Source organism: Thamnophis sirtalis, unplaced genomic scaffold (genome assembly GCF_051295495.1).
Source record: "Thamnophis sirtalis isolate CommonGarterSnake01/CBP01778 unplaced genomic scaffold, rThaSir2_p1.2 scaffold_13, whole genome shotgun sequence".
NCBI lineage: Eukaryota > Metazoa > Chordata > Lepidosauria > Squamata > Natricidae > Thamnophis > Thamnophis sirtalis.
In genome coordinates this window covers 43,259,371-43,320,318 of record NW_028261393.1, presented here as the reverse complement: position 1 = coordinate 43,320,318, position 60,948 = coordinate 43,259,371, and the positions used below count along the sequence as shown (strand labels likewise).

At 43.5% G+C, this 60,948-nt stretch overlaps 1 protein-coding gene across 1 annotated transcript; it reads right to left on the bottom strand.

The window, feature by feature from the left end:
* Positions 1-9,272: 9,272 nt before the first annotated feature.
* TBX22 (T-box transcription factor 22) lies at positions 9,273-28,353 on the bottom strand. The gene is made up of 8 exons (XM_087727404.1): positions 28,203-28,353; positions 24,957-25,104; positions 20,066-20,167; positions 17,782-17,956; positions 15,576-15,740; positions 15,405-15,469; positions 14,064-14,149; positions 9,273-9,886 (listed from the first exon to the last, which is right to left on the bottom strand). The coding sequence occupies exons 1-8, from the start codon at positions 28,351-28,353 to the stop codon at positions 9,273-9,275; spliced, it is 1,506 nt and encodes a 501-aa protein (XP_087583530.1).
* Positions 28,354-60,948: the final 32,595 nt, after the last annotated feature.

Sequence of the window (60,948 nt, the reverse complement as noted above, 5' to 3'; positions counted from 1 at the left end):
CCGCAGATGAGGACTGCAGCCAAGAAATTAAAAGACTCTTGCTCCTGGGGAGGAAAGCTATGGGAAATCTAGACAGCAGACTAAAAAGCAGAGACATCACCCTGCCAACAAAAGTGCCTATAGTCAAGGCTATGGTTTTTCCAGTTGCAATGGACGGCTGTGAAGGTTGGACCATAAGGAAGGCTGAGGGCCAAAGAATGGAGGCCTTTGATCTCTGGTGCTGGAGAAGACTCCTGCGAGTCCCTTGGACTGCAAGGCCATCCAACCGGTCAGTCCTAGAGGAGATCAACCCTGACTGCTCTTTAGAAGACCAGATCCTGAAGAGGAAACTCAAATACTTTGGCCACCTAATGAGAAGGAAGGACTCCATGGAGAAGAGCCTCATGCTGGGAATGATTGAGAGCGAAAGAAGAAGGGGACGACAGAGAATGAGGTGGCTGGATGGAGTCACCAAAACAGTCAGTAAGAGCTTAAATGGACTCCAGAGGATGGTAGAGGAAAACCCGGAGGAACATTGTCCATGGGGTTGCGATGGGTCGGACATGACTTCACCACTAACAACAATAACGTGTGCTTAGTGATGTCTTGCCTTCCTGAACCATGGGAAGAGAAGAAAGGATGGTGGTAGAAAGGAGCCGACAGTGTAAACTTGAAGAGAAGCTCCCTAAGACCTTCAATGATACCATCAACAGAAGTGTGCATTCATTTCATATGGGGTAAAAAAAAAAACCTGAACTAAATTCAGCTCAACTCTTGTTTGTGGCAAATGGATCATTCAAGAATTTCAAATGAATTTTCCCAAAGGTGCTTTTTCCAGAAGCAACTGGACTTTCTGGGTTTTCTTTGAAGACATTTTGTTTTTTAATCCAAGAAGCTTCTTTAGCTCCAAAGAAATTCATTCAAATTCTTGGAAAGCCATCTGGGTGACTTTGGGTCCATCGGCAGGAGACTGGGAGTTCTAGTCCTGCCTTAGACATGAAAGCTGGGTAACTTTGGATCAATTAGCACGAGACTGAGAGTTCTAGTCCTGCCTTAGACCAAAGGGATGACTTTGGGCCAGTCATTCTTTTTCAGCCCAACCTACCTCACAGGGTGGTTGTTTTGGGGAAATAGAAGGAGGAAAGAGTATTAGGTATGTTCACTGTCTTGACTTGATTATAAAAATAATAAAGGCAGGATTTAAAAAATCTATTTTTTAATGGCTAGTAAGAATAGAGTAGAGTAGAGTAGAGTGGGGTAGGGTAGGGTAGGGTAGGGTAGGGTAGGGTAGGGTAGGGTAGGGTAGAGTAGAGTAGAGTAGAGTAGAGTAGAGTAGAGTAGAGTAGAGTAGAGTAGAGTAGAGTAGAGTAGAGTAGTATAGAAGAGAATTCTTTATTAGCCAAGTGTGATTGGACACACAAGGAATCTGGTGCAGATGCTCTCAGTGTACATAAAAAGACAAGATACATTCATCAAGAATCATAAGGTGCAACACTTAATGATAGTCATAGGGTACAAATAAGCAATCAAATCATACGAGGAAACAATCAGTATAAATCCTAAGGATACAAGCAACACCGTTACAGTCATAGGTGGGAGGAGATGGGTGATAGGAACGATCAGAAGTTTAATAGTAGTGCAGACTTAGCCAATAGTATAATAAACTATTTAATAATAGTTAATAAGTTATTTAATAGTAACCCATAATATGCTCCATCGACACCATCAATCGCAATATGCAAGCCAGAGACACAGGATGTGTATCTGTAAGAGTTTATGCCTATACCTTTGTGATAACAAAAGGAACAGATCAATATTGTGTATGCGCATACACATCTGCTTCCAATGATATCTGTTTACGTATTAGTGTGCAGGACAAATTTGTAAACATGTACATTTGAAACCTAGGGAGAAAATAATACCGGTTTTCTCCTTTTATTGGAACAGCATGGCATGGTGGCCTGTGAATCAAACATGTAAATAGCTTTCATATTGGACAGGTTTCAAGCAGCACATGTACCTTTCTGCCTGTTTCGTATTGCCATCCAATCCAGGTCTGTTTATATAATCCCAATGCAAATTATCATCTAATTGCAGGCCTAACTGGAAGGGAATCTACGGAGGAATACATATCAAAGTAAAACCACCACAATTACAAGCGTGCATTCAGTTTCTTTTAAATTTGTACCGTAAACACGACAGCATTTCTGGGGGCAGGCAGCTGGGAAACTAAAACTTGGATACCAGCGCATGATTTAATTTGGACCCGTGGAGGATCAAAACGTAATGCATTTCAAAGCGGTCGTAAAAATCACAGTACTTTAAATACTGTCAAATCCATTCACCCACTTCTGTAAATGTAAGCAGACATTCCAAGGCAGACAGGATTGGAAGGGTGATTTTTTTTAAAAAAGAAAAAAGAAAAAAAAAGTTAAGAAAAAAAAAGGCCCTCTTAAGATTGACGTATTCTGGGCAAAAGTTAGAATACTTATTACGTGGGGTATATATATATATATATACACCTTTCGAAGGAATTGCAAAGGAGAATTTTGCAAGATTAATTGGAGACGATTCGGCTGTAGGGTGGAGAATGGAGTGGAGAGTCGTACTGTCTTATGATCTTTCCGCTTGTGTGATGATGCTATTAGGTGTTAATTTTGATGCACTCATGTAGGTACAGAAAACGGAGGGGGAACCAGAGGCAGTGATTTGAAAATGTACAGGCTTCTAGTCCTCAAGTATTCTAAAAAAAATTGACTGATTCAGGAAATAATTTCATTCGAGGTTAACTGGGCATTCTTCAGTTATGCTAATTCCACCCTGTGCTCTGAGAACAGAGATGCAGAAATGAAGTTTGTGTATATGTATGTGTATGTGTATGTGTATGTGTATGTGTATGTGTATGTGTATGTGTATGTGTATGTGTATGTGTATGTGTATGTGTATGTGTATGTGTATGTATGCATGTGTGTGTATACACACACATACATACATACACACACACACAACCAGTTATATTAACACACACACACACACACAGCTAATATAGTTAATATAACCAATTATATTAACCTTTAAGCCACAAGCTCTCCTCCCTTATCAGTTGAGCCAAGGGAATGATTAGATGTTTTGTCAAAGCATCTAATAATGTGTGTGTGTGTGTGTGTGTGTGTATTTCTATGTTGAGGACTTATGACCATAATTGAGTTATGGTGAATTCCTGGATAAAGGTATAGTTTTCCCTCTCTAATCATGCCTGACTCTAGGACAAGGTGCTCATCTCCCTCTCTGACTGAGGAAGCTAGCATTGTCCAAAGACATTTGGACGATATGTGGCCAGCATCGGTATAACATTAAAGGCATATAGAACACTGTTACTTTCTCACTGAAGTGGTATCTATTTATCTACTCACATGCTTTGAACTGCTAGGAGCTGAGGCAGGAACAGGAGCTCACACCATTGCATGGTGCTCAGGTCTCGAACCTGGGCTGTCCATTTTCCAGCTGACAATCTCAGCCTCTTTAATCATTGAGCCGTGATGCCTACTCAGCCAATCCTACTCGGCAGATGTGGGTTGCTCCCAGTTCGATCAGCTTTGGCCAAACCGATAGTGGTATTTTGGCCTGGGTCGCAGAACCGGCAGTGACCCAGGCTGGACACACCCATGAACCGGTTCTCCAGTCACTGCTACCGTTGCCAGCATGTTGTTTAGAAGTGTGCACGTGTGTGCAGTTCACTATAAATTGTTCTGCACTTGTGCTAAGAACAATTTACATTGAACTGTGCACACAAAGCGAACCAATAGTAAAACCAGGAGCAACCCACCTCTGCTACTCGGCCACAAAATCTGAAAGTCCATCTCTCTCTCTCTCTCTCTCTCTCTCTCTCTCTCCCTCCCTCCCTCCCTCCCTCCCTCCCTCCCTCCCTTCCCCTCCTTCTCCCCTCCCTCTCTCTCTCTCTCTCTCTCCCCCCCCCTACTTGGAAGACCTCTGCCATGGGAAAAAAACAGGAGGAGGAAATGCATTATAAGATTCAGATAAAAGACAAGATGTAATTTATATATGCATGTATGATATTAGAATATAACAATATGTTTAATTAGATTTACATCTTGTCTTTTATTAGAATCATACACACACATACACATGTGAGTAGAGAGAGAGAGCCACATAAATATTTAGTCTGTGATGACATGATGATCTGCATAAGTGAAGAGTTGTAGAACCAAGATAAACTCGTGGAAGATGTCTTCTCAGTAGTTTCCCATCAGGATGATGGCATGGAATGAACCTCCAGGCTGAGAAATGAAGTATTATTTGATAACAGACAACTATGAGAGGGGAAGAGGATCTTGCCATGCTTGGTTTGAGCTTCCCAGACTGTTGGATTTCAGCTGTGGACACAGGAAAGAGAAACTCCAGCAGGCTTGGATCTCATCTCTTCTCAGGACTTGTGAAGATGTCACGTATCTAGGAATGCATGGCATGGATTCCAATCATGCTGCTTTTCAATCAATGTTCAGTCAACTGGAGCAGTGGTCCTCAACCTTTCCTTCACCATGGGCCCTCTTTAAATACCTTTTGTGGCCATGGACCTCCAAGACGTAACTCAAGACTTAAATCATAACATGTCTCCAAACCTCCTCACAGCCCCCGTGCTGACGTCGCAGCTCCCCAGAAGATGCTAGTTACTAGAGGGAATAGAACTTGCATTCAACAAGTAGACCACAACCTACTTCTTCGTAAGCTAGAATAAAAGTGAGATAAATAGCTTCATCACCAGTTGGATTTACAACTGGCTGACGAACCGTACTCAACAAGTAGTCCTTAATGGGTCCACGTCTACATGGAGGGAAGTAAGCAGTGGGGTACTACAAGATTCCCTTCCCTTCCTTTCCCACTCCTCCCTTCTACACCCCCTCCCTCCCTCCCTCCCTCCCTCTCTCCCTCCCTCCCTCCCGTACTTCCCTCCCCTCAGTGGTAAATTTTACTACTGGTTCTGTGGGCATGGCTTGGTGGGCGTGGTGTGGCTTGGTGAGCATGTCTTGGTAGGTGTGGCAGGGGAAGGTTACTGCAAAATCCCCATTCCTACCCCACTCTGGGGCCAGCCAGAGGTAGCATTTGCCAATTCTCTGAACTACTCAAAATTTCTGCCACTGGTTCTCCAGAACCTGTCAGAACCTGCTGGACTTCACCCCTGCTTCCCCTTCAACTTTCCTCTCTTTCATTTGCATTCTATTCAGCTGTATTTTTTTTCTGCACCTAGGCATGAACCTCTGTTCCATACTGGACCACGCTTAGGATGTTTTCTTCTGTTTCTATGTCATCTTATCCTTTAATCTGATGGCAAACAAATTACCCGTATTTTTTGGACTATAAGACGCACCTAGCTTTTGGGCAGGAAAACAAGAAAAAAAATCTGTCTCTGTCTCCCAGCAGTTCGCCTCCTTGCAACAAACAGCAAACAGCCTGGTCAGCTTCAGCATGAGCAGCTGATTGGCAGTTGGATCAGCCTCCTGGAATACCACTGATCAGCTGTTCCAGGCTGCGAGGATCACAACCACCCATCACCGCCATTGCAGCCCATCACTGCCACCACCCATTGCTGCCTCTGCGTGTCCCATTTTCAGCCTTCATGCATCCTGTTTTTGGCCTCTGCACACCCCATTTTTGGCCTCTGCGCATTCCATTTTCAGCCCAGTCCAGGTGGCAGGGATTGCTGCCACCCCTCGCCACCTCCAGCACCCATTGCTGCCACCACCTTTCATCACGTCTGAATGCCCCATTTTTGGCCTCTGTGCATCCCGTTTTTGGCCCATTCCAGGTGGTGGGGATAACCCTGCCACCTATCGCTGCCTAATGGTGGTGGTGATAGGTGGCAGTGATATGTGGTGGTGGTGATCCCCGCCGCCTAGAACAGGCCAAAAACAGGATACACGGAGGCCAAAAAATGGGGCAAGTAGAGGCTAAATATGGGGTGTGTGGAGGCGGCGATAGGCAGCAATGGCGATTCTCGCAGCCTGGAACAGCTGATCAGCATTATTCCAGGAGACTGATCCAACTGCCAATCAGCTGCTTGTGCTAAATCAGGCTGTGCTGAAGCTGACCCGGCTGTTTGCTGCAAGGAGGCAAATTGCTGGGAGGTAGAGGCCAAAGGGCAGGGGCCGAAGAGTGGGCAGGGCTCCGGCAACTTTCGCTCTATGACATGCAGAGACATTTTCAGCCACTTCTTTTGGGCGGGAGAAAGTGCGTTATATAGTCTGAAAAATATGACACTTTTGACTTCTATTTTCAGTAAATTTGGATCAGGGGAGTTGCGTAGCTTCTCACATTACCTTAGTCAGAAGGTGTATCTTTCATTGCACAACCTTCATCCCATGACTCTGCAGCCTCCTGGGCTTCCCGCATTTCAATTGTTCTAAGAGAAGATATCCCAGGCCTTGATATTCCCACCCACCATCTCCCAGGACCAGGAAGCAAGGACAGCTGCAAGGATTGCAACACTACAAGCATTCTTATTATATTACCCTTGTACTACTTTGCAATCCTCAGGTATATTCAAACATCTGTAAAATCAATTTTTTTTAAAAAAATCTGAGAGTGATATATGTTCAGAGGAGCTTTGGGGGGGGGGAGGCATTAAAGAATAAGTTCAGGAAAGTTTTTAAGAAAACCTTTTCAATTGTAGGAAGTTAGCACCCACCCTTCTCCTAGAAAAATGAAATGTTTTAGGAAATATTAAAAGGACAGAATATTTCCCCTAAAAGGGAGGCAGACAATCAGCCCTCCCATCTTTGTTAATGGGCCATTAAGGCCTGAGCCAGCTCATCTGCAACACAAAGGACATGGCCCTCAGAACTTGATAGGATTAGCTCTCTACCCATCTCACCACATGGCACCTGGGAAGATGACATCAGCCAGCAAGGCTCAACCAAGCCTGGGAGACAGACAGCCTACAAAGTTATCTAAGACCTCCCCCGCCCTCTGGGAGCCTGACCACCAATCAGAATACATGTTTTACACAGGAACAGGAAGCTCCAAGGCGGGGCCCTAGCGAGGTATAAAATGCAGGCTCTTTTAGCATCTCTTCCCATTTTTTCTTCAAGATCTTCATATAATTCCCCTTTTTGCCCCAGGACCTCAAACCATCTATAAACCTTCTGTCCAAGCAACTTCTATGAATCCAGTGTCTTTTCCCCCACTTGGAACTGAACCCAGAAGGACATTTCTTCCAATACAACAACAGCAAAAAACCCACAGTTGTGTTTTCAGGGGCCCAAATTTAAATATGTCAGGGCCATTGTTGACTGCTTGTGTAGACATCAGAAAGAGTAGAGGAGAGGAAGGGGAAGGAGAGAAGGGAAGGAGAGAAGGAGAGAAGAAAGGAAGGAAAGGGAGGAGGAAGTGAAGGAGGGAAGGAAGGAGGGAATCAAGGAGGGAAGGAAGGAGGGAAGGAAGGAGAGAAGGAGAGAAGAAAGGAGGGAAGGAAGGAGGGAATGAAGGACAGAAGAAAGGGGGAAGGAGGGAAGGAAGGAGGAAAGGAAGGAGAGAAGGAAGGAGGGAAGGAAGGAGGGAAGGAAGGAAGGAGGGAAGGAGAGAAGAAAGGAGGGAGGGAAGGGGGAAGGAGGGAGAGAAGGAAGGAGGGAAGGAAGGAGAAGGAGAGAAGAAAGGGAAGGAAGGAGGGAAGGAGGGAAGGAAGGAAGAAGAAGTAGGATTGTTGTAAAATAAGATGGGTCTATGGGATGGTAAGAAAGCAATTTCAATTATATTGTCAATTGTAGGGGAGAAAAATTGTTACAAATACATATTATTATTTGTATGTTATGAGATCATATAATTGTGAATGTATATATGAGAAATAAAAATTTATTAAAAAAAACTAATAAAAAAAAAGAAAGTTTTCTGACCTAGATTTTTTTTTTCAAAGACACAATAGATTTCTTTAATTTATGTAGAAGAAGATCATGGATCCTATATACACAAGGAAAGAACATTCAGAAATAGTCCTAACCATATGCAGGTGACTCCTTGCAGTACATAATCATACCTAGTACAATAATTGAATGCTGCAGAAGACTTTGAAGTTGACAATAAGCAGTTAATATGGAAGGAGATAAGATAATGAAGTGCTTTTTCTCTGGGAACCACTGAAGAAAAGAATGAATAGCACGAGCTCTTGAAAAGAGCCAAGAAACCAACTTGAGGATTAAGTGATATTCTCAAAACAATTTTCAGATGAAAGATTACAAAAATCCCATGAATATTTGGATCACGTTACATTTCAATCATGACACGACATTTAAATTCGGCTGCAAAGTGCAAATATTCCAGGAACAGCTTTAATTTTCAGCCAGGCAACCAAATAAATTAGCTTTTATGACCGCCTCTTTCCGACATGCATAAGAACATCCCTGACACTAATTGGTTCATAGTGCTTTATAGCTGTTTATCAGATGTTCTCAAAAAAGTCCACGAGACAGTTTGCTTAGAGTTTGGTTAAGGTTTCTCAGAAGCCTTTTCCTCCACTCACAAAAATAATTTCTGGTCCTGGTCTGTGTAGCGGAGTCTCATTGTGTTGTACTTCCTCCTCCAACTTTTTATAGGTAAAAGTAAAGGTTCCCCTCACGCATATGGGCTAGTCGTTCCCGGCTCTAGGAGGCAGTGCTCATCTCCGTTTCAAAGCCGAAGAGTCAGCGCTGCCCGAAGGTGTCCCTGGGGTCATATACGGCATGACTAAATGCCAAAGGCGCACAGAACACTATTATCTTCCCACCAAAGATGGTGCCTATTTTTCTACTTGCATTTTTTCCATGCTTTCGAACTGCTATGTTGGCAGAAGCTGGGAAAAGGAACAGGAGCTCACCCTGTTATGTGGTGCTGGAGATTCAAACCACCGAACTGTCGACCTTTCTGATCGACAAGCTCAGCTTCAGCCATTGAGCTACTGCATCCCGTAAAAACAAACGTTTTATAGTTTGGTGAATTAAGATGTCCGTCTGAGCCACTTCTGAATATTATCTACCTGTTGTAGACCTTAAGTATGTTTCACCCCCATCATCCTGGCATAGGAACTTGCAAATCTCCATCAAAGTTCATCTTTGTTCACCAACTTATTACTCACCCACTCAGGTGGGCACAGAGTTTCCCCTCTCAATGAGCAGGGAGAAAATTCCAGGAAGTCCATCTCCTTGTGTTCTGCAACGTTCCAAACACTGCAGTCCATTAGTGTTTGGTGAAGGATGTGGTCCAGATATTGTTGGTGGCCCGACTTTTGAGAGATTAGAAGTCTTTTTTTAGAGGCAGTGGTTAACTGTGGATGTCCAAGGAGAATGATTACACCTGCTGTCCTGGAGCAGAGGTGGCATGCCATCGCTCACTTTGAAGTGGCTCAATGAATTCATTAACCTAGACGGCACTGAAAAGTTATAACCGTAGAACCCATAAGGAGGATGCAAGGCACAGTTTAAAGTTTCTCGGGCAACGGGCGCCGATGGGAAAATGTTTCCAGATGCATGCAAGCCGTACAACATCTGGCCCGCAGAACTGGGCCCCTGGGACACCACTCCGTCTAGATCTTCTGCTTTACCACTTCTGACATTGCCGATGCTCAGAGAAGACAAGGTGGGCACCTCCACCATGAAGTGGGGGAAAAAGTGAGGACCAGTGGCACTTCCCAACTTATGGTGGCTTGGGAACATGAGGGACGGCTGTCTTAAGAGATTGGTAGGGCAAATCTTGTAGCAGATGGGTAGGCCAAGATGGTGCAGGTAAGAATCCGGGCAGGGCACGCCAAGATTGGTTGCAGAGAGGTGAAAAGTAGGAGGAGAACCCGCAGGAGAAAGGAGGGAGCTGAGAGGTGATGGGGTTCCCCCGGAGGGCGTTGCAGGAGATGAGCTGGAACTTCCACCTAGGATAAAGCGAGTAAAAGGACATTATGAAAGGATAGCAAACCAAATGGAATTTTGTTCTCCACCTTTCATACTATTCAGGATCAGAGGTGGTATTCAGCTGGTTCGGACAGGTTCAGGCAAACCGATAGCTCTGATGATCAGTTGGCCCCGCCCACTCTCCCCCCGCCCTATCCTGTCCTTTATTTAGCAATAGCAATAGCAGTTAGACTTATATACCGCTTCATAGAGCTTTCAGCACTCTCTAAGCAGTTTACAGAGTCAGCATATCACCCCCACAGTCTGGGCCCTCATTTCACCCACCTGGGAAGGATGGAAGGCTGAGTCAACCTTGAGCCGGTGAGATTAGAACCGCTGAACTGCAGATAACAGTCAGCTGAAGTGGCCTGCAGTACTGCACCCTAACCCCTACGCCACCTCGGCTCTTGCTTTCTGGGTCATCTCAATGAGGTGGTGAGACTTATACTGCCAAACAACTGGCCAGCAGTCAACAGAAGTAGCCTGAAGTACTGCATTCTAACCACTGTGCCACAGTGGAGAGAGAGAAAGAGAGAGAGAGACAGACAGACAGACAGAGACAGAGACAGAGACAGAGACAGAGACAGAGACAGAGACAGAGACAGAGACAGAGAGACAGACAGAAGATGAGATAGAAAAGAGACAGAGAGAGAGAGGGAGGGAGAAAGAGAATAGACAAATAGATGTAAAGATGAACCAGTTACCAGGCACTTTAAATGTGGCCATGTGACTGTGGAGTGCCACCATTGGAACTTGGGTCTTTTTTTGGGGGGTGTGTGGATTTTAACTTTCAGTGGCTGATAAGTGATCAGTCATTAAGCGAGGATTACCTGAACCTATTCTGAACCCATACATTAGCTGTCATTCTTCGCCAATTTTTAGTGTGGCTTTCAAGAAAAAAATTGATCATGTTGATTGGATTAAAACAACCTGATTACAATCATAAGCAAGAGGTTTTCTCTATGCCTCCCGCTGCCAAAAATAATAATTATTATTTTTTTAAAAAACTTGAGCAAATATTACACACACTGGATAGATTTTCGCTTATTTCCCATTTTTCCTTTGGGCAAACTCTCCTCCAGGGGCATTTTAAGAAATGTATGCAAATTGTTTGCTGGCAACGTTAAATTATATTTTTCTGTTACCGTGTGAAACAGCAAGCTCAAATCTTACATTTGTATTATTTTTGACGGTGATCGTTAAAACATGCTGTACAATTGTGGATGGTGCTAAAAGAAACAGAGTCTTGTAGTATCTTTTGTGTCACATCTGTTTTGGGGTTTCTCAATTCACTTCACCAGATGTGTGGGATAACAACCTCAGAGAGAACGTGGTCGACTCACAATATTGTTGCGGAAATAAGAAGGAAGAAGGAGGGAGAAACAGGAAAGGAAACAGAACTGTGTTGAGGATTAGGTGCCAAAATAAAACTGGTTTATTTTCAAGATTTTACAGGTCTTTGTGGATCTTTCTTTTCCTTCCCTTCCCTTCCTTTCCTTTTTCTTTCCTGTTCCTTTCCTTACCTTTCCTTTCCCTTCCTGCTATCCTTTCCCCTCCTCTTTCCTTTCTTTTCCTTTCCTTTCCTTACCTTCCTTTTCCTTCCTGCTATCCTTTCCTTTCCTCTTTCCTTTCTTTCCCTTTCCCTTCCCTTCCTTCTTTCTTTTCCTTTCCTTTCCTGTTCCTTTCCTTACCTTTCCTTTCCCTTCCTGCTATCCTTTCCTCCCCTCTTTCCTTTCTTTACCTTTTCCTTCCCTTCCTTCTTTCCTTTCATTTCCTTCCCTTCCTTCTTTCTTTTCATTTCCTTTCATTTCCTTTCATTTCCTTTCATTTCCTTTCATTCCCTTTCCCTTTCCTTTCCTTCCTTCTTTCTTTCTTTTCCTCTTTCCTTCCCTTCCTTCCTTCTTTCCTTTCCTTTCCTTTCCTTTCCTCTTTCCTTTCCTTTCTTCTCTTTTCACCTCTTCTCTCTCTCTCTCTCTCTCTCCCCCCCCTCTCTCCCCCCCTCTCATTATAAGAGTCTAACTCTTTGTGGAAAGCTACAGGCATTATCATTCTGCAAATGAATTTGGACCAAGTCCTTGCTAGAGATTCCTGCTCATCTTCTCATGTCTGAATCAGTCCCATAGAGAATATAGTTCTTGAAAGTAAATGCAGTTGTACACATCTGGTCTCAACAACTCAAGCGCATTTGGAAGAAACACCACGCTTGACTCACGGGGTTGGCATCAACAATGCCACACTCACAAATCTTTGCCTACTTCTGGCAAAAGAGGACATCTGCTGAACATCTGGTCCATCCATTGAGAACCAGGCTACGTAGGAGAAGACATCCTTGTCCAGGCACATGGATTATTCCTACAGCCATCCAGGGTCCATGGTCTAATGATAATCATTCTTCATCGAGATGGGAATGGGGGACCAGATTGACACAAAGGCTGGTCTTCTGACACATCTGGAACCATATGGTTGCTCTTTCTTCCATTGTTTCCTGGCTGAAATTCATGTCATCATCTACCCTTCTGATAGGCATCCTTCATCCAGAGGTGGGTTCCTACCAGTTCGCACCTATTCGGTAGAACCAGTTCGTCAAATCTACCGAACCGGTTAGAAGAGGTTCCACCAGTGGACCTGGAAAGCAGACCATGCGTACAGAAGAGGTTCCAAAATTTTTTGAAACCCACCACTGGCAAGGATCTTGTAACTTGACAACTTTAAGACTTGCATGCTTCAATGCCAGAGTTTCTGAATAGCTACTTGGACTGACCTAAGTACTAATTCAGAATTTCATATCCGGTCACATGGGCAGCAAGCCACTCCCATCCGGCCACATGGGTGGCAAGCTGGCAAGCCACTTCCACAAAGGAGGCCACACCCACAGAGTAGGTTCCAACAATTTTTGAAACCCACCACTGCCTTCATCCCATGTCCAACCATTTTGAGAATGGCTCATTATGCATGAACCCCTATGCTGTCATCCTATTTTTGATATACAATATTATATTATTTAATTGGCATCCAAACCCTTCGTTTCCTCCAAGAACACAAGATAGCCTATATTGTCTTCCTTGCACGATATTGCACTGAAGTCAGTTCGGCTAAACAAATGGAAACTGGCTCAAATGGATGTATCAAATAGATACATCCATTTGAGCCAGTTTATTGGGTGTTATCTATTTATTGGATGTATCTATTTATTTATTGGACTTATTTCTTTGTTTGTTGGATTTATTTGTTCATTTCTTTACTGGATTTAAATGGCTGCCCACTCACTCTCAGTGATTCTGGTTGGCTGACAAACCATCTTCTTTTCAAAGGGCTTGGAAGTGGATCCATCCAGGTTTGATCTGAACCACATTAGACTGTATGGGATTAATACAATCCCGTAGATTTCTACATTTTTATCTCAGCCATCCAGGGAAAAAAGGGAAGGAGAGGGGAGGGGAAGGAAGGGAAGTCAAGTGAAGTGAAGGGGAGGGGGGGAAGGGAAGTCAAATGAAGGGGCTAGGGTTAGGGAGGGGAGGGGAGGTGGGAAGGGGGAAGGGGAGTGGTGGAAAGGGAAGGGGAAGGAAGGGAAGAGAAGGAAAGAGAAGAGAAGGGAAGAGTGGGGAGGGGAGGAAAGTCAAGTGAAGGGGCTAGGCTAGAGTTAGGGAGGGGAGGGGCACAAAGAGAAGGAGAGGAAAGGAAAGAGAAGAAAAGAGAAGGGAAGGGAAGAAGAGGGGGGAGGAACGCCAAGTGAAGTGAAGGGGAGGGAATGGGCTGATAGTTTAAAGTAAAATGAATGTTGTGCACATAATTGCCTCTCTCAGAAAATAAGCCTTGATATTCATCAAGGCTGCTAGCTTTGAGCAATGACATTCATCAATTAAAAGGGGAACAAATATTCCTCTTTGATTAATCAGCCCAGCTCAGAATAAGGCAAAGAAGAGATATCATTCACAAAGGGGGGGGGGGAAACTGCTTCAGGGTCCAAAGCTTCACTCGTTCCATTTTTTGCCACAATGATGAAAAAGAAACTAATTTTCACTACCCACTCAACAGCCAAACTCCACCAACATTTTAAAAGGAAGTTCTTTAAACTAAAACAGTCCGAAGTTTTTAAAAAGGCGCACCTAGAAATGTAGGAGAAAAGTAAGAAAAGGTCATTGAAGATGCGATACTCACTCTGACGTTCGGTCCCGAAATGCTTAAAATCGAAGGTCAGGGATGGTCTCCATGGATAGGATTCCAGAAGCCCATCCAAAACACCTCTGCAACATGATAGAATTAAAATTAGATTTGCATTCCCATGGAACAGGGCCACTGGAGGAGGGAACTTGAAGCAGATGTCTAGAGCTTCATTCATAAGGCTCAGGGGCTAAGACGCTGAGCTTGTCGATCAGAAAGGTCGACAGTTTGGCGGTTCGAATCCCTAGCACTATGTAATGGAGTGAGCTCCCGTTACTTGCCCCAGCTTCCTCCAACCTAGCAGTTCAAAAGCAGGTAAAATTGCAAGTAGAAAAATAGGAATTATCTTTGGTGGGAAGGTAACAGCGTTCCATGCGCCTTTGGTGTTTACTCATGCCGGATACATGAGTACAGAGACGTCTTTGGACAGTGCTGGCTCTTCTTTGAAACGGAGATGAGCACACACACACCCGAGTCGGAAACGACTAGCACATATGTGCAAGGGGAACCTTTTAAGCACACGGGTAGATTTAACCACATGAGTCAATCTTGAGCTGGTCAGGATCGAACTGCTGGCAGTGGGCATAATTATTCTACAATACTGCATTCTAACCATTGGGAGGGAGGGAGGGGAGGGAGGGAGGAAGATATCAATAACACTTAAACGTACCACTTTACAATGCTTTACAGCCCTCTCTAAGCAGTTTACAGAGTCAGCATATGGCCCCCAAACAATCTGGGTCCTCATTTTACCAACCTTGGAAGGATGGAAGGCTGAGTCAGCCTTGAGCTGGTTAGGATCGAACTGCTGGCAGTCGGCAGAGTCAGCCTGCAATTCTGTGCCACCACAACTTTCTAATCTAATAACTACTGTTTTTTACTCGTATTCACATCCAATGTCCAAAATGTATTTACCGAACTAATTTTTTTTTAACTTCAAAGTCATGACAAAGCTGCCTCTTTTCCTAGCGACAATCTGGCAGGTAGTCCCAGGAAAAGATACTGTAATCAAGTACTTATCTTGACAGTACTTCAAACTAGCACTGATGATGTTACCTAGTTTGGTGATGAAACGTCTGCGGGAAAACCACCAAGCTTAGAGAGCACCTTGGATCCCCTCATTTCAACCCTGAGCTGCAAATACTCTTTTTTAATGGTGCCTTCAAAGTATTCTGGGGAAACGGAGAAGCTACAGGCAATTGTCATTAATGATGTGTGCTTCTTTCATAATGTAGGCAATTAATGAACAAAAGCATGTGCTTTTTGTCCATTTAAAAGTCTTTAAACAATCCATAGTCCCGTCAGTCAAATAAATACAGGTGTGTGGTTTTTTTTTACCTGTTTCTTCCAGGATCTCTAAATCCTTTAGCAAATGGATTGCGGTCAATCTTCAGTTTTGTTATCTATGGATATTTTTCAGACAAACAACAAAGGAAGAACTGTGAATATCATACTTTTCGCCAACCTGCCCACAAAATACCTGCTTGTACCTCTGGCAGGTTAATTTACCTGCTGGTTTTGATAGGCTGTGACCGTCGTAAATTCAGTTTCTTTAAAAGAGAAGGTCTGAACACCGGCTGCAGGCAAAGATGGGCTCTGGGAAAGATCAAACCGGGAATCCTGTAGGATAATGTGGACTCTGGGCTTGTATTTGTGCATTGATTGCAAAATTATCTGCATTCCACAGAGAAAGAGAGAGAAAGAAGAGGGGAAACCATCAGAAAAAGTGAACGTTATCATTCTTAAACTTGGAGATTTTTTTAAAGTTCTACCTTGAGCTTGGATACTTAGGAATAATCCTCATTAGATTTGCTTTAAGAACAACAAAGATTATTAGGGGCCTCAAGGCTAAAACATACGAAGAACGGTTGTAGTTAATTCCTTCCTTCCTCTCCCTCCCTCCTTCCCTCCCTCTCTCTCTTCCTCCCTTCCTTCTCTACATTCCTTCTTTCCCTCTCACCCACCTTCCTTCCTTCTTTCCTCCCTCCCTCCCCCTCCCTCCCTTCCCTCCCTTCCCTTCCCCTTACTAAGTCTCCCAAGGCAACCATCTTGCTCTAGCTAATACAATACTTGAGAGACCGCCTTCTGCCAATTACCTCCCTGCGACCAATAAGATCACACAGATTGGGCCTCCTCCGTATTCCATCGGCCAGCCAGTGTCGGCTGGCAACTACAAGGAGGAGGGCCTTCTCAGTAGTCGCCCCGACCCTTTGGAACGAACTCCCCGTGGAGATTCGTACCCTCACCACCGTCCAGGCCTTCCGCGCAGCCTTGAAGAACTGGCTAGCCCGTCAGGCCTGGGGATGAAGATAGTTGCCCCTCCCGAATGATGAATGCATGTTGGTTACTGTTTTTATTATATGTGTCTTTGTTATTGTCTGTATCTCCCCTTCCCCGATTTTGTGTGAGCCGCCCTGAGTCCCCTCAGGGAAAAGGGCGGCCTACAAATCTCAATAAAATCACAAAATCACAAAATCACAATACAATAGCAGAGTTGGAAGGGACCTTGGAGGTCTTCTAGTCTAACCCCCTGCCTAGGCAAAAAACCCTATACCACTTCAGACAAATGGTTATCCAACATCTTCTTAAAGACTTCCAGTGTTGGGGCATTCATAACTTCTGGAGGCAACTTCTGTTCCACTGATCAATTGTTCTAACTGTCAGGAAATTTCTCCTCAGTTCTAAGTTGCTTCTCTCCTTGATTAGTTTCCACCCATTGCTTCTTGTTCTATCCTCAGTTGCCTTGGAAAATAGTTTGACTCCCTCTTCTTTGTGGCAACCCCTGAGATATTGGAAGGCTGCTATCATGTCTCCCCTAGTCCTTCTTTCTATTAAACTAGACATACCCAGTTCCTGCAACCGTTCTTCATATGTTTTAGCCTCCAGTCCCCTAATCCTCTTTGTTGCTCTTCTCTGCACTCTTTCTAGCATCTCCACATCTTTTCTACACCATGGTGGCCAAAACTGGATGCATTATTCCAAGTGTGGCCTTCCCAAGGCATTCCCAAGAGCCAAGGTGGCGCAGTGGTTAAATGCAGCACTGCAGGCTACTGCTAGATCAGCAGGTCAGCGGTTCAAATCTCACCGGCTCAGGGTTGACTCAGCCTTCTATCCTTCCGAGGTGGGTAAAATGAGGACCCAGATTGTTGGGGGCAATATGCTGACTCTCTGTAAACCGCTTAGAGAGGCCTGAAAGGCCTATGAAGCGGTATATAAGTCTACTGCTATTGCTATTGCTATTGCTATTGCTATTATAAAGTGATATTAACACTTCATGTGATCTTGATTCTGCCCCTCTGTTTATGCAGCCTAGAACTGTGTTGGCTTTTTTGACAGCTGCTACACACTGCTGTCTCATATTTAAATGGTTTTCCACTAGGACTCCAAGATCCCTTTCACAGTTACTACTGTTGAGCAAGGTGCCACCTATACTGTACCTGTGCATTTCGTTTTTGTTGCTTAAATGTAGAACCTTACTCTTTTCACCATTGATCATTCATCATTTTATTAGATAGTGCCCAATGTTCAAGTTTTTCAAGATCCTTCTGTATCTTAAGCCTATCTTCTGGAGTGTTGGCTATTCCTGCCGGCTTGATATCATCTGCAAATTTGGATGAGTTCCCCATTTATTCCCTCATCCAAATGATAGAGATGGCCCTACTTCCTTCCTTCATCCTCTGTCCTTGTAAAGTAGTAACCTCAAATCCACACCTACATGCCCTTTGTCGTCCATCTCATTGTTGGTGAGCTTCACCCGATCGAAGCTGATGATCTGCCTCATCCATGTCTCTCCCGAGCAGGGGGAATCCGGGTGGATATAAAGCCGAGGGGTGATGCACGAATGGTCCGTGTTTCCGGCTACCATCCACTGTGAGCTGTGATAGACGTACCTGCCAAACGGAAGAAGGGTTACATCAAACCCAACCGGTTGGCAACACTGTTTTTGCTGTGTACGACACAATCGACTGATTTTACCCAACCAGCATTAAGCCTTGAATTACAGGTTAAAGGGCACAACAATAGGATTCGTGTGATGGACTAAGCCAAAAATTACATCAGTCTCGTTACAGCTTAACATATGGGAAACTAAAATACTAGGTCTTGAGCCAAGGGCCCCCAATTAGCATGGGGAAATGAATTCACCATATCCTACTCTCCACTGTACAACTGCAATCAGTATTATTTACGCATTGGAAGTCAGGCTAATCATTCACAGTCCACTTAATCAACTAATCGTTCCTTCTTGCTTTCTGTATTCCCTATTCCCAGGATTCGAACGGTCCAAGTGTTGCTTGCAAAAACCTCTGTGGCATCCATCAGTTTTAAAAGTTGGTTGCTGTCTCTCTTCTTTTCATTCTTAGCTCGGCTGAGCTCATGGCTCTATCTCAGCCCCAAATTCAGGGGGAAGACAGAGGTCTCAGTGTTGGGTGGATATCTAGACTGAGGCCTTTCCCTCTCTTTCCTCCCTTGTTCTTTTGGGCATGTGAACGTAGGGAAGGGGCCAGGCTAGAGAAAGAGAGAGAGAGAGAAAGAGAAAGAGACAGTGAAAAAGAGAGAGAGAAAAAAGAGAGAAAGAGAATGAGAGAAAGAGAAAGAGAGTGAAAGAGAGAAAGAGAATGAGATAAAGAGAGAGAGAGAGTGAAAGAGAGAGAGGAGAGAAAGACAGAGAGAGACAAACAGACCTACAGACAGAGAAAAAAAGAGAGAGAGAAAAAGAGAAAAAGAGAATGAGAGAAAGAGAAACAGAGAAACAGAGAGAAAGAGAAAGAATTGTGCATTTCGGAAAGATTGGGGAAGTTTGAAGCCAAAACTCTTGGCACTTTCCAAAGTCCCAGGGACTTTTCCCATTTCTCTGCCAACTGGTGTTTGTGATCTAAGGCCTCCTCCTTCCCTCCCTCAAAGGGAGCTATAAGAAGAGCAGAAGAACTGACCATTCATTGTTTGATAACCACTTTGGTCTTCAGTCTGTGCAGAGCCTGTGAGACTCAGGAAGAATCCAATCAAGTTCAAGCTGGACATTATTGTTTCAGATTCCAGCTCTGTGTTGAAGCAACTTAGAAGTTAACTGCCTGGGTATTTTGCCAGTGTGTGGAAAATATGATTAAAAGGGGAGAGCTGGTTTTACAAATGTTGTATTCAACCACAAAATCTACTAGCAGGAGAGAGGAGGATGAAGATATGCTTCAACTACAGAGGTTCAGAAGCAGAAGGTGGAGGAGGAGGCCCCAAAACAAACCTTATGAGTTGTGAATCTTGTGAGTTGTTTGCCCTTTGCTTTGTTCTCAGGGAAACGGGATCTCCCTGAAGATCTTGTTCATGTGGGCAAGGAGAATCTCCCTTTTTAAGGGCAAGTAAAGGAAAGAACTATTCTCCAGATCTAAGGTCTCCAAGAAGACCAGGCAAACTCATTCTCAAATCTTCCCTGGATGAAACCTTGACATCTCTGAACTGATTTCAACCTAAAACCTTCTATAATTTTTCATTCATTCATAAAGAGGAAGGGAGGGAGATACAAAGAAAGAAAGGAAAGAGATAGGAAGGAAGAAAAGGAAGGAAGGGGAGATTGGAGGGAGAGGAATGGAAGGAAGGAAGGAAGGAAGGAAAGAAGAAACTAAGAAAGAAACTAAGGTAGGAATTAATGAAGGAAGGAACTAAGGAAGGAAGGAATTAATGAAGGAAGGAACTAAAGAAGGAAGGAAGGAATTAATGAAGGAAGGAAGGAACTAAGGAAGGAAGGAATTAATGAAGAAAGGAGCGAAGGAAAGAAGAAACTAAGGAAGGAACTAACGAAGGAGGGAAGGAACTAAGGAAGAAAGGAATTAAGGAAGGAATGAAAACTTAGAGTCTAAATGTCTATGGAGATTCTCAGTCATCCAGGTCATGGTTGTCCCAATGTCCATTCCTCTTGGTTAAATAAAAGCACCTTTGGGTTAAGAATTTAAGTTTCAAAAAATCCACAGGTTTACGTGCTTTGAGGGGGGGTGTGAAAATGTTTTTACCTGTATCTTTTTGAATCCACTGGGACCACGTCTATAGCAATGTAATATTGTTTCACTGGATCCAAGCCTTTTACTTTAACTCTGACCGAAGGAAACATTCTCCTGCGTAAAACAAAATTAGTGTTACCTTACTGTAACTGTTCACATTGCCTCCTCCCGATTCTCTCCAACATTCAGACACTTTAGCCACACAAACTGGGGTTTTCCCCACAACTCCAAAGCATTTATACCACACCTAGCATATAATTAGTACTACCCATTTGGAGGGAAAAATACAAGGAAAAAGAAAAAAAAAACAGATCAACATAAATTTCTTGGCTGTAGAAGTAGGCATTTTTGTTAGCCGTACTTCTTAATAGTTCTTAATTTTTTTTTAATTCCTAAAAATCTCTGCAGTTGGTCAATGGGAGTAATTGTATGCTCCAATCTGGTAAGGTTTTTACTTGGAAGAATTGCTGGTTGAACAAAAATGACTTATTAATATTTTTTTTTGCATAATTATAAATAAATTGGTTGCATCCAGTACGCTTCCTGCCCGCTTTCCAACTATTGCTACCTCCACAGTTTCATCAGGAAGAGTATCAGAAAGTGTGAGGCTGCCTCTGAAGGAAAGGAAATATTCCTAGTTCTCATAATTGTCTAGGTAAATGAAACAAGTATTGCAAGTAGCAAGGTACAAAATACCAGTAGAAGAGATTAAGTGTAGCCTAGTGTTGATTTGTGGGGTTCTTGGTGCTCTCTGAGCTTGGTTGTTTTCTTGCACGTGTTTCATTACCCAACACCCAGATAATAGAGGAGGAGGAGGAGGAGGAGGAGGAGGAGGAGGAGGAGGAGGAGGAGGAGGAGGAGGAGGAGGAAGAGGAGGGCTGGGTCATTCTTGGTGCTCTCTGAGTTTGGTTGTTTGCTTGCAGATGATTTATTACCCACCTAAGTAACCTCATCAGTGCTTGGGTAAAGCATTGGGTGAGATCATTCGGCGGCACGGGATAAAATACCATCAGTACGCGGACGATACCCAGTTGTATCTGTCCTCCCCTTGCCAACTCAGTGAAGCGGTTGACGTGATGTGCCAGTGCCTGGAGGCTGTCAGGGTCTGGATGGGGGTTAATAAGCTTGGGCTCAATCCAGACAAGACCGAATGGCTGTTGTGTTTCCCTCCCAAAAATTTGGCTAGTATTCCAGCACTCAGGCTGGGGGGTGAAATTTTATGCCCCTCAGACAGGGTTCGCAATTTGGGAGTCCTCTTGGACCCACAGCTGACCTTAGAACATCATTTGTCGGCTGTGACTAGGGGGGCATTTGCCCAGGTTCGCCTAGTGCACCAATTGCGTCCCTACCTGAACCGGGAGGCACTCGCAACAGTCACTCATGTGCTCGTGACCTCAAGACTGGACTACTGCAATGCGCTCTACATGGGGCAGCCCTTGAAGAGCATTCGGAGACTCCAGCTCGTCCAGAATGCAGCCGCGCGAGCAATTGTGGGTGCACCTCAGTACACCCACGTTACACCTATCCTCCGCGAGCTGCACTGGTTACCGATTGATCTCCGGATACGCTTCAAGGTGCTAGTCGTCACTTATAAAGCCCTTCATGGTATTGGACCTGGGTACTTGAGAGACCGCCTGCTGCCAATTACCTCCCAAAGACCCATTAGATCACACAGATTAGGCCTCCCCTGGGTTCCGTCTACCAGCCAATGTCATCTGGCTACTACCCGGGGAAGGGCCTTCTCTGTGGCGGCTCTGGCCCTTTGGAACGAGCTCCCCGCAGAGATTCGGACCCTCACCTCTCTCCAGGCCTTCCGAAAAGCCGTTAAAACCTGGCTGTGTCGGCAGGCCTGGGGTTGATGAGTTCCCTTCCCCTCTCGAATCGTGTGGCTGTTGGCCGTTTTAAATTCCTTGTACTTTTTGCTGTAGTTCTTGTGTTTCCCTTCCCCTCCTTTGGGTTTGTGCGCCGCCCTGAGTCCCGCCGGGAATAGGGTGGCATATAAATAAAATGAACTTTGAACCTTGAAATGTCTTCAAGGAAACAATCAAGCTCAGAGAACATCAAGGACCCTATAATACCGAATACATTTAGAATAAGACTTGCAGAAAAATAGCAGAAGAAAAGCAAACTAGAGATAAGAGTAAGCTCCTCCAAAATGTTTCACAGCAATAACACTTAATTTTGTTTTCCATTTTTGTGTCCCTCGGGGCATTTCAACGAAGGTGGAATGTTATGAAAGTTGTCTGTTGCCCTGTTGTGAATGCATTTTTAACTCTCATTTTTGGAGAAGGGCAGATGAATCATAGAAATAACAAGATGTGCAGCTCTTCTGTGAGTTTTAATGCTGAAAGGACTACATCTGATTTATCAATATATATTACCATAACTGTCTTAAGTAATCCCCTTAAGCTGATAAAGAGCATTTGGTTGTCCAAAAGAGAAAGCATGGAGCCAAGACGAAACTAAAACAAGGCATTGTGATATAATTCTACCCAATGTTAAAATGCTTAAGCCCAAAGTTACACAGAATTCATGGCGCTTTACTGAAGAGACATTGCTTTAAAATTATATTGTATCAGAAGGCATGGTTTCATTTAGTTTCTATGCAGGTGATTTATAGCAGCCTCTGGTCATCACTATAGTGACATACTGCTAATGATGGCAAATTTTGCATCTCCCAAAGCAAATACATTAGGAAGAGGTATCACAAAGTCCCACAGTTCAGTTCACACTTCTCATGAAACCATCATTGAAGTAACCATGGTTTACTGAGTAAAACACCATTTTATTTATTGTGGGGTTTGCATAATATACAAAGCCACCAATCATTGTTCAAACAAACCACACTAGCTGTGTTCACACAGCAAAGAAGCATCTGTTTCCAAGCCGATTTGACTCAGGGTGACATTACGACTGTAGCCATCTAGTTTTAGCGATAGGAATTTTATGGTTTGGAATTGCTTTTTTGCGGGGATGTTGTTATTTTATTATGATTCTTTACATATGACTTGGTAAGGCCACACTTGGAATACTGCTTTCAGTTTTGGTCTCCACAGTGTAAAATAAAAGATGTGGAGACTCTAGAAAGAGTGCAGAGAAGAGCAACGAAGATGATTAGGGGACTGGAAGCTAAAACATATACGGTAAAGAACGGTTGCAAGAATTGGGTATGTCTAGTTTAATGAAAAGAAGGACTAGGGGAGACATGATAGCAGGGTTCCAATATCTCAGGGGCTGCCACAAAGAAGAGGGAGTCAAACCATTCTCCAAAGCATCTGATGCTAGAACAAGAAGCAATGGATGGAAACTAATCAAGGAGAGAAGCAACTTAGAACTAAAGAGAAGTTTGCTGACAGTGAACAATTAATCAGTGGAACAACTTGCCCCCAGAGGTTGTGAATTTTCCAACACTGGAAGTTTTTAAGAAGATGTTGGATAACCATTTGTCTGTAGTGGTATAGGGTTTCCTGCCAAGGCAGGGGGTTGGACTAGAAGGCCTCCAAGGTCCCTTCCAACTCTGTTATTCTAAATTTTGGAATATCGAGTCTGTAGCCCTGAGATTCTCAGAACGTTTCTTATCTAAGCGCTAATCAAGTCCAACCCTTCTTAGCTTGAACCTTGATAAAGCCAACCAGGAGTTTCTATCTGCTGATGAATATTTTGTATTTTGACGTACACAAGTGGGAACCTGATCAGCATCAAAATATTAATTTCAATGAAGCTTAATGTTACTGCTCCCCCAACAGTCACCAAAGATCACAATAATTTATTTAATTAGCTCAATTGTGTGTGTGTGGGGGGGGGTTGGCAGAGCTCTTCGAACCACAAATCCCTGGGGCTGAGTTTTTGAAATGCTCTAAACTAAACCATGGTTTGTTCACTGTTTAGTTGTACAATCAGGCCACGGTTGGTTTCACGCAACATGGTGTGTCACCTGACATGCTGTGCCAAAAAAACCCATCACCACATTAATGGATTAAGATAGTAAACTGAAACATTATATGTACAGAAAGGAAGGAAGGAACTAAGGAAGGAAGGAACTAAGGAAGAAGGAAAGAAGGAAGGAAGGAACTAAGGAAGGAAGAGAGGGAGGAACTAAGGAAGGAAGGAAGGACAGAAGAAAGGAAGGAACTAAAGAAGGAAGGAACTAAGGAAGTAAGTAAATAAGGAACTGAGGAAGAAAGGAAAGAAATAAGAAAGGAATAAGGAAGGAAGGAAGGAAGGAAGGAAGGAACTAAGGAAGGAAGCAAATAAGGAACTAAGGAAGAAGGAAGGAACTAAGGAAGAAAGGAAAGAAATAAGAAAGGAAGAAGGAAGGAAGGAACTGAGGAAGAAAGGAAAGAAATAAGAAAGGAAGAAGGAAGGAACTAAGAAAGGAAGGAAAGAAATAAGGAAGGGAGAAACTAATGAAGGAACTAAGGAAGGGAGGAAGAAACTAAAGAAGTAAAAAACTAAGGAAGGAAAAAAGTAAGGAGGGAACAACAGAATTGGAAGAGACCTTGGAGGTCTTCTGGTGCACCCTCCCCCCCATAAAGCAGGCAATCTTATAACATTTCAGACAAAACATCCAATCCCTTCTTTAAAATCTCCAGTGGTGAAGCACCCAAAACCTCTGGAGCCAAGCCCTTCCACTTACTAATTGTTCGTTACTTCTTGTTCTCCCCTCAGGTGCTTTGAAGAATAGGTTGACCCCCTTTCCTAAGGACTAGTCCGAATAAGGTCAGTGTGTGAATACAGAATAAAACCATATTCTCATCTTCAACCACAAACATTTTGTAATTCAGCAGAACGAAATACCTTCCTAGGGCCGGGAAACTATTTAAGGTCAGGATATCTACAACAGAAGAGGGAAGACGAAATAAGTGCGCACACATCACCATCATCTAAAAGCCCTGGATCTTACCTGCCAGCTTTGGTGATGATCATCTCGGTGCCAATTTCATGAAATCTCTTCCACAGCTCCGAGCCTTGTAAGTCCACTTGAATGTCCCCGGTTTCTTCTCTGGCTTCCTCGCAAAGAGATAGGGTTATTTCTCCTTTGGTTTTCTTTTCTGGAAAAAGAGAAATAAAATATGAGAAGCAAGGGAGATGACCTTTGAGGTCTCTGATTAGGGACTGTCTTCACAGGACCTGCCACTGAGCGACCGCTTCCTTGAGTGACAAATTATCCAGTCCTACAGAAAGCTAATGGCCAATCTAGACAGTATCCTAAAAAGCAGAGACATCACCCTGCCAACAAAAGTGCATATAATCAAGGCTACGGTTTTCCCAGTTGCAATGGATGGCTGTGAAAGTTGGATCATAAGGAAGGCTGAGTGCCAAAGAATGGAGCCCTTTGAACTCTGGTGCTGGAGAAGACTCCTGCGAGTCCCTTGGACTGCAAGGCGATCCAACTGGTCAGTCCTAGAGGAGATCAACCCTGACTGCTCTTTAGAAGGCCAGATCCTGAAGAGGAAACTCAAAGACGTTGGCCACCTAATGAGAAGGAAGGACTCCCTGGAGAAGAACCTGATGCTGGAAATATTGAGGGCAAAAGAAGAAGGGGATGACAGAGAAGGAGGTGGCAGGATGGAGTCACCAAAGCAGTTGGCATGAGCTTAAATGGACTCCAGAGGATGATAGAGGACAGGAAGGCCTGGAGGAACATTGTCCATTGGGTTGTGGTGGGTCGGACACGACTTTGCAACTAATAACAACATAGAAAACTAACCAACAGGGATGAGCACAAGTCCAGCTTTCTTGGTTGAGCCAATGCAGCCATTATCTGTTTAAGTGGGTCAAGAAGGTTTTGTGAATCCAGTTCAGGGGCTCAGTTAGACTTTCTTCCGGGCAGAGAAAAATGGTGATGTCAGTCCTTCTTGAGTTGCTCCAGGGCCTTCCTTCCTTAGCCAGAAAGGTCTTTCAAAGATATAGTTTTTCCGTCATTTTAGGTTGTCCCCATAGAACACCCATTAGAAGCATGGACAGGAATTCTCCTATGGCGCCTGAAGGAAATAGTTCCCTTACATGTTATATTTTCAGCCTTGGCTTCCATTTCTCTCCCAAATTAAAAGCTGGCTGGGATTAGTGGAATTGCGGAATTGTTCAGCAATTGACTCGTTTTTGAAATCTGAAATTGGTATTTGTTATTGAAACATAGCCCCTATAGCTAGGGGCCATATTACTAAACAGATAATTTTGTAAGTGGCTGTATTGTTATTTTCTGTTCCACCCATGAGGTGATTCTCCTGTGGCCTTTGGGCCCCCTTGACCCTCAGTTGAGGCTTATCTCAATCCATATTCTTCTCTCTCACACCAGTTTCTCTCCTTTAAAAACAAACATGCTTTATTTTGTTTCTAATTCTGAGGAATTAGAATTCATGTCTAATAAATAACCAAGGGAGTCACACAGAATCTGCTCCCCTGTCCTCTCTTTCTTGAGAAAAGATTGGCTGTGTTCAACAAGCCATGGCTTGCTTAAGCAGAGTTTCGTAAATAACACACAATGTCTGCCTTATTCCAAATGCAATTTAGCCAAAGTCGGAAATCACACATTCTAGCTTAGTGCGAGGTTTTTAGGTTGCCCGATGAATTTCTTTCTGGTGTGATGCTTTGCCTTTCTTGGAGTCATGAAGGAATGACTCCAATTAAATTAATTTATTTATGAATTTAATCAAATTAAATTCATAAATAAAGCCAGCCTTGTGTTGGGACGACGGGAGAGGAAAACCGAGGCGGATTTTATCCGTTTCGGAAAGGAAGGAATAGGATCAGACTCCAGTCTGGTGACCTTTCCTTTGCTGAAGTCTGGGTGACTTACTTCCAAGGAAACCCACTCCGGGCAGAATTCCCAGGGCTGTAAACTCCATGATATTCGAGGGAAGGATTCATGGGACTTAACCCGTTCAGCCTTATAAGCAGCCACATTGCCTGACAATGACCCATTCGTGCTAATCTTGGTTAGCACTATTTTTGTGAGCTAACCTGTTGTGGGACTACATTCTGACGGGCGAATTCCTGATCCTAGGTATTGCCCAAGGGTAGTTCAGCTGAATTGGGGAAACCCAATCCTACAAACCAGAATAATACACGGGCAAACAATGGATACAAACTCAAGGTAAACTGCTCCAAACTCGATTGCAGAAAATACGACTTCAGCAACAGAGTGGTCAACGCCTGGAATGCTCTACTTACAGCCTCAACCCCCCAAAATTTTAATCTTAAACTGTGAACCTCACCCCATTCCTAAGAGGTTCGTAAAAGGGGCGTGCATAAGCGCGCCAGCGTGCCTTCCGTCCCTGTCCTACTGTCCCCATTTATTTGTACTCATTCCCCTTGTTCATGTCCATGTTTATACTTATACCTGTTATCTTGTACATGTTTAACAAACTAAATAATAAACAAACAAGCTTTAGGTCGGTATATACAAAATAAACATGTCAGAACAAATATTGTGACCTAAATTGTTAATCCTTACCTTGAAAAACCCGTTAGATTTTATCATGTTGCTTCAAGTATTCTTTTATCATCTGCCTGCCTGCCTGCCTGCCTGCCTGCCTGCCTCTCTATCTCTATCTCTATCTCTATCTCTATCTCTATCTCTATCTCTATCTCTATCTCTATCTCTATCTCTATCTCTATCTCTCTATCTATCTATCATCTACCTACCTACCTACCTACCTACCTACCTACCTACCTACCTACCTACCTACCTATCATCTATCCTCAAATCCTCACAGCTTCAACTTTAAACTGTCTATCCTGGACCTCACCCCATTCCTAAGAGGTCTGTAAGGGGGTGTGCATAAGTGCACCAGCGTGCCTAACGTCCCTGTCCTACTCTCCCCATTTATTTGCACTCATTTCTTATGTGTACAGATACACCTGCTTATACTTCTATGTTTACATGTTATATTCATACTTAGACTTGTTTTCTCTTACATGCTTGCCAAACCAAAATAAATAAAATAAACTAAATAAATAAAACTCTTTGCTCCTTCCAACTTTGGGAAACAAATGAGAGAATCCGGGGGAAGGGGGGGGGGCTGAAGCTTGCGCCGCTCGGGGGGGAGGAAGGCTTCCGTAGATTTAAAGGTCCCGATCCCTCACTGCTGCTGATTCCCTAAATGGATTAAATTGGAAAGAGACCCGGGAAGGAACGGGGGCTTACCGGGCGCTTGGCTTCTCCTGAAAGCTGCCTTTTCCGTCCTCGTCTCGGAGGAGAGCTCCTCTTCCAGCTCCTTCAGTTTGCGCTTGGTAGGATTGGCATTGCCCATTAAAACGTCCACGGAAAAAGCGTGCGCCCGGGAACTCAGAGCCATGTTCCCCTGCGCCAATCGCCAGGCCCTTCTCTTTTTTTTCTTTCCCCCGACAGAGAAGCGCCCAAAAAAGACGCGGGCAGAGGGAGGATGTGTCAATCAAAGAGGGGAATCCCCTGTCCTCCGATCCACCCCTCGATCTGCGAACCTTCTCCAACCCGGACGGCGTTGGGACAGCTCAGAGCAGAAATATCCCGAGCTGCTAAACCTTGCTTTTATTTTTATTTCTTTTTCAGAGGTTGGGGCCGCATCGCCGGCAGAAGTTTTCTTAACAAAAGTGTTTTTTTTCCTCGATTTTACGCGAGCCTCCGAAAGAAGGAGAAAAGTTTTTGTTTTGTTTCTTCTTCTTCTTCTTCTTCTTCTTCTTCTTCTTCTTCTTCTTCTTCTTCTTCTTCTTCTTCTTCTTCTTCTTCTTCTTCTTCTTCTTCTTCTTCTTCTTCTTCTTCTTCTTCTTCTTCTCCACCTCTGAAAAATAAAAATAAAATGAAACAAAACCCCAAGAGCAGCCGGCTGGAGGGGGCGGGGGGGGGCGGGGGAATAAATCTGTCCCCTCTGCCCCAATGTCGGGGAGACGCGCGGGTGCGGGGCTGGGTTAAGGAAGCGGAGTCCACGACGTACCGGGAGGGCTCCGTTAGAAGCGCGATCGGTTTCAGAAGGCGCGTGGGAGCCCTTAGAGAGGAACGAGAGAGAGAGAGAGCGAAAGAGGAGAAGGAAAGAAAGGGACTCGGATAGAAACAACGAGGGGGATGGAAGAGGGAGAGGTAACTGGGGAGAGGGGGAGGGGATGGCGGAGAGGGTTGATGGGGGAAACTGCCGGCCTCTCCTTTACAGGGGGGGGGGGAATAGCGGGGGCTCAGCGCTGCCTTCCTTTGGCCAAGGGGGAAGGAAAGACGCCTTCAGAAAAGGATGGGGTCCTTTTGCCCGAGCAAAGTGGGAACGGGGGGGGAGAAGATAGGGAGGGGGTGAAGGAAACGAAGCGCGCTTTCTCACCCCCTTGGCCTCTCGCAGTCCACAGGGAAGGCGACTGGGCCCTTCGAGAAACGGGAGAGGGGGAGTGGGGAGAGGTCCCACTGATTAATATCACAATAAGTCAACCCGTCGATTGCTACCGAGCCAAAAACTCACGCTGAGGGGGAGGAGGGGGAGTTGCTCTGTACAGTTTAAGACTATCGTCTGGGCGTGATGGGAGGTGTAGTCCAGGATGCCGGAGTGGAAACGGAGTAGGAGGGGGGGGGGTCGACGCCAACCTGAGGGCTGCGGCTTTGCCTTTTACGAGGGGGCGATCTGTTGCTTCGAAACGGACATTGATTTCGATAGGAGCGAGACAACGGTCATCACAACCAGACGCAATCAGTAAATGGTTTGATGAATAGAGTAGAGTAAAGTAAAAAAATAGAAAGAATAGGAGTAGAGTACAATATAGAAAAAGAATAGAATAGAACAGAACAGAATATAGAATAGAATATAGAATAGAATAGAATGGATAACTTTAGTGTCACTTTGAATACAGACAGACAGACAGACAGACAGACAGACAGACAGACAGACAGACAGACAGACAGACAGACAGACAGATAGATAGATAGATAGATAGACAGACAGACAGACAGACAGACAAATAGATAGATAAAACCATATTCCATTTGTGGCTGGAGCGTGCTTAAAATCTCTATTTTTCGGGCGAGAGACCCCCCCCCCATCGGTTGAGTTAGGAGGGCAAACGGGAACAGAGGAAGCAGAAGGCGAACCTGGTTTAAACTCAGGGATTTTCCCCTCAACGAGACAAGTTCACACAAACGTTGGAAGGAAGGGAAAGTGATCCTGGGAACAGAACTCCCGGTCAGCTTTTTCAAACGTCCTTGCTCCCATCCGAGGCTTCACATCCGGGCGGGGAGGGCTGATTTCCCCGATTTCTAGAGCGAATTGGGAGAAGCTGAGATCTGCCCAGGATCGAAGCCAATCCAGGAAGAAAACGCAGGTCGCAAACCGTAGAAATATGGAAGCCGAAAACGTCTCGATAGGTAGATGTTCCCTGGTTCCTTTGCAAAGCCTAGGAGGTCTGCAATCGGCAGCGAGTTTCTATTGTTCTTCATTTCGTTGTCTGTCTCTTTCGCACACGCAAAAGGCAGGCAGACGCGCACGCGATCGTGAACCCGAGATGCTCAAATCCAATCTAAAACCTTTAACCGCCCGACCCGACTCAACAGCTTAGGACATCCTACTCTATACTGTATACTTCACGAGTCAAAAAGAGGGTCGTGAAAATATTTACAGACCCCTCGCATCCTGGACATAAATTGTTTCAACTCTTACCCTCAAAATGACGCTATAGGGCACTGCACCCCAGAACAATTAGACACAAGGACAATCTCTCCCCCCCCCAAATACCATCACAATAATTTACTAAGACTGTATTACTATTATTCTTCTCTTTCTTCCTAGTATCTATCTCTCCCCACTTATGACTATAACCATGTTGCTTATACACTATCTTTCAATTTATACTGTTTTTATTTGTTTCCTAGTAATGATTTGATTGCTTATTAGTATCCTATGACTATCATTAAGTGCTGTATCTTTTTATTCTTGGTGAATGTATTTTATTGTTCTTTATGTACACAGAGACCATATACACCAAAGACAAATCCCTTGTGTGTCCAATCACACTTGGCCAATAAAAAATTCTATTCTATTCTATTTTATTCTGTTCTGTTCTGCTCTGCTCTATTCTTTCCCTATCCCTATCCCTATCCCTATCCCTATCCCTATCCCTATCCCTATCCCTATCCCTATCCCTATCCCTATCCCTATCCCTATCCCTATCCCTATCCCTATCCCTATCCCTAATCTACTCTACTCCTCTTCTATTCTACTCTATTCCTACTCTATTCCTATTCCGTTCCATTTTTTATTCTATTCTATTCTATTCTATTCTATTCTATTCTATTCTATTCTATTCTATTCTATTCTATTGACTTCACTCCCTAAATCATAAACGTTTTAGGATTACATTCCACAACTAGTTTTGTTTTTAATTGTAAGCATCTCCACGGCACCCTTCATAATCGTGTGTGCGGGATTATGCCAGGCAGATACGCAGCCCGAATAGGGTTAAAAACTCATTAAAAAAAAAACCACGACGAACTCCAAGCTAGCAAAATGGAACCAAATATACAATAACTCTAACTAGGATGACGAAGGCACGTTTTAGCAAGCGCCTCCTGCCTACAGTAAAAGCAGACGCGAAAGCGATTCAAAAGCTCCACGACTCTTGCGCCGCGCGAGCTCTCTGGTTCTCTAATATGCTATCCGTGTTTACAGCCAAGTATGCGCAAAGGGATTTCCAAATACACGTAGGGTTTTTTTTTGGGGGGGGGTGTCTTTCCCACTGCCGGGTCCCTAATGGAAGAAATCCTTGGACAGCTCCGCTTTTTTCACTTTGGAAAACATTTCACGTGAATACAACTAAAGGAGATTGAGAGGTCTCTAAAACCTCGGTGAAGTATTTTTCCCTTGAATCGTGGTGCAAACACACACACACACACACACACACAGACACAGACACACACACACACAAAAACTAAAGGGCATTGAGTTCAAGGAACTTTTATCGTATACAGGATTGCAACCGATATCTCTCCCCCCCCCACCCAGCGGCAATGTTTTAGGCGTAATTTCAGAGCACCATGGTTCACTTTTGGATTTTAATTATAATTATAAAACGGCACTCCAGGTTGACTTCTCAATTTCGAGCACAACCGGATGCCTTCCGCTCAAGTAGATCCCCCACCACTGCAAGCCATTGGATTTCTTTGAGGTCAGCCTGAAAAGGATTGCATAATTATTATGGTCGGTCGCACAGTCGGCCAGATGTTTAAACTGGATGTGGTATTTTTTTTAATCCACATATCGAGTCCTTCCCAAGGACCTGGGATAAACAGATGTGGATGCTGGATGGTGTTAAACATACCTTCGCAGGATGTACTGTAAGCTGAGTAAAGCTGCCTTTCGTAATTGACTGGTGGGACTAGGGGAGACATGATAGCAGTCTTCCGGTATCTCAGGAGCTACCACAAAGAAGAGGGAGCCAAGCTATTCTCCAGGGCACCTGAGGGTAGAACAAGAAGCAATGGGTGGAAACTAATCAAGGAGAGAAACAACTTAGAATTGAGGATAATTTCCTGACAGTGAGAACAATTAATCAGTGGAACAGAAGTTGCCTCCAGAAGTTGTGAATGCCCCAACACTGGAAGTCTTTAAGAAGATGTTGGATAGCCATTTATCTGAAACGGTATAGGGTTTCTGCCTAGGCAGGGGGTTGGACTAGAAGACCTCCAAGGTCCCTTCCAGTTCTGTTATTGTATTATAGTGTATTGGTGATGGATTTGTCAATGCCGATGGTGTCCAAGTGATGCTCCGGTTGTTTTGGGATTGCCCAAGTCACCAATTGTTATTGGGACTATCTTTGCTTTCTTTTGCCACAGTCCTTCTATTTCTATTTGCAGGTCTTTATAGAGTGTGATTTTTGTCCCATTCTTTCTCTTCTCTTCTGCTGCCTCCAGTATTGCAATGTCCTTATCCAGACTTTTTTTTTTTGGTCTTTCTTCTCAACAATTGTTAAGTCTTAATGTGGCAGGTGCCTATCTGTTTGAATTCTAAAGTCCCAGAGCGCTTTAGTTTCTTCATTTTCTATTACTTTCTCTATTTGATGGCCCCACCAGTTCTTGTTCGCAGGCAAGTGAATGAACCATTGTTGCTACTTTATCATGCCATTGTTTGTAGTTAGAATGTGCAATATCGCAACAGCTAACTAGATGGTCCACTATTTCTTCAGCTTCTCTGCAGAATTATTATATTATTACAGCAATGCTGTTCTTGGCTTCAATCTACAATCAACTGGAAATGGCTATATCTTTATTTTTGCTTAATCAATGTTGTGCAATAGTTCACTCATTCTTCAGGGCAGGGCAGGATAAGGTATCTAATCACCACCTCCCCTCCTTTTATATAAAAAGGTTGAGGCACCACATTACTCAGATCATAACTGCATCAATTCAATGGTTTCTCCTTCCTTCCTTCCTTCCTTCCTTCCTTCCTTCCTTCCTCCCTCCCTCCCTCCCTTCCTTCCTTCCCTCCCTCCTTCCCCTTACCCTTCCCTTATCTTCCCTTCCCTTCTTCCCTTCTCTCTTTCCCTCCCTCCCCCTTTCACTTTTTCTTTCCTTCCTTCCCTTCTCTCCTTCCCTCCCTCCTCTTTCAATTTTTCCTTCCTCTTTTCCTCCCTCCCTTTCCTTCTCTTCCCTTCCCTTCTTTTCATCCCTCCCTCCTTTAAAATTTTCCTTCCCTCCTTTCCCTCTCCTTCCATCCCTTCTTTCATTTTTTCCTTCCTTCCATTCGTCCGTCTGTCTCCTTTTTAAAAGACAATGGTCACTACAGGAATGCCTAAATCCCTTAAAACAGGAGCTAGCAAATTTGAGGACCAATAAAGGGAAAACAATGGTCAATGGCGGCGTCCACCTTACAGCTATAGCTTCCTCCCCCCCTCCACTTCTCTCCATTTCATTTAAAATGATGTTTAGTTTAGAAAAAACTCTTCTGCTGTAAAATCTCCTGCTTGTTGAATCCTCTGTCTCTCTCTCTGTGTGTGTTACATTTAAAAGCAAATGTACTGTATACTATAAATAATTTGAGTTGATGTATACACACACACACGCGCGCGCGCACCCCTTCAAGTTAATCTTGGCTCCCGGTGCCTGCCTGCCTGCGAGTCCCTGCAGTTTTCCTGGCAAAGCTTATTCAGAAGTGGTTTGGCATTGGCTCCTTCCTAGGGCTGTGGGAGAGAGAGAGAGACTGTCCCAAGGTCACCAGCTGGCTTCGTGCCTAAGGAAGGACTAGAACTCACCGTCTCCCAGTTTCTAGCCTCACGCTTTTAGCCCGTCACACCAAACTAGCTCTCTATTCTCTTTGCCCTTCTACCATCAGGCAGAAGGCATCGAAGTATAGCCAGCTGGACAAACAGGTTTAAAGATAGTTTCTATCTTTGGGCTGTGAGACTTTTAAATACAACCACAATCACTCCATGCACACGCTAGTTTTTTTCTTCTTTTTCTTTCTTTTTTTCTTTCTGTTATAATTTTGCACCAGTGAGGTTAAAACCAATTTCGTTGTATTTAAGTACAATGGTAATAAAGATTATACTTATACTTATTCCAACTGAATAAAAATAGAAATACGAGGAAGAGAGAAATGTTGCCCCAAGGACATTTTCTGAAGTGATGAATAGGTTGCAGCCACAGGACAATACTCTGCTTACTGGGATGGGAAGCTTCTGGCAGTGTTGCAAAGTGTGTGCCTCACCTTGAAAAGCTAAGCAAACTTAGAAACAGGTTTATTTATACTGGCATGGAAAATCAGTAGAAAGTCCCAAAGCTGTAAAGTAGCCTGGACATTATTTATCTACCTTTTTTATCTACTATACTTCTCTTTCTGTCTCTGTCTCCCTCCCTCCACCACCCCGTGTGTGTGTGTGTGTGTGTGTGTGTGTGCGCGCGTGCGTGTGTTTTCAAGTCAGTTTTTGACTCTGGTACTGACTGGACAAATCCCTATAGTTTTCTTGGGAAGATTTTGGAAGTGGTTTGACATTGTCTTCATCCTGAGCTGTGACTGGCCCGAGGTCACCCAGTTGGCTTCATACATAAGGTGGGGCTAGAACTCCCTGTCTCCTGGTTTCTAACTCAGTGCCTTGAACCACTACACAAAACTAATTTTCTCCCTCCTGCTCCCTCATCTATCTATCTATCTATCTATCTATCTATCTATCTATCTATCTATCTATCAATCATCTATCCAACCAACCAACCAACCAACCAACCAACCAACCAACGATCCATCCATCCATCCATCCATCCATCCATCCATCCATCCATCCATCCAACCAACCAACCAACCAACCAACCAACAACCAACCAACCAACCAACCAACCAACCAACCAACCAACCAACCAACCAACCAACCAACCATTCATCTAACCATTCATCCATCTAACCATTCAACCATCTAACCATCCATCCATCCATCCATCATATCCATCCATCCATCCATCATATCCATCCATCCATCCATCCCATCCATCCATCAATCTGTCAATTCGTCATATCCATCAATTCATCCATCCTTCCATCTAATCATTTACCTACCTACCTAGAAATCTCAAAAGTGTAAACTAGCCTGGAAATTATCCCTCCATCCATTCTTGAAGAAGGCAATAGCGGTTGCCAAGAAAATGGCAAAGGTGACCTTGCTGTTGGCGGCTCATAAGACCTTAAGTCCGGCTCATATTGAATTGCTACGTGGATGATGATGTCACTCCCACCCCACCCCGCATATCTCTAACCAGGATGTAGCTGGGAGAAGAAAATCTCTCCTTGCAGCGACCGCATTCCAGTGCAACACCCGTTTTTAAAAGAACGATTTGCAATTTCCCCCAATCTTCCACCCGGCTTCTCGCTTTAAAAACCGGGCTGCAGAGAATCTCTTAGTGCGCACTTCAATTTATTTTCGAGTCCGCGCATAGCTAGGAAGGCCCAATGACTGCAATATCCTCCGAGAATCTGAAACCGAGGGCCTTGGCAAGCTTCCCCCGACACTCGCTGTTTTTTCCCTTGCAGTGTTTTTCTGCGGCCAAACGGCAGACGGCGCCCCGATTCACTCCGGGCACTAGCCTCGAGTAGAGTTTGCTAGTTTTAAGGGCCCATGGGATTTCTGAAGAAGAGACTGCGAGTTTCTCTCGCCTGCCCTGCAGATCCAAGTTTTATGTATGAGTAATCCTATTGAAGGGGACACGGTGGCTCAGTGGCTAAGACGCTGAGCTTGTGGATCAGAAAGGTTAGCAGTTCGGCGGTTCGAATCCCTGGCGCCGCATAATGGAGTGAGCTCCCGTTATTTGTCCCAGCTTCTGCCAATGTAGCTGGGAGAAGAAAATCTCTCCTTCCAGCGACCGCATTCCAGTGCAACACCCGTTTTTAAAAGAACGATTTGCAATTTCCCACGTAAAAAAGTGGTCTGTGTTCCTTCAGCGTTTAGTTTAGTCATGGAGATGTCTTCGGACAGCGCTGGCTCTTTGGCTTTGAAACGGAGATGAGCACCGCTCTCTAGAGCTGGAAAAGACTAACACATAAGTGCGAGGGGAACATTTACCTTTACCTAATCCTATTGAATTATCAGAAATGGCTTTTGACTCCAAGCCCCCCCCCCCCCCCAAAAAAACAGGCTTTTAAAATGGACTCTCCGAGATCTAATTAGTTCTGGAGAGAAATAGCCAGATTAAAAGAGTACATTAGTGGGAAGATTGCAGTAGGAATTCTTCCTCTTCCTTCCTGCAATAACACCAGCGGAACTGCGAAAAACTGCGCAGTTTTACCTTAAGAAGGTACTTGGTTGATACCTAGGACGCTGGCAGCAAACCGTGTCAACCATCAGCACCAGTCAATGGTATTTGTAATGCATTTTTGAATGTTAAGTTGGCTGAGTTTCACGTTTAATGAATAAAGTATATAATAATAATATATTTTTCATTTATAACCAGGTATGGGAACAGCTGACTCTCATACCGATGGAACCCTTCTACAACTGTTTCATTTCTCGGCAAGAGGAAACCGCTTCTCGCTTTCATGCAAAGAGCACGTGTGAACAGGCTGTAAGACAGGCAGGCAGGCAGGCAGGCAGGCAGAAAGCTCAACTTCGGAAAGGGGGGATGATTTAGAGCAGAGGATCACTCCACCAAAATCTCTTGAAGTGGGAGAGGAATACAAAGTTTAGAGTATTTTATCTCTCTCCCTCTCTCTCTTTAATAAGTGGGGCCACAGACTATCTGGAAATTGAAGAGGGGGGAGAGATCAGAGGCTTTAGAAAGGTCTAGTTATACCCAGGTTGTCCCATTTCAGGGAGATTTGCAAGGATTGGGGGGGGGGCTGAGCTTGGAAAGTTTGAGGGGTCCTTGGTGCTGTCTGACCTTGCTTGTTTTCTTGCAGACGTTTCATTACCCAACTAGGTAACACCATCAGTGATGGTAAGGAGTGCAGTTTGCTCTCCGTTTATATTCTAGTGGCTTGCCTGTCAGTGGTGGTGGGGTGGTGGTGGTCTTAGAGGTTTTTTGGTTGAGCTGTTTGATGCTGGTTTCTTTGGCAGTTTCTTGATTGGGGTAGCCTTTACTTGATCTGATGTTAACCTTGGAGTTAATCTGTGCTGGGTGGATCTGGATCGCTGGTGTTTGCGTCTTTTTGCTCCCTTTTTCACAAGTTGTCTCTTTTGCATAGTCTATATCCACGTGTTAATTGATGGCTGGTTCGTGAGACTGATTTGTCAGGTTTCTAGAAATTCCCTGGCGTTTTTGGACTAGGATAGAGGGATGTGGTGGCTCAGTGGCTAAGAGGCTGAGCTTGTCGATCAGAAAGGTGGCAGTTCGGTGGTTCGAATCCTGAGCGCCGCCTAATGGAGTGAGTTCCCCTTACTTGTCCCAGCTTCTGCCAACCTAGCAGTTCAAAAGCATGTAAAAAATGCAAGTAAAAAAATAGGAACCACCTTTGGTGGGAAGGTAACAGCGTTCGGTGGGCGGCATTTAGTCATACCGGCCACATGACCATGGAGACGTCTTCAGGCAGCGCTGGCTCTACGACTTTGAAACAGAGATGAGCACCGCCCCCTAGAGTCGGGAACGACTAGCACATATGTGCGAGGGGGACTTTTACCTTTACCTGGCCTAGGAGGGTCACATTTCCCCAATCGAAACTATGGTTAAACCTGTCTATATGCTGTTTAATTAAAGAATTAATTGACCAGCCACCTTGTCAATTACAAAGGAAGTAATCGTGGATCTGTAAAGCTCTCCTCTGAGTATCGGCATACTCGGAGGAGAGCCTTCTCTGTGGCTGCTCCGACCCTCTGGAACGAACTCCCCATGGAGATTCGAACCCTCACCACCCTCCAGGCCTTCCGCAAAGCCCTTAAAATCTGGCTGTTCCGACAGGCCTGGGGCTAAAGAACTGTTGCCCCCGTCTCGAATTGGTATGATTGTTGTGTTTTAATCATGCATTGTTTTTTTATGTCGTTTTAAATTCTTGTTTGTATCCCCCTTCCCTGGTTGAGTTGTGAGCCGCCCTGGGTCCCCTTCGGGGGAAAAGGGCGGCATATAAATAAAATCAACATTCAACATTCATTCAACATTCTGGATTCCCAGCGAAAGGCGCTGAGTGAGCGATCCAGCTGCGCTCTTTTGAGCCGGGGGTGGGTGGGTGGGAGATCTGGCAGGCCGTGAGTGGGAACGGAGGAGGCGTTCGACTTAGGAATCGTTTACCGGTTCTGAGAAACACGGCAAAGGAATCTGGGCTCAGCCTTCTAGCAAAGCAGATGAACGACTTGGGTGCGTGGGGAAAACCTTATAATTGAGGAGGGGCCTAAAACAAGACTCTCCACTCCCCACATGACTTAGAATAACCACTTTATTTCCACTTTAAATGTACACTAATCGGCATACAATTAAAATGAAATTTCGTTGCATGCAGCTTTCAAAGGGCTCACCACCTCCAATATACGCTACACAGGCATGACTAGATAAATAAATAAATACAAAATTCTGCATAGACCCACAGACCCACATATATTATATGATACAGAGAAACAAAACGGTCTAGTTCGGAGGTGTATACCTGTATCAAAGGGACACGTGTATACGGCAGCCCATCAAAGGAAATACTCCTTTTACATATCACATGGTGGGTTTTCCCCCTCAAATGAGTCGACCACAAATTCCATTACGTGTAGCAAAGTCCATTCCTCCAGGCCCAGTTGAACCAAGCCTGCTATGTCTTTCTCCCGTGCGATTCAACAGAGCGGCCCCGTTCTTGCTACAGGGAGTTGCAACCTGCTACCGCTAGAAATTCGGACTATAGTTTTCGTCCGGCGCGCGAGCTGTAGCTTCACCCCGACGGGCTCTAGAAATCACACAGAGCTGGAGTTTAAGATTTATAGCTTAGATAAGATGAGATATAAATCACCCTGGGGGTGCCTTTACACTGCCCGCCCGCCCGGATTAGTAGCAAGGCTGGAGCGCGAGTGTGCAAATAAACACCCGCGGGTTAAGCGGCTTGCGCGAGTTCAGCCTGGGAAAAAAAAAACGACATTTGGCGACCCTCGCGAAATCCCCGCGGGCTCTCAGTGGGACAATGCCACGCCAGAAGTATCGCCCCTTATTTTTTTTCCCCGGCAAGTTAAGAAATCATCGGAGACGCCCCGCTGTGGGAATAATTGTTGGCGGAGCTCTGAGGACACGAGGCCCTTTGCACGCTCAGAAACCTCCCCCCTCCCCACTGGGGCTTGGGCGAGGGAAGCCTGGCGATGGGGGTGCCCGCTCTCTCCTCTTAGCTCTCCCCAAAAATCATATTTTTGCTGGAAGGCAAAAAGATAGTTTGGGTGGAAGAAATTCGGACGGGCGCCGTTTCCCTCCGTCCCGCTTTTCCGCACGGGCCAAATTCTTTCTTTCTTTCTTTCTTTCTTTCTTTCTTTCTTTCTTTCTTTCTTTCTTTCTTTCTTTCTTTCTTTCTTTCTTTCTTTCTTTCTTTCTTTTTTTCTTTCTTTCTTTCTTTCTTTCTTCCTTCCTTCCTTCCTTCCTTCCTTTCTTTCTTTCTTTCTTTCATCCCTCCCTCTCTCCCTCCCTTTCTTCCCTACTTCCTTTCTTCTCCTTTCCTCTTTTCCTCCGTCTCCTACTTCCTTTCCTCTTCCCTCCCTTCTATTTTTTCCTCCCTCCCCCCTACTTCCTTTCCTCTTCTTTCCTCCCTCCCTTCCCTACTTCCTTTCCTCTCCCCCCCCCATTCTATTTTTCCTCCGTCCCTCCCTCCTACACACATAGACAAAAACACTATTGCAAATACAGGCCGTTTCTCCCGATGCGAGCTCGCCTTTCCGCCCTTCACTCAAAGGATGGCGGGTGGCACAAACCCAACCAGGCTTTCGGGCAGGGGGGCTGCGACCCCTCCGGGATTGCACCTGCTTTGCGAAAGCCGTAACTCTGGCCTTACTCCCCCAACGGACTCTCCTTCCAGATCTCCGCCACGACAGAATCGAAATCGAGCCTTTGCTTTCACGCGAATGTCGCCATTCTTAAAAGCGGGGGCTGCCTGTGCAGGTCGAAAAGGACCCCTCCCAGACACACTCAATAGATTAAAAAAAAATTAAAACCTGGCTCGTACCTTTCGTGGAAATCTCAAAAGTCCTTTATTTTCCCTTCAAAATTGTCCACCCAAACTAACTCTTGACCTCAACGGGAAGGATAAACGGCCGTGGGGTCGCTCATTTCGTGTGGGAAAGCTCTCTGCAGAATTGACTTCCTAGATTGGATCCTTTCCTCCCTCTTTCGCCACTCGTGGGGATCCGAAACTTCCGCGGCGCTTCGGATCCGACCCGAAACGAGGGAATTTCCCATGCCTGGTTTTTCCTCCAGAGTTATTGCGTTGAATTTTCACCTAGGACTTCTCTACCTGCACATAAAATTCAGCCCTTTTGCTAAAAATAATAATAATATATTCTATAAAAGTGGGAGGAAAAAAATATTTTTTAAAAAGAGCTGGGCTGGTAAGCAAATTGCATTTGCAAATGTTTGACTCCGGATCTTTCCTCGAAGGTCTTGGGCAGATCTCCTCCAGTTCAGGTACCTGGTTAATGAACTGGTTGAACTAGTAAAATGCTGCCTGTGAGGGAAAACCACAGATTTGGGGGCAGAAAAATACATTTTAAAGTGTAATTTAAAAATGAAATCGAGGAAGTGGATCTAGTTGGATAGACCTTTTATTTATCCTTTCCATCTGCGATTGCAAAATGCCAGGGATGGACAGTTTGAAAATAAATAATAAAATAAATAATAAAATAAACTGATAATCCAATCACTACATTAACTGGACAAGGAAACTATTTTTTAAATTAATTATAATCACTTGGCTAGGAACCAGGAGGTGGTGAATTCCAGTCCTGGCTTGGAAATGAAGCTAGCTGGGTCACTATGGGTCAGTGCCTCACTCTCAGCCCTAGGAAACAGTCAATCAGAATAGAGCTGGAAGGGATCTTGGAGGTCTTCTAGTGTCCAGCCCCCTGCTCAAGCAGGAGACCCTATGCCATTTCATACAAATGGTTATCCAATCTCTACTCCACTGATGGAGCACCCACAATTTCTGGAGGCAGGCTGTTCCACTGGTTAATTGTCCTCACTGTTAGGAAGTTTCTCCTTAATTCCAGGTTGCTTCTCTCCTTGATTAGTTTCCATCCATTGTTTCCTGCCTTCACCTTCTGGTGCTTTAGAAAATAAGTTGACCCCCTCTATTTTGTGGCAGCCTCAAATACTGAAATGCTGCTGTCATGTCCCCCCTACTCCTTCGTTTCTCTAGACTCTGTTGGGTTTTCCTGTCCTCTACCATCTCCCAGAGTAAACTCATTCTCTGTCCTCCCCTTCTTCTTCTGCCCTCAATCTTTCCCAGCATGAGGCTCTTCTTCAGTGAGTCCTTCCTTCTCATCAGGTGGCCAAAATATTTGAGTTTCCTCTTCAGGATCTGGCTTTCTAAAGAGCAGCCAGGGTTGATCTCCTCTAGGACTGATTGGTTTGATCACCTTGCAGTCCAAGGGACTTTCAGGAATCTTTTCCAGTATCATAGTTTAAAGGCCTAGCCTTCTTTAGACTAGCCACACCCAATTCCTGCCACCGTTCTTCATAGTCTCCAAGCCTTGAATCATTGTATTTGCTCTTCTTTCAGAGGTGGCTTCCTACCAGTTCGCACCTATTCGGTAGAACCAGTTCGTCAAATCTACCGAACCGGTTAGAAGAGGTTCCACCAGTGGACCCGGAAAGCAGGCCACACCTACAGAAGAGGTTCCAATTTTTTTTAAACCCACCACTGGTGGGTGTGTAATGTCCTGCAATTATCTACACATTAATAAGGATCTAGTAATATTTCCCTATACATTTTAGGGACCTTTCCTTACATAATTGGTGTTTTCTTTCATACTTTTGGATTTCTAATTTCTGTTTCCGTTAGTTGGCAATTGCTAAAACCAATCCCATGTGAAAAGGTATTCAAAGCCTTCTTGATTTTAATTGTCAATTTATTTATTCCTTCACATTGTAATAATTATTCATTTGCATATCTCTGTTTTTCCACTGTTATGCAAACACAATTCCAGCAGCTGCTAACATGTGTACAATTAAATATATATTATAATCCCTTTCAAATAGCCAACAAAATATTTCTGGTTTTAATTCCATATCTTGCTTTACGATTGCTTCTAACCACTAACTTCTGAATAGCTACTTGGACTGACCTAAGTACTCATTCATAATTTCATATCCGGTCACATGGGCGGCAAGCCACTCCCATCCGGTCACAGGGGCAGTAAGCCACTCCCATCTGGTCGCATGGGTGGCAAGCCACTGCCACAAAGGAGGCCACACCCACAGAGTAGGTTCCAACATTTTTTGAAACCCACCACTGTCTTCTTTGTACTTTTTCCAAAGTCTCAACCTTTTTTTTTGTAATGTGGTGACCAAAACTGGATGCAGGATTCCAGCTGTGGTCTTACTAAGACTTTATAAAGCGGTGTTCATACGTCACACAATTTTCATTCTACGGTTCTGTTGATGCAACCAATGATTGTATTAGTTTTTTTGGCTGCTGCCGCACACGGCTGGCTCGTGTTTAAGGGATCGTCCAGCAGGACTCCAAGATCCCTCTCCCCAGTTACCGTTTTTGAGCCAGGTTTCACAGTGACAAACCATTTCTGAAAATATTGCCCAGAAAACGTCAGGATTTTATCCAGGTCTGGGATCCACCCGAATTTTCAGACATTCCCCAGATGACTTTGGACCAATCCTCTTCTTTTGAGCAAATCTATTTCATTGGAATATATCTTTGAGTTGGCCTTGTCTCCTGGTAGCAACATGCAATATGTTGGCAATATGTTTGGACTAGAAAATTCCTTCTCCTGATCCAATGCGCTCAAAAGAAAGATACCTTGGAATCAAACTTGATTCCTGGCAGCTACACAGAAAAGTTGATGTGGTTTTCTTGACAGCATTTTTAGGTGCCACTGCTTCCTTCTTGGGATTGAGAGAACTGGCCCAAGCTGGCCTAATGCCTAAGACAGGCTAGAACTCCTCGGCGCCTGGTTACTAACCAGTGGTGGGTTTCAAAAATATTTTGAACCTACTCTGTGGGTGTGGCTGCCTTTGTGGGAGTGGCTTGCCAGCCATGTGACCTGGTGGGAGTGGCTTGCTGGCCATGTGTTTTCTTTCTTTCTTTCTTTCTTTCTTTCTTTCTTTCTTTCTTTCTTTCTCTCTCTCTCTCTCTCTCTCTCTCTCTCCTTTTTCCTTTTATATCTCTCTCACTTTTTCTTTCTTTTTTTCTTTTTTCCTTTCTTTCTCTTTCTCTTTCTCTCTCTGTGTGAGTCTGTGTGTGTGTGTGTGTGTGTGTGTGTGTGTGTGTCTGTCAGTGGTGGGTTTCAAAATTTTTTGGAACCTCTTCTGTAGGTGTGGCCTGCTTTCCGGGTCCACTGGTGGAACCTCTTCTAACCGGTTCGGTAGATTTGACGAACCGGTTCTACCGAATTGGTATGAACTGGTAGGAACCCACCTCTGTTACTAACCCACTTGCCTTCGACCATTGCACCAAACTGGCTCCCTATTAGAGTCACGCACACTAGCACAAACATCACATATAATAACATTTGCAGCCAATCCAATAAAGACTGGTTGTCCAATCTTAAAGACAGTTTGTGTAGTGGTTATGGCATTAGACTAGAAACCAGGAGGCAGTGAGTTCTAGTCCTGCCTTAGGCAAGAATCCAGCTGGGTGACCTGGGGTCAGTCCATCTCTCTCAGCCCTAGGAAATAGGCAATGGCAAATTACTTCCAAAAAACCTTGTCAAGAAAATTGCAGGGACTTCTCCTGTCAATTGTCAGGAATCTCTCCCTCTCTCATCTATCCTATCTATTGTCTGTCTGTCTGTCTGTCTGTCTGTCTGTCTGTCTATCATCTATCCATCCATCCATCCATCCATCCATCCATCCATCCATCCATCCATCCATCTATCTATCATGTGCAAATTATCATTCTGAGAATTCACAATATCTTTTCAAACTTTTTTTCTAAAAAAAAAACCCCAAACTTCTCATAAGGGCTAGCACCTTGATTCTGAAAAGAAAACACCATGGTTCTTAACACATACCATTTATACCCTGCACTACAACTTCTGAGTTAGAAACAAAGGAAAACGTGTATTGCTTTGCCACACATTTATTGTGGCTGTGATTGTTGTTGTTGTTGTTGCTGTGATGCTTTCATTTCCAGCTGTGGTGATGATGGAGTGTTATACTTCAAGGATGAAATGTGGTTTTTTTTAAAGAGTGTAGACACTTCTTTTATTTCTTTGTTCTCTTATTGATACTGATTGAAGCCATCTGACGGCGTTTTGAAGTAACTTATCTTTGCTGAGATGACATCTTATTAAGAAAAAAAAGCATTTCAAGCAGTTTTTTATTTCTTTCGCACTGTAACACATTGAAAAAAAACCAACATCTATCTTGGCTGAGGATCAACCAAACTTTTTCCCCTTATTTTTGGTTAAGTGAAGCGTAGGGAAGAATTAAATAAAAGCAAAGCCCAATTGGGGAGCTGGAGATATAATCAGGCATGGTTTGGAGGCTTAGGTCATATTAATGTATTATTATCTTTTAAGAAATATTGCAAGGGTATGGAAACCCCTAATCTTCATAGGCTGATGGATCCTGTTCTGTGATCTTCTGTGAATGGAATTATTTGATAGCAGGCCCATGATTTTTGTCATCAGGAGAGAAGGAGAGAAAGGGAGGGAAGGAAGGGAGATAAAGAGAGAGGGAGGGAAGGAAGAAAGGGAGGGAGGGGAAGAAGGAGGGAGGAGGCAGAAAAGCAAAAAAGGAGGTGGGAGGGAAGAAAGGAAGGGAGGGGGAAGGAAGGGAGTGGGAAGGAAGAAAGGGAGGGAAGGAGGGGGAAGGAAAGAAAAAAGGGGAGAAGAGGAAGGAAGGAAGAAAAGAAAGAAAGAGAAAGAAAGAGAGGGGGGATGCATCACTTTGCCAGAAGATTCCTAAAACTTCTCTAGAGTTTTTGTCCTTCAAATTTCTTCATCTTCTCACCAAGTGGAACAATTGAATGGAAGGGACAAGGAAGATGGAGTTTGTAGTTCAATGCATATAGGAGAGGGACGACAGGTCTTGCAATGAAGAAGGGCATGCAAAGGGCACCATGTTGGAGTTTTAAGTCAGGGTCTCCCCTTACTCAGTTTTCTTCTGGCTGTTTCTTTGGTCTTTGAGTTTTGAATGCCGCTCTTAAAATACAGCACCACCAATACAATCTCAGCAAGTTTGGGGAAATGAAGGTGAGCAAATGGACAGCTCTAAGCAGGAAGGGTTGAGGGACTTGGTGGCTCGGTGGCTAAGATGCTGAGCTTGTCGATCAGAAGGTCGGCAGTTCAGCGGTTCGAATCCCTAGCACCGCGTAACGGAGTGAGCTCCCATCACTTGTCCCCGCTTCTGCCAACCTAGCAGTTCAAAAGCACATGAAAATACAAGTAGAAAAATAGGAACCACCTTTGGTGGGAAGGTAAGAGAGTTCTGTGCACCTTCGGCGTTTAGTTATGCCAGCCACATGACCACAGAGACGTCTTTGGATAGTACTGGCTCTTATATATATAACTTACCTCTTTGCAGTCAACGGGGGGGGGGGGGGGCTTGCGGAGGCTTCCATAAGCTATAGCAATCCCTGCAGCCTGAAACAGCTGATGATTGGGAGAAATTGAAAGTGAAACTTGCTGATTGCTCCATCTGGCAAATTGTTGGGAGGCAGATTTTTTTTTCTTGTGCTAATCAGGCTGTTTGCTGCAAGGAGGTAAGTCAACAACTATAAATGCCTGTAGAATGTTCAAATTATTAGACTTATGTTTTTAAAGACTGCTTTATTATTATTCTAGACAACTTAACAAAATGAAGAAGCTTCTTAAAATAAATGCTTGATCTGAAGAGGTCCAGTGCTGTTGTATTTTCTTTTAAATAGCAGAGAATAATGTATACTTCCAGAAAGCCACATCAATTTTAACAGCATCTGTACAAGTATAGTCTGAAATATAACACTACAAACAGTGTATATTGTCTGTATTGTTTGTTGCAAGGAGGCAAATTGCTGAGAGGCAGAGGCAGATATTTTTCCCTTCTTTTTCTCCCCAAAATCTAGGTGCGTTTTATACTTCGGAATGTCTTATACTCCAAAAAATATGGTATATTTTTAGAAGAAACCTGTCTCTGAATCCTAAAGGAAAGCGGTGGGCACGTATTTCATTTAAAAGGGCTTTCAGTTCCTTCCCAGCCGTGTGCAGGTGAGCTGGGTCAGAAGCCAAGGCGAGTCAACCTGGATGGGAGTCTACCTTGTGACGGTGCTTGTGTGTGTGGTGCTTTAGGCCTCTGTGGCCAGAGAGCTTGTGGTAATCAGAAACACATCCAGCTTTACATGAAGAGAACTTTTTTGCTTTATTTTTGGCTGGCTGCGCTCCCTGCCAGGGAAGAGAAAGGGAACATGGCAAAGGATCAGAAGGTTTCCAGCGATCCAGCCAGCTGCAGATGTCCCAGAGTGCTTTTAGAAGTTTTCCTAGTTTAATTAAAACGTAGGAAACTGGACCTCGGGACAGAGCAAGTCGAGGGGAACAGAAGAAGGTCCAAGAAGGGTATTCCATCCATCCTCCCCTCTCATAACTTAGCAGTAAAAACTCTTGATCTTGGATTTCTCCATTATCTGGCCTTTTTCTTGGACAGCAGAAACAGGCACATTCAGAATCTTTCTTTTTCTCCTTTTTACATTCTAAATTTTCCCCAATTGCTGGACTCCTACAATTCAGCTTGGGAATATCACTGAGATTTTTCTCCTTTTCCTTCTTCTCCTTCTTCTCTTCCTCCTCTTCTTCTTCCTTCTCCTCCTCCTTGCCATTCTCCTTTTTTCTCCCTTCTCTTCCACCTTACTCCTTCCATTTTTCCTCTTCCTCTTCTTTTCCTCCTTCAGCTCCTCCTCCTCTTCCTCCTCCCCCCTTTTTCTTTCATTCTCTTCCTTCGCTTTTCTCTCCTCCTCCTCTTGTTTATTGACACACTATACTGCAGTACTTTGAAACATGGATCAGTAAAAGACAAAAAAACAACAACAACAGAAGGATATTCTGTTGATTTAAATGCCTTGAGAGTTACTGCATAAGTAAATAAATCTTAAGGATTACAAAATGCCCTGGGCTCAGTCCAATGTATCTCTATTTAAAGCTGATACAGAAAATTGGGGAGGGGCTGGCTTTACAAAGCAGCCGTCCGGATCTAGAGCTGCTGAACTGATCTGCAAATCCAGTGTAGCTTCTTCTAAAAGTTTTAGCACATCCTACAAAGCATACAAAGAAATTAAAAGACGCTTGCTCCTGGGGAGGAAAGCTATGGGAAATCTAGATAGCACACCAAAAAGCAGAGACATCACCCTGCCAACAAAAGTGAAGTCAAGGCGATGATTTTCCCAGTTGCAATGCATGGGTGTGAAAGTTGGACCCTAAGAAAGGCTGAACACCAAAGAATTGGGACCTTTGCTGGAGAAGATTCCTGCAAGTCCCTTGGACTCCAAGGCCATCCAACCGGTCAGTCCTAGAGGAGATCAACCCTGACTGCTCTTTAGAAGGCCAGATCCTGAAGAGGAAACTCAAATACTTTGGCCACCAAGTGAGAAGGAAGGAGTCCCTGGAGAAGAGCCTCATGCTGGGAATGTTTGAGGGCAAAAGAAGAAGGGGACGACAGAGAATGAGGTGGCTGGATGGAGTCACCAAAGCAGTCGGCATGAGCTTAAATGGACTCCAGAGGATGGTAGAGAACTTGAAGGCCTGGAGGAACATTGTCCATGGGGTCCCGATGGGTCGGACAAGACTTCGCCACTAACAACAACAAAGCATACAATGGTGTCCGATGGAAATCATAACGGATACGATGGTGCTTGCCCCTACTCGAGGACAATCCTGATATATTAAGAGATAAACAACAGAAGAAGTTTTTCTAGTTTGAAATGAAGTTTTTAAATTTTTCATTAGCTTTATATGGATCTTTTTACTGTCTGCAAGCTGCCCACATATGACTTACAAGTGAGAGGGGCAGCATATATAAATTTGATAAACAAATTAATACATTTCCCCTACTCATTCTGAACAATCCTCCCTCTTTTAAGTGTAATCTTGCATGTATAGGAGCTGTCCAGGCTGAGCAAGAGGGAGGAGTCAAACATGTCATCAGTTTGGAATCCTTACGCAGCGACAGGAGATCTCAGCCCAGCTCTTCCCCACCCAAGAATTCTGTTGATTCCTATCCAGCACCATTTTGACTTGACTATTAGCACATAATAAACTTTTTAGTGCTTTAAATTTAGTTTCTGTCTCCGGTTACTTGCTCCTGGCAGCATGTTTTTTTGAATTCAGAAGTAGTATCTGAAGGTAATTGTGCATACGGTTGCAACTTGCTTCTTTTCTGAAAGAGGTTACAGAAGTGACAACAGCAGCCTTCTCCATCCAGAATTCAGTGTCCATTTTCCAAGTTGATCCAGGATTTGGAGAAGGAAGAAGAAGAAGGACAAGGCAGAGGAACCAGAAAAGAAGATGATGAGGTGGAACTATAGAAGATGACCAGGCTGAGCCCAAGGGCAGGGTTAAATGCATCCTGAGTCTGGAGTCTCTATGCTTTTGAAAGAGATTTAAGACCAGCTGCTCTTGTCGGTCTCTTATCTGGCATCAATTTGCCTTGATCATTAGTAGGTCAGATTCTTGTGTATAAGGTAAAGGTTCGCACATATTTGCTATTCATTTCCAACTCTAGGGGGCAGTGCTCATCTCCATTTCAAAGCTGAAGAGCCAGCGCTGTCCAAAGACGTCTCTGTGGTCATGTGGCTTGACTAAACACTGAAGGCGCACGGAACGCTGTTACCTTTCCACTAAATGTGGTTCCTATTTTTCTACTTGCATTTTTATATGCTTTCGAACTACTAGGTTGGCAGAAGCTGGGACAAGCAACGGGAGCTCACTCCATTACGTGATGCTAGGGATTCAAACCACTGAACTGCTGACCTTTCCGATTGACAAGCTCAGTGTCTTAGCGACTGAGTCACCTCATCCCTTCCTTGTGTATAGACTGCATGAAATAAACTTGTAGTACTTTTGAAGTCTATCCCAGCTCATGATCTCTTGTGCCTGACAGGAACTGCCTTTCAACTTCACAATTCTAAGGGCAAAGAATGGAATAAGAATTGACAATAAGCTCATAAAGTAATCCTAGCTAAGGAGATCTTCCTTAGGTTAGGAATGGAGGGTTGTTCTCATTTAAGATCCCCCCCCCCAATTTTTAAGAAATAATAAAGAGTAGCATGGTGGCATAGAGGTGGAGGCCTTGCCTCACAATCAAGAGGCTGTTAGTTCGATCCTAGGTAGCAACAGATATTTTTCTCTCTGGGTGCAGTGAGTAATTATCTGCTGTGAACTCTTCCGTGACCAGACAAAAGGGCGAACGACAAAACTGCGCCCGACTAAACCGTGTCGCTGACGTCATCAACGCAGCGACAACAGTCAGCACGGAGAAAGAAGGGCGCTTTAAATAGCGCGTCGAAAGAAAGCCGATTTAACTTAAGGTAAGGGTTAGGTTTAGGGTTAGGTTTAGGGTTAGGTTTAGGGTTAGGTTAAGGGTTAGGGTTAGGGTTAGGTTTAGGGTTAGGTTAAGGGTTAGGTTAAGGGTTAGGTTTAGGTTTAGGTTTAGGTTTAGGTTTAGGTTTAGGTTTAGGTTTAGGTTTAGGGTTTACAGCGTGCTTCTGTCTCCGCACTGTTGTCGCCCTGTTGATGACGTCAGTGACGCGGTTTAGTCGGGCGCGGTTTTGTCATTCGCCCTTTTGTCGGTGAACCGAACTCTTCTTAGGCATCAGGGAGGGCATCCGGCCAGTAAACACTCAGCTCCATTTAGTCGGTCTGACTCCATACCGATGCAAGGGATTACAGGGTTGTTAAAAGAAAAAATAATAATAACAAGAAAATTAATTTTAAGATATGGCGCTGGGATCAGTAGATAAAGTTACCATTCACCTGCCTTGAACCTCTGTTGTAATAAATTCGACATGGACTCGCTTTTCACCCCCAAAGTGAAATTTTCATACATTTTTTCATACTGTCTCAAAAATTCTCCATGGCAGAATTTTTCAAGCCTGTTTTTACCATTTGCAGGGAGTCGGGTGCAGGCCAAGTTGATTTTATTGTGGTCCAATTGGTTGCCACATGTGATTACAGTTGTTTATAAAACGGTCTGCAGTTCTTTGCCCAATAACCCCCATTGAAATCAACAGGACTTATTTCCAAGTAAACATGCATTAGACTGGGCTGAAAGTGATATTAGCTCCTTTTATTAAGAAAATGTAAACAACGTTTCAGTCTATGAATCAAAATACAAATTGCTCCGTGTCTATTGCTCTCCTGGGGGTTTCTAGCCCATTAGGTGATTGGGGGCTGGATTCTGGGGTTGCTTTAAAATGTTCTTTTGCTAGTAAAATTTACTGACGTCATATCTAGTAGTTCATTTTCAATCATGCCCAAGTTATTTCCTGTGGGTGCTCAAATATCAAATCCCACAGCATAATTTTAATTGCATGCTTCATCACAGTTAGCCCAGAATGAAGTTTAATAAATCTTGCTCTTATATGTATTGACATAATTTGGGTTTTCACTAAACTTCTTTCTTCTTTCCTTTCCTTTCCTTTCTCTTCCCTTCCTTTCCCTTCATACATCTTCCTTTCCTTCTTTCTGTTCTTTCCTTTCCTTTCCTTTCCTTTCCTTTCCTTTCCCTTCCTTTCGTTTCCTTTCTTTTCCTTTCCTTTCCTTTCCTTTCCTTTCCTTTCCTTTCCTTTCCTTCCCTTCCCTTCCTTTCCTTTCCTTTCCTTTCCTTTCCTTTCCTTTCCTTTCCTTTCCTTCTTCCTTTCTTTTCCTTTCCCTTTCTTTCCCTTCCCTTCTCTTCCATATCCTACCCACCCTTCCCCTCCCTTCCTTTCCCTTCCTTTCTTTTCCTTTCCCTTCCTACATTTTCCTTTCCTCCTTCCTTTCTTTTCTTTTCCCTTCCTTTCCTTCCCTTCTCTTCCCTATCCTACCCACCCTTTCCTTCCCCTCCCTTCCCTTTCCTTTCCTTCCTTTCTTTTCCTTTCCCTTCCTACATTTTCCTTCTTTCTTTCTTTTCCTTTCCCTTCCTTTCCTTTCCTACATTTCCCTTCCCTTCCCTTCCCTTCCCTAACCTTCCCTACATTTCCTTTCCTTTCCTCCTTTCTTCTCAGTAGTAGCCCCGACCCTTTGGAACGAGCTCCCCGTGGAGATTCGTACCCTCTCCACCGTCCAGGCCTTCCGCACAGCCCTTAAGAACTGGCTAGCCCGTCAGGGCCTGGGGACAAGGATAGGCGCCCCTCCCGAATGATGAATGTATGTTGCTTGCTATTTTATTATATGTCTCTATGTCAATGTTTGTATTCCCCCTCCCTGATTTTATGTGAGCCGCCCTGAGTCCCCTCAGGGAAAAGGGCGGCCTACAAATATTAATAAAATCTATAAACATCTATAAATCTTCCTCTTCCTTCTTCAAAAGGACTTTGAATAATCTATTCCACCCACCTACCCTCTTTCCTTTTCCCCTCCTTTTGACTTTATCTTTATTTGCACTCTGGAAGAACTGAGAATTGTCATCAAGTCGAGATGAAGAGTCTTTGTCCATCCAGCCACCAGACTCCATGGCACCTAGCTAATTATGCTGTCATAGCCCAAATTGCTATTATGCAATATCAATTCACTAAGTGATTTCTGGCTGGTGGAGTTCATGATCTGCAATAGGTAAAGGTCAGGTATGACTAATTCAGGAAGTGTTATCCTTCCTCTTAGATGATTTGATTTGCCTACAAAACCAAAACTGTTTACGTTTATATTTTAATGATGCTATCACATTCAAAACATGATCCCCCCCACAACCTCATGAGCTAAGGTTGCCTAGGTGCTTAGGTGGTAAATTCAGAAAGATTGAGAGAGAGAGAGAGAGAGAGAGAGAGAGAGAGAGAGAGAGAGAGAGAGAGAGAGAGAGAGAGAGAGAGAGAGAGAGAGAGCTGGTTTGATTTGGTGGTTGAGACACAAAGCTAGAAACCAGGAGACTGTGAGTTGTAGCCTTCCATTAAGCATGAAAAGCTTTGAGCCAATCACCAGGAGACTATGAGTTCTGGTCCCGCCTTAGGCATAAAAGTTGACTGGATCAGTGTTCACCAACTGGTGGTCCGTGAAAAAATGTTGGTGGTCTGCAGAAAAATTATTTGTATTTTTATATTGCACTAAATACTATTTATCTTTTTAAAAATGTCATATTAGTGGTCTGCAGGATTTAAACTTAAGAATTTAGTGGTCCCTGAGGTCCAAAAGGTTGGTGACCCCTCAGTGGTGAGATTCAGCCAATTCACACCTATTCGGGAGAACTGGTTGGTAACTATCTAAGCAGTTCGGAGAACCGGTTGTTGGAAGAAATCTGCTTTTGCTTTTTCCCACTTTACAGGGCTAATCCTGTAAGGAAGGCAGGAAGGAGACATTCTGGTGTTGTTTCTAGCCTAATCTTTATTGCCCTCCTTACAGAAACTGCCTCTCCGGTTAACCCTTATTACCATTGTAACAACTAAGGTGAAGTGCCCATCGACCTGAGTGACATTGACTTGGCCACGCCCACATGATCACATGACCACCGAGCCCCGCCTACCCAGCTGGTCATTAGGGCAGAGAACTGATTGGTAAATTATTTGAATCCCACCACTGTGACCCCTGGACTGGATGACTTTGGGCCAATCACCAGGAGACTGTGAGTTCTAGTCTTGACTTAGGCATGAAAACCAGCTGGGTTCTTTGGGCCTAGAAGATGGTGAGTTCTAGTCCTGACCATCTGATTCTGCCTTCTAACAGGCTGGTTGACTTTGGACCAATTCATCTCATTTAGCTTAACCCACCTCACAGGATTCTTGTTGTGGTGAAAATAAGAGGAGGAAAGAATATTAGGCAAGTTTACCACCTTGAGTTATTTATACATAATAATAATAAAGGTGGGGTGTGTAATAAATCAGATAGCTAGGGGTAATGAGGCAAAAGCAGGATCAAATGGGGAGAAGTTAAGCTTGCTAGGATAGGAAAATAACAGGCAACTCTCCGTTTTTTCATGATGGAAATTCTGGCAGGATTATATGCAGAGAATTAACAGGCAAAAGCTATTTACCACCTAAACCGAGTTCTAATCTCAACAGGTAGTCCTCGACCTACGACCACAACTAAGCCCAAAGTTTCTGTTGCTAAATGAGACAGTTGTTAAGCGAGTTTTGCCCCATTTTATGGCAAAAGGGCGAGAGTACAGTTCTCCAGAATCAGAAAGTGTGTGAAAGGTAAGCAAACTTCTCTTGAAGAAAAAAAAGTGAAAAGAAAAAAGAAGAAAGAAAGAGAGATGGAAGGAGGAAATGAGGAGGGAGGGAGGGAGGGAGGAAAGGAAGGAAGGAAGGAAGAAAAAAGAAAGAAAGAAGGAGGCAGGAAGGAAGGAAAAAAGAAGGAAGAAATAAAGAGGGGGGAGGGAGGAAAGGAAGGAAGGAAGAAAAAAGAAAGAAAGAGGGAGGCAGGAAGGAAAAAAGGAAGAAATAAGGAGGAAGGGAGGGGGGAAAGGAAGGAAGAAAGAAAAAAGAAATAAAGAGGGAGGCAGGAAGGAAAAAAAAGAAGGAAGAAATAAAGAGGGAGGGAGGAAAGGAAGGAAGAAATAGGGAGGAAGGGAGGGAAGAAAGGGACCAAGGAAGGAAGGAAGAAAAAAGAAAGAAGGAACAAAAGAGAAAGGGAGGGAGGGAGGAAGGAAAGAAGAAGAAAGAGGGAGGAAGGAAAGAAAGAAAGAAGAAGGAGGGAGGAAGGAGAGAAAGAAGAAAGAGGGAGGGAGGAAAAAAGAAAGTAAAAAAGAAAGAAAGAAGGGAGGGAGGGACAGAGGGAGGAAAGAAAGAAAGAAGAAGGGAGGGAGGAGAAAGAAAAGAAAAAGAAAGAACGAACGAAAGAAAGAAAGAACAAACGAAAGAAAGAAAGAAAAAGTTTTCAAAGACCCCTTGATTGGAGTGGGGTTGTTGTACCTGCCACCTCCAATAAGGGAAAATATATCAACATTTTGTTTAGCCTCCAGGAAAATCATATAATATTTTAAGAAAAGGAAAGCATACAGAGCTCTAGGAAAAAAAAAACCTTGCAAAGAATTCTGCAGGTGTTGGCTGCTTTCCCTCCTCCAAACGCAAATCCTCACTTCCTCCGTCAAGTAAACTTCAGTCCTTGTGCACGAACACACTGTGCCAAATCAGGTTAGAGCCCTCTGTGCATTTCACCTTGACTGCCCTGGACTGAAACAAGGCAGCACATACAATATATTGGAAAGAATTTAAAGGGGAGAACGGGGGCTTATGCTTTGATGGAAAACTGATACTTTCCACCAGCTAACTTGTTGATCTGGCCCTGTTTTAGGCAGTAACTAGATATAACTGTGAATTTAGCACTAGAGGAAGCTGTTTTCTACCAACCCAGACCAACCAGGTTGGGTTTCATCTTGGCTTGTGGCAAACCTTTTCAGACAGGCATCCCTCCCAGCTCTACTTAGCAACTTGGGGAACTGATCGTTGGACTTTTTAATACTCCAAGAAAGGTGGTTTTTTCCCCCCCTTCTTTCTGCTTTAAGCGATGGAGAAATCTTTTTTTTAAAAAAATACTGGGTTGAATGGTTTCAATCAGGGCACCCCTCCCTTCTGATATGAATCTTGTGAAAGTGGATGGAGAGGATGATGGGGGAGCTTCTCCTCTCGTATCTCAATTTCTACGTTTTGGAATAAATAGTTGAAAAGTTGTTTGTGGGATTCCCACCTGATCAGAATCTCTAATCACATTGGGATTTCCCAGGGTTGCTGCTCATTTGTTTGTTCAGCTTCCATTCCATTCTATTTTGTTGGGCTTCATTTATTATTACTTATAACTATTATGTACAAAGAGAGGTTATGCACTCAAATTCCATGTGTGTCCAATCACACTTGGCCAATAGAGTATTTTCTTCTCTCTTCTGTTCTCTTCTATCCTATCCTATCCTATCCTATCCTATCCTATCCTATCCTATCCTATCCTATCCTATCCTATCCTATTAATTCCATTCTCCATTCCATTCCATTCTAATTCCATTCTATTCTAATTCAATTCTCCATTCCATTCTATTCTAATTCCATTCTCCATATTCTATTCTATCCTATCCTATCCTATCCTATCCTATCTTATCCTATTAATTCCATTCTCCACTCCATTCCATTTCATTCTATTCTAATTCCATTCTATTCTAATTCCATTCTCCATTTTCCATTCCATTCTATTCTAATTCCATTCTCCATATTCTATTCTATTCTATTCTATCCTATCTTATCCTATCCTATTAATTCCATTCTCCATTCCATTCCATTCCATTCTATTCTAATTCCATTTTATTCTAATTCCATTCTCCATTCTCCATTCTCCATTCCATTCTATTCTAATTCCATTCTCCATATTCTATTCTATTCTATTCTATCCTATCCTATCCTATCCTATTAATTCTATTCTCCATTCCATTCTAATTCCATTCTATTCTAATTCCATTCTCCATATTCTATTCTATTCTATTCTATCCTATCCTATCCTAATCCTATCCTAGTAATTCCATTCTCCATTTCATTCCATTCTATTCTAATTCCATTCTATTCTAATTCCATTCTCCATATTCTATTCTATTCTATTCTATTCTATTCTATTCTATTCTATTCTATTCTATTCTATTCTATTCTATTCTATTCTATGCAATTCCATTTTATTAATTCCATTCTATTAATTCCATTCTATTAATTCCATTCTCCATTCTCCCTTCCTTTCCCTTCCTTTCCCTTCCCTTCCCTTCCATTCTATTCCACTGTTTTGGAATAAAACTCAAAGTTGCCTACCTAGCTCTCCTTTGCACAATTTTCCCCACCTTTTACTTATTATTTTGTGCAATCTAGGGAAAAAAAGTCTATTCATATTCCCACCTATCTTAATATGCATATTGTTTCCGTCAGTTTCCCTTATGCTAAGTAGCAATGCATTTTCTTTTGCTAGGAGATATTTAAAGGGTTTGTAGACTAATTTTAATTCCTCTCGAATTTTCTCCTAGAGGGATAGCATACTTTTGGTTCAATTAAACCATTGAAATAGATTTGGACCATCAAGCATCAATCCCATTTTCCAAATTGAGTTAAAATGCACCAAATCTCTTCTAAACCACTGATGTGATCTGAAGGCAGCTGATCTGATCTGACAATGTGATTTGAGCTGTCAATCTCACTGGGAAAATGGAACTTTGAGCAAAAACTGCATTTACACTGAAGCTCTGAACTGTATCTATGTATAGCCCTAGCAATTAAAGAGAGACAGGATAACTCCCTGTGCACAAAAATGCTGTTGCATGCTGCATGGGAAATTCTTGAGCAAGTGTAGAAAAAGCCTGTGACTTTATGACCTTCTTCCTTTTCAAAGCGAGTAAAAATATCCAAAATGTACTGAAGTTATTAATGCTTGACACTTGGGACTGAGAGTGAAATCATACAAATACTCAACGATACTGAAAAAGACCTGTGAAGTTCTATTATTAAAACTATGAACAAATTTAAAAATGCAGGACAATGCACAAAAGTAGGATGATTAAAATAGAAATATCTAAGAAAATGAAATTCAATGTAGAGAAAACACTTAGGTAAGAAAAACCAAAAGTACACGAATAAATTGGGTAGCAATAGCAATAGCAATAGCAATAGCAGTAGACTTATATACCGCTTCATAGGCCTTTCAGGCCTCTCTAAGCGGTTTACAGAGAGTCAGCATATTGCCCCCAACAATCTGGGTCCTCATTTTACCCACCTCGGAAGGATGGAAGGCTGAGTCAACCCTGAGCCGGTGAGATTTGAACCGCTGAACTGCTGATCTAGCAGTAGCCTGCAGTGCTGCATTTAACCACTGTGCCACCTTGGCTCTAATAGCTTAATAGCAGTGACTGTGAGAGGGATCTTGGAGTCTTACTGGACAACCAGCTAAATATGAGCCAGCAGTGTGCAGTGGTGGCCAAAAGAGCCAATGCAATCCTAAGCTGCATTAACAACCATATACAATCAAGATCAAGGCAGGTACTAATACCACATATTATATGTATAAAAAGTATGAAGAATGGTTACAGGAACTGGGCATGGCTAGTCTAGGGAAGAGAAGGACCAGGGGAGACAGGATAGCAGTCTTCCAACATTTGAGGGGCTGCCACAGAGAGGAAGGGGTCAAGCTGTTTCCCAAAGCACCTGAAGGCCAGAGAAGGAATAATGGATGGAAACTGACCAAGGAGAGACTCAACCTAGAAACAAGGAGAGATTTTCTGACAGTGAGAATAATCAACCCATGGAACAGAAGTTGCCTTCAGAAGTTGTGGGAGCTTCATCACTTGAGACTTTCAAGAAGAGATTGGACTGCCATTTGTCAGAAATGGTGTAGGGTCTCCTGCTTAAGCAGGGCATTGGACTAGATGACCTGTTCTGACCCCCTTTGTCCCACACCAACACACACTCCGAGTCAAAGATAAGTTACAGCATTTAATTAACAGACAGACAGGTCCTTGGCAGCAAACCAGCACAGACAAGCTTGGGCAGCAATAAACACAGATAAGGCTTGGCAGCAATCCAGCCTGCCAAGCTCATCACAAAGTTCTCCAACATTAATGCCTGCGTTGACTTCTGCAAGAAGGGCTTGTGCGCAAGTAATCTTTTTATAGTCTGGAGAGGAGCCTAATGACCACCAGCTGAGTGCAATTACCTCCTGTAACTGCGCAACTGTTCCTGACGCCTATTAGTTCTTCGGTGCCATGCATCCAGGAACAACTCACTACTGGCGTCTAGCTCATTCTCCCTTGTCTCCTCCCCACTGGTCCAAGGCTCAGGCTCCTCCTGGTGGCCAACCAGCCTCTCTGCACCCTGCTCAGAGTCGGAACCCTGTCCAGGGTCCTCCACATTCTCCAGAGCCGACTCATCGGGCCCCTCGCTGTCGGAGTCTGGTGGCAGCTCCAATGGCTTCTGCTGGGCCACAACACGACCTATAAGGTTCCTTCCAACTCTGTTAACCTGTTAAGAAATTGTGTGATGCCCATATAAATTCTTAGACTGTACAGATTTTATCTTTGGACACCTCTTGCCATGCAACAGAATGATGAAGGAAATGGTAGACTCGAAAACAAAAGACCATCAAATTCTCTAGAACGAGTCTTTTGTTTATTATTTGAAAATCAGTTTAACTCAATGTGATTTTACAGTACTGAGAACAGACGAACCCAAAGACTATGAACAGAAGTCTTCTTTCTTGAAACAGTTGAAGCCTTGCTTATGCTAAGAAATTCCTTCCATCAAATGAAGGAAAACTTTGGATCCAGCACCTGGATTTCTGATTTATGCCAGAGCAAGCCATAATGGGCAGTTTTTAGAAGAAAATATCATTTCTAGTAGTTTGAGGGAACAGAGTATGTTTAAATCCACACTGTATATTGGACATTAATACAATTGAGCGGGTCTAGAGGTATTTCACGAGAAGAATCCTTCACTCCTCCGCTCACAGTAGAATCCCTTATGCCACCAGGCTCGAAATTTTGGGCTTGGACAGCCTGGAACTATGCCAGTCTCGCCTAAGCATAGTATACAAAATTGTCTGCTACAACATCCTACCTGTCAATGACTACTTCAGCTTCAACCGCAATAATACATGGGCAAACAATAGATACAAACTCAATGTTAAATGCTTCAAACTCGATTGTAGAAAATACAACTTCAGCAACAGAGTGGTCAACACCTGAAATGCACTACCTGATTCTGTTGTTACTTCCTCAAACCCTCACAGCTTCAACCTTAAACTGTCTACTGTGGACCTCACTCCATTCCTAAGAGGTCCGTAAAGGGGCGGCGTGCATATGTGCACCAGTGTGCCTACCAGTCCTACTGTCCCCATTTATTTGTACTCATTTCTTTGGTTTATGTCCATGTTTATACTTATACCTGTTATCTTGTACATGTTTGGCAAATGAAATAACAAACAAACAAACAAATAAACAAACAACAAGCTTTAGGTCGTCATATACAAAATAAACATATCAGAACAAATATTGTGACCTAAATTGTTAATCCTTAGTTTGAAAACCAGTTAGCCAGTTAGATTTTATCATATTGCTTCAAGTATTCTTCTATCATGTCTGTCTGTCTATCATCTGTATATCTAATTGATCTAATCTATCTTTATATTTATCTATCTCTAAAGCAAAAAGGCACAATTTTGTAGACCAAATTGTCTTCAGTTGTGTTTGGGCCATAATGTAAAAAGGAGGCAGACCAAGAACAAATGCATGTCAAAAAGTGCATTTTATTTTATTTAATTTCTATTTCATTAAACAAGGCTACTCTTGTTTTTAATAAGTGTCTCCTTTTGTGACACAACCAAAGATCAAAACATTTCCAACTCTCTCACCGTACTATAATCTTTGGAAGAAGAAAGGAGAATTATTAAATGCATGCTGTGCCCTCATATTTCCTATATTTATTTAGTTTAATTCTACTTATATTAAATTTAGCTTTGTTGATGCTACAGTATTGTTTTTAATAGTGAATGTCTCTCAAAGGCAAAATAAGCCTCTTATTGATGTTTTATGAACCAGGCTCTATTTTCTAAATATATTAGGGAGCCTAGTTTCCTATTTTGCTCCTAACAAATAGTTAATTGGAATTTTATGATACTTATAGATTGATGGAGATAAGTCCCCTGCCATAATTTTCCTTTTTTTCTTCTTCTATATATGAACCTAGAACTAAGGAGAAATTTCTAGAAATTTCCTAATGGTGAAAGCAATTAACCAATGGAATAAATTGTCTTCAGAACTTGTGTGTGCTTCATCACTAAAGGATTTCAAAAAGAGACTGGACCCTATTTGTCTGAAATGATATAGGGTTTCCTGCTTGTGCAGAGGGTTGGACTAGATGACCTCCCAGGTCTCTTCCAATTCTATTAGTCTTTGTTCTAAGCCAAATAGAGAAGCCAGAGAACAGCTGCAGATGTAATATAAAAGTAAAGGTTCCCCTCGCACATATGTGCTAGTCGTTCCATACTCTAGGGGGCGGTGCCCATCTGTGTTTCTAAGCCGAAGAGCCAGGGCTGTCCGAAGACGTCTCCATGGTCATGTGGCCAGCATGACTAAACGCCTAAGCCTCACGGAACACTGTTACCTTCCCACCAAAAGTGATTCCTATTTTTCTACTTGCATTTTTATGTGTGTTGTTGGCAGAAGCTGGGACAAGTAACGGGAGCTCACTCCATTACGCGGCACTAGGGATTCGATCCACTGAACTGATGACCTTTCTGATTGA

Bases quoted from the DNA above. Each gene is read 5' to 3' on its own strand.
- TBX22 (XM_087727404.1), bottom strand. From the start codon at position 28,353: ATGGCTCTGAGTTCCCGGGCGCACGCTTTTTCCGTGGACGTTTTAATG. The intron at 25,105-28,202 runs GTAAGCCCCCGT...CTCTTTTTCCAG, and splicing joins CAGGAGAAGCCAAGCGCCCG to AAAAGAAAACCAAAGGAGAA. The intron at 9,887-14,063 runs GTGAGTATCGCA...GCTTTATCCTAG, and splicing joins TTTCGGGACCGAACGTCAGA to GTGGAAGTTCCAGCTCATCT.